Source organism: Vulpes vulpes, chromosome 3, assembly GCF_048418805.1.
Source record: "Vulpes vulpes isolate BD-2025 chromosome 3, VulVul3, whole genome shotgun sequence".
Classification (NCBI taxonomy): Eukaryota; Metazoa; Chordata; class Mammalia; order Carnivora; family Canidae; genus Vulpes; species Vulpes vulpes.
This window is the reverse complement of record NC_132782.1, coordinates 84248048-84320136: the sequence shown is the minus strand read 5'-3', so window position 1 is coordinate 84320136 and position 72089 is coordinate 84248048. Positions and strand designations below refer to the sequence as shown.

Here is a 72089-nt window from a genome sequence, read left to right as displayed (position 1 = left end):
GGAAGTATTCAATGTGGAAGTATTTCTTTATTCTGTGGACTTGAGATATAAGAGAATTTCAAGCCACAGTGTTTCCTGGTGGACTGATGGACTTGGTAAATTCTAGTATGATCTTGGCTTCTTGCACTGGATGCTCCTGTTCAGAGCTGCCAGAGGTTGGGTGAAGCTGAGGGAGAGATATGATGTGGTTCTGGGATGCTCACAGCTAGGAGTGTACCTCCTCTAACCTCTTTAACTCCTCTGGTCACATCCTCAGAGACCGTGGGGCTCTGAGTGGCAAGGCCCATAAGCAGCATGATGGAATAGAAAGAAGACAGATCTCTGGATGGACACTGGTTTAGCCCCACTGTCCCTGTCCACCTTCAGCACTGCTCAACTCTGAATGGAGTCAGAATTACATCATGTGCCCCGGTTCTGTCTTTACTGTGTGGCTCTCGAGCCTGGCTGTGACAAGAACCACCTGGGAGAGTTTGTTCAAAAGGCAGATTCTTGGGCCCCATGTCAAACTTACTAACTTAAGTTTCTTCTGGATGATATATATAAACATTATCTGAAATGTCTAAAATACATCAAAAATATTTGAAACGTTCTAAACATGCAAAAAACTGTAGAGAATGGAACTATCCATGTACACATCACCTAGAGTTAACAAATGTTCTACTGTTATTTCTAATCATGATGTCAGAGTTTAGATTATATAATGTCAGGATAAAAGTTGAGACTTCCAGGTGTGGCTGCAGCTGCAGAAACTGTCATGTTAATATAATCAGTTCTGTTTTCCCGACACAGGTTTTATGATGGGCGACAGCCCGTGTTGGCTATCATGGATCCAGACATGATTAAAACAGTGCTAGTGAAAGAATGTTATTCTGTCTTCACAAACCGACGGGTAAGCATGGAGTTATTTTAATTAATTAATTAATTTATTTATTTATTTATTTATTTATTATAAATATATTTTTAATTGGTGTTCAGTTTGTCAACATACAGAATAACACCCAGTGCTCATCCCGTCAAGTGCCCACTTCAGTGCCCGCCACCCAGTCACCCCCACCCCCCACCCACCTCCCCTTCCACCACCCCTCGTCGTTTCCTCGAGTTAGGAGTCTTTCATGTTCTGTCTCCCTTTCTGATATTTCCCACTCATTTTTTCTCCTTTCCCTTTTATTCCCTTTCACTGGAATTGGAGGGTATTGTGCTGAGTGAAATAAGTCAATCGGAGAAGGACAAACATTATATGGTCTCATTCATTTGGGGTATATAAAAAATATTTATTTATTTATAAAACTTTGTTTTGACACAATGACAGACTCACAGGAAGTTGTCGTAGGAGGTCCCATGTTGTATGGTCTTCAAACCCTTTCCCCTAAGGTAATATCCTGCATAATGATAGTACAGTATGGAAGCAGAAATAGCCATTGGTTCTACCCATTGAACTTATTCAGATCAGTGATTTTAGGCACACTCAAATGTACCTTGTGCACGTGTGTATTGCTCCTGAACATTGATCTTACATGTAGACTTGTGTATCCTCCACCCCATTCATCTTATAGAGCTGTTCCATCATCAGTCTCCTGCTTACTTTCTTCTGTAAGCATGGTATGTAGTTTGTCCTTTTGTTGTATGAGAGTCTTCTGCAGAGCAAACATTTCTTATCTTGATAAGGCCAATTTAACATTCTTTTCCTTTTATGGGCTGTGACTTTGGCATCAAGTTTGAAAACTCTTTATCTAGCCCTAAGTCCCAAGGATTTTCTCAAAGTAGTTCATTTTATAGTTTACATTTAAGTATATACTTTTATGTTTTATATTTGTAATATGAATCATGCATAGTTTTGTGTTTCACATTTAATTCTGTGATCCATTTTGTGTTAATTTTTAGTGTTAATTGTGAGCTGTGACACTTAGGTCAAAAATCCTTATTTCTGGCCTATGGATGTGTAAGCACTCCAGCATCACTTGTGGAAAGGCTGTACTTCCTGCATTGAATGGCTTTTGTACCAGTATCAAAACTGAGTCGGGCCTATGTGTTTGTATCTATTTTTCAATCTCTGTTCTGTTCATTGATCTCTGTATCTATCCCTCTACTGGTGCCACCGTGTCTTGATTACTGTAACTATACAGTAAGTCTCAATATCATGAACAGTGATTCCTCCCATTTTATTTTTGTTGGAATTGTTTTAGGTATTCTAGCTCCTTTGCCTTTCCATACAAATTTAGAATTAGCTTATCTATGTTTGCATAATATTTGCCAGGATTTTGTAAGACATGATTTAGACCTGCCAATCATTTGTGCAAAATCTATATCTTTATTATGTCATGTCTTTCAAAGCATGAACACAATATGTGTTTATTTAGGCTTTCTTTGAGTCTTTTCACCAGCATTTCATTCTCAACAGGGAAACCATGCATGTTTTGTTCAATACACATCTCAAGTATTTCACCTTCTTTGTGTGATTATAGTTGTTATTGTGTTCTTAATGTGTTTTCACATATTCATTATCTAGAAATGTGGTTGATTTTTGGTGTTGATCTTATTTCCTACATCCTAGCTTAGCTCATTTATTAGATGCAGAGATGTTCTTTTTTATATCCCTCAAGATATTCTACATCACCAATTATTTCACCAATATAGGGACACTCCTATTTTTTTATTTTAGAAAAATACTTTATTTTATTTTATTTTACTTTACTTTATTTTATTTTGTTTTATTTTATTTTATTTTATTTTATTGGAGTTCAATTTGGCAACATATAGCATAACACAGAGTGCTCATCCCATCAAGTGCCCCCCCCAGTGCCCGTCACCCAGTCACCCCAACCCCCTGCCCTCCTTCCATTCCACCACCCCTTGTTCGTTTCCCAGAGTTAAGAGTCTCTCATGTTCTGTCACCTTCACTGATATTTCTCACTCATTTTCTCTCCTTTCCCCTTTATTCCCTTTCACTATTTTTTATATTCCCCAAATGAAAGAAACCATATAATGTTTGTCCTTTTCCAATTGACTTACTTCACTCACCATAATACCCTCCAGTTCCATCCACGTCAAAGCAAATGGTGGGTATTTGTCATTTCTAATGCTGAGTAATATTCCATTGTATACATACACCACATCTTTATCCATTCATCTTTCGATGGACACCAAGGCTCCTTCCACAGTTTCGCTATTGTGGACATTGCTGCGATAATCATTGGGATGCAGGTGAGGGACACTCCCACTTTATCTTTTTAATCTGCATGCCTTTTATTTCTTTGTCTTGTCTTCTTGCACTGGCTAGGATTTCTAGTATGGTTTTTGAGTAAAAGTGGTGAGAGTGAATATTTTTGCCTTGTTCCTGATGTTAAGCGTAAACATTCAGCTTTTCACCATTTAACTATTTATATATGTATTTTTACAATGAAAACTATATATTTAAATGTGATGTTTTGATTTATAAAGTGATCATCACAAATGAAATGTATCACCACCCAGAGTTACTTTGTGTGTGTGCGTGTGTGGTAAGAACACGTAAGATGTACTTTTTAAGCAAATTTCAAATATATGGTATGGTATTTTAATTATAATCACCATGCAGTATATTCGGTCTCCAGAACTTATTTTTCTCAACACTGAAACTTTGTACCCTGTGATTACTATTTGCCCTTTTTCTTCCTCCCCAGCCTCTGACAGCTACCATTCTACTCTGTTATTGAGATGACTTTATTTTTCTAGATTCCACTTATAAGTGAGATCATGTGTTACCTGTCCTTCAGTGTATGGTTTAGTTCCCTTAGTATGTAGTCATGTTGTCCACATTCAACCATGCTATTGGAAATGGCAGGATTTCCTTCTTTTTTAAGGTTGAGCAATATTCAATTTTCTTTATCCATTCATCCTGAGGGGGATCGTTGGTTCCGGTACTTGAGAGCCACATCAGCAATTGCATGATCCTTGACAGGAAGCACAGTGGAGGGTTCTTGTGGTTGCAGTGGCTATTGGGGTCCTCAGTAGCATCACCAGATCCAGTGTCAGGGCCTAGGGCAAGCAGAAAGGTGGCCAGAGTTGGTGCTACACACACACTCATCTGTGGGGGCTGAAACCAGGCACATGCTCCCAACAGGGCTGGGCTCAGTGATGGGCACATGGGTACTTTGAATGTCTGGGCTGTCTGTGTACACTCACGTGGCTGCAGGAATAGTCACTACTGCATGCATGGCAGTGGGGGCTTTTGACTGGAGTTCAGGCTGGCAGTGTGTAGATGTGACGTTTCAGGGATTAGCTGTGGTCTCATGTGGCAGTGCAGTCCAGTGACTGGAGTCAAGCCTGGCCTCAGGGACCTGAAAGCTGCTGGGGCCTGGGCTGGTGTGGTATGTATGTCCAGTCACAGGGGCCATGGCTGGTTGTGGGTGCAGATTCTGAGGCTCAGGGTGTAGGTGGTGGCACTGGCTGAGGCAACTCATGAGAGGGCAGATGGAGCAGAGCAGGACTCAGGCAGCTGGAGTCAGCAAATATGAAAACCTGTGGGACTATCAGCAGCAAAATCTTACAGGGTGCACTGTGCTGTGTCAGCTGTTGATTCAGCAGCTGCAAAGGCTGCTAGGGTCCTCTGCAGAGCAGGACACAGGGAACCATGGTTGCTCCTGTCACTTTGCTGATACTGATAGTCCTGCCTTTCTTTTTTCCTTGCTCTGTCTAGGTGTGTCAGCTATGCCAGTCTCTGGAGGTTTGAAACCCAACAGGTCATTTGTGCTGTGCCCTGAAGGGCTGGGGCTAATGACCTTTAGTCCTTTTCCCAGCAAGAGGAATTCTCTGAGGCTGGCGAGTGTCCTCTTGGTGCTGAGTAGTGCTGGCCTGGCTCCTGGTATGATGCAGACAAAATGAAGCTCTTCTTCTTACTTTTCTAATGCACTCATTCTCAGGAGTTTTGCTCCACTGTGTTGTTGAAGCTTCTTAAATGGACTCCTAAGCTCGTAGGTCTATTTTGTTTGTGGATAGCTGTCTAACTGTTGTCCTTTGAGGGTTAACAGAGGCTGATGTGTCCTGTCTCATCATCTTGGTGATATCACACCAATCCTTCCTCACTGAGTTGATGTGTGATATAAGGTTTTTTGATTATCTGTATTAGGTTGAAGTAGTTCCTCTGTTTCTAGTTCTTTTGTGTATTTTTATCATGAAATGGTTTTGGAGATATCCACATTAATACAAAATATACTTTTGGAAAATGGTACCTAGATTCAAGGTTGTTGGCTTGATAGGCCAGTCCCAATATGAGAAACAGAATTATCTGTTTCTCTTTTCCTTAGTTCCCTTTGGGGTAACACAGGGAAAAGATTTCCATGTAACTGTATCGTTTATTGAGAATAGCAAACAGATTCCTATCTTTTTAGGGTACACTGCTATTTTTGAAAAAAAAAAAAACACCATATTAACACATCTGTTTTTTGAGTTTCTCATGCTGCGGATATATGTGATGGCAGAACTGCTCTGAAGCAACATACATTTTTCCAGGCCATCTGGCTATCTTCCAATGCAATTCTACTCTGCACACCATAGGAGAATGTAGGTATTATTACTATGTTGGTATTATTATGTAGGTATTATGTAGGAATGTATTAGGCATGAATCCAGTTTATTCTCCTGGAATAGTTTCCCTGCCAAATTTTCCATGCCACATTTACATTGAAAAGGAAATTGGAATATAAAGCTGGAAACAGCTACTACCTGTAGTGCTGCCTCCTTCAGCTTCACAGGAAGCTAAGCATTTGGGATAACTATCTATTGAGTATGTAGCATAGGGACTGCTACTAAGGAGACACTAAATATTTGGTTAGTAATAGATGCTCTTTAACAAATTTTGCAAACTGTGAATACCTCCAAAACTTAGGTATGGCAAAATGTGTTTTGCTTTGACTCTAGTCTTTTGGTCCAGTGGGATTTATGAAAAGTGCCATCACTGTGTCTGAGGATGAAGAATGGAAGAGAATACGAACATTGCTGTCCCCAACTTTCACCAGCGGAAAGCTCAAGGAGGTAAGAAAAGAAGAGGTCTTTTCATTAGGAAGTAATGAATGCACCTAGGGATAAGTAGAAACTAAGATTGTAGTCCACCTGTAAGTGGTACTCTGCTGTATTTGGGCTTCCTAAACATGGTCTTTTATCCTCATGTCCTAGAGGAGGCATGATAAAACTTGTTATTAAATGTCCTTTCTTGTTCCATGTTTGTGAAAGCCATGTCATTCTAGGTCTTCATTCTCGGATTTAACTTCAGGTGGTGTTATATTTTGTGTGTAGATGTTTCCCATCATTGGCCAGTATGGAGATATGTTGGTGAGGAACCTGAGGAAGGAGGCAGAGAAAGACAAAGCCATCAGCTTGAAAGAGTAAGTAGGAGTGGGGCTGCTGGAATTCCAACTCTGTCACGACACTTTCCAGCTGCTGCCACAGAGCCCAATTCCCACTGTTTAGTTACCACAGCTGAAGTAGATGTGTGGCGTTACAAGAATGGGCCAGCCAAGGAGAGGTAGCTCACCTAAAAAGGCAGAGCAGCCAGGAGGGAGAGGGTCTTCTTTTGTGCACATGAGGCAGGATTAATTCATCTGCTGGATTGTCACCTTGGATATTGTGGAAGACAAAAATATGTGCTTGAAAAAAAGGAAACACAATTCTTCCAAATCTTTGAGTGTAGAGGGTAATGAATGGTAGTGTTGGGGACCACTTGGTACATATTGCTGGGCACTGGGTGGGTCAAGAAAGTTTTCATGTGGAACTTGGGACAACTTAAATCCCTTCCTGATTTTGTTGAGGATATAAGCAAAATACTAAATATTAACTTTTATGACCATTTGTCCATCTTTCAAACTCAAAAGGGAGAAGGCCTTGCACATGGGATGGGTAGGGTGAAAAAGTAGCCTAAATTGAGATATTAACCTAAATTGAGATATATTTTATTTTTACAAAAAGTTTCACTTATTTATTTGAGAGAAAGAGAGAGAGAGAGAGAGAGAGAGAGAGAGCAAGCCCATGCAGGGGGCAGGAGCAGAGGGAATAGCAGACTGCCACCCTGAGCAGGAAGCCCAAAGTGGGGCTTGATCCCAGGACCAAGAGATCATGACTGGGAAGAAGGCGGAAGGTAGCCATTCAACTGACTGAGCCACCTGGGTGCCCCGGGATGTATTTTAATATTGCAGGATGAACGGATGCATATTAGGACTGTCCTGGCAAAACTAGTAGCATATGATCACTTAGCTATGGCATCCCCTAAGTCAGTTTTGGTGTGATTTAATATATATTTTTTAACTAGGAACATTCTCAGTTCTTACTGTTTCCAGAAATGGGTGAGTCCTCAGGGCAATCTCAGATCAATGGAGATGAGACAAAGTGGGTCTTTCAGGAGATTTGGCAGAGGTGTAGAAAAAAGGGATGGTATTCCTGGCATCACAGAACAGGGTGTTGGTGTTCTGTAATGTGCTAAAGAGGACTCAGCTCCGAGAGCACAGAGACTGTGGTGAGAGAAGATCCAGATCAGTTTCACCTTTCCTGACTCCCTGAGGAAGCGTCAGTTATTCCACCATTTGTCCTGCTCAGACACAGTGATTATCCACCTTCTACTGCCCTTACTCAAAACACACTTGTGTAATTTGCCTGATTTGGGGTCTCTATCCCTCCAAGATTAAGCTCCTTGAGCTCAGAGGTCTCTCTAACTTGCCCTGGTATCCCCATCACCCGTAGCACAAGGCCAGCTGGGTCACTGGCACCTCACGAGCACCTCATCAGTGAGTGTGATGGCATACAGACTCTAGATGCTCCATCAGGTGGTTCTCAAAGTGTGGTTCTTGTCTTGCCTGGACATTGGGATCTACAGGCACTTCTTGTTGCAAGCATTGGATAAGGATAGTAAAGAGGTGCTGATTTTAAGTATTCGTGTCTTTGTTTCTCTCCCAGCATCTTTGGAGCCTACAGCATGGATGTGATCACCAGCACGTCGTTTGGAGTGAACATTGATTCCCTCAACAACCCACAAGATCCGTTTGTGGAAAATGCCAAGAAGCTCTTAAAATTTGATTTCCCTGATCCATTTTTACTCTCCATAGGTATGTACACGTATTTTCTTTTTTTCCTCTCTTCCTTTTTCCTTCCCTTCCTTCCTTTCTCCCTTGTTGCTTACCTCCCACTTTTCTACAACAATGTTATAGTTTATATCACTATAAACTTTTTATAGTTTTTTATTACTATCAAATGTCACATACATTGAGGCCCCCTTTTACAATGTATAATTCAATTTATGGTCCCAGTGTTCATCAACAAAATTGTTAATGTTGATAATGTATAATGTATATGTTTTTCCTTCATTTCTGTGCTTTTGGTGTCAGATCTTAAATTCACAGAGAAATATGAGATCATGAAGATTTATCCCTTGGTTTTCTCCTAAGATTATTATACAGTTTTAACTTTTATATTTGGGCCTTTGATCCATTTTAAATTTATTTTATTTTTATTTGTTGTAGGAAGTAAGAATTAAACTTCTTTTTCTTCCTTTCTTTTTTTGTTTTTTTTTGTTTGTTTGTTTGTTTGTTTTGGGTTTTGTTTGTTGGCTTGTTCGCATGGGACTGTTCTCTTGTTGAGCACATTCATGGAAAATACTATTTTTTTTACTTAAATGGTCTTAGAAACCTTGTCAAGATCAGTTGCCCACGCTGAAGGGAGCACTTGAGAGGATGAGCACTGGGTGTTATTCTATATGTTGGCAAATTGAACAACAATAAAAAATAAATTTATATAAAAAAAGATCAGTTACCCATGAACAGAGGGTATAATTTTGGACACTTAATTCAAGTCCAGGGGTTTCTGGGTGGTACAGTTGGTTAAGCATCTGCCTTTGGTTTCAGGTCATGATCCTGGAGTCCTGGGATGGAGCCCCAATATGGGCTCATTGCTCAGCCATTGACTTGAAATTCAAGTACAGATCTAGAGGGACTGACTCCGGGTTTCAAAGAATCCCAGTGTCTTTTAATCCTCTGATTGGTAGACCAAGTTATAATTGCTCCAGGTAAAATTTGCATTTTCACTGTGCTTTCCATTGTTCTTTTTCGTTACAGTATTGTTTCCATTCCTTACTCCACTTTATGAAATGTTAAATATCTGGCTATTTCCAAAGAAAATTACTGATTTTTTCACAAAGTCTGTAAAAAGGATGAAGGAAAGTCGCCTCAAAGATAAACAAAAGGTAATCCGGTGGTAGTTACATGTGAGTGTTCACTTTTGATGTTTTATTGAAGTGTGTACATCCTAAGCGTGGTCATTTAAGTATGTTTTTAGGTAGGTAGAGAACTGGAGGGTTTAGAGCAGGAGACCTCTAACATTTTAAGGAGAATGAAGAAGATGGAGATCAGGGAAGGAGGAAAGACAATGAGTCAGAGAGTCAACGTTTAAAATTTAATAATAAGCATGGTACCTACTATGCCAGGCAATAAAATTTGATGAGAGAAAAAAACTACCTCTTCTCTTCAAAAAATTGTCAAAGGGTACAACTTCCTGTGTAAAAATAATTTTTTGATATTAAAATTTCCCCAGATGTCAGAGTGGCAAAGAATTCTTTCAATTCCAAGCTTCTTATCTCATACCTTCTCGAGGGGAAGGTCCCTTCAGGCCCCTGGTAGAGTAGAGTGTGTGTTAAATTTGAGCCTGCCATAGTTTGGAGTGGGCAGGAGTCTCTCTGGGCACTGAGGCTGCAAGCTGGCCAAGCCAGATTTGCCTTCCTGAGGCCTGATGACCAGCGCTAGAATGTGTGTAGGAGGGAGAGGCAGGGCTGGGTACCCCAGAATGTCACTGAAGATGAGTTCCATCTCAGTGGGTCATTAGAAGATGATGACACAGAAGCTGTCCGTGGACTCTACAAAAGTCAGGCTATTGGTCTGTGGCCATTCGTTAAGAAATGAGTCGTGGGGGGGGGGGGAGGATGACTCTAATCAGGAACTTTCTCCTGAGTTAGCAAGCATGACAAGAGAGAGAGCATGCTACTCTTTGGCCAGGAAGCTGTGTTCAAAATCCAGAGAAGCTCAGGATCAAGGGAGCAAGAACCAAAAAACAGTGGGACACAATAGCTGGATTCCTGTCCGGGAAGCATCCTGCTCTCCAAGATTTTGGAGCTGGATGTTTTTGTTCACTGATGACTTGGGTAACACAAGCCAGACTTCTGGACTTAAAGGGGCCATAATCTCAGGAAAGAAATTAGATCCTGCATCCCTAATTTATTTCTGACTTCATAAGTGATGTTCTGTTGTTGAAAGTTCTCTTTCTGCTTGCAGCACCGAGTTGATTTTCTGCAACTGATGATTAACTCCCAGAATTCTAAAGAAATGAATACCCACAAAGGCAAGTAAGGACAGCTTAGAGGGCCAGTGATGGGAAGTCTCTGATGCAGGGGGTGGTTCTGAGGTGTGGAGGACGATTGTTAGCAGATGTAAGTATACAAATCAAAGAGAGACAAGTGTTCAGATACAAATGGTAATGGAAGCACGTTCCAGAAGCACACAGCCATAAATTGGTTCAAAGCTTGAAGGGCAACCATGGACAAGGCAGTCAGTGGTTCATGGATCACCTATTTCATAGCCTCTGGGGAGCTTGTTTCCCATCAGTTCTCTGAGCCTATACCTGGAAGATCACATCAACGCTTCACCATATCAGAAGGCATATGGCCCCGGTATTGGTGACCTGGAACACTTGGTTAAAGTTGTGTTCATTGGTTTAATGGACTGTAAAGTTTTTTTTTCATTTTGTAATTAAGAAGTGACTGGTGAAAGATGCCTTTGTGACAGTGTAAATGCTGGCCACTTTCACCTACTACTTTCACCTACTACTTCTATCATCCATGGATGCTATTTGACTGAGACCATTATTACTAAGATGGCTCCAAAATGTTGGCTTTCTAATTCCATCATTTCTTCTATGTTGATGAGTAATCGTCCACTGTTAGGGAGCTTTTCATTCTCTCTCTATAACATTTAATTTATTTATGTCAGTATGATTTCATATATTACTAAGTTAGTCTCCTAGCTCCTTCTTTATAGATCCTCAGTTGTCTCCAATTTGTCCTCTGGAAGCCATTTCAAGTGGGTTCTTGTGTTATTTTTTGTGTTATTTTTTCTTTCTTTTTCTGTTTTTATGTTTTCAACAGACTTTATGTTTTGTACAAGTATTAGGTTCACTGCAATGGTTAGTGACACAGAGATTTCCCATATTCCCCCCCATGCCCACCTACACACAGCATCCCCCACTATCAAAATACCTCACCATTTGGTGTATTTGTTACAATGTCCCTCAATGACACATCACTACCACTCCAAATCCATAGCTTACATTACAGTTCACTCTTGGTTTTATACATTCCATGGATGTTGACAAAGGTATAATGATGTTTATCCACCATTACAGTACGTAGAGTATTCTGTACCTTTTCCCATATTATTTTCTGAGCATTTGCTTGCATTCTAGTGTGAGACATTCCAGGTTTCTCTTCTGTTTCCCCTGATGAGGCCTGGAATCAGCCATTTCTTCAGATGCTGTGTTTCCTTTTAGTGAGCAATGATATTTAGAAACCAAAATCTGAGATCAAGGAGAGATCACTACTATAAAGTTTCTTTGCTTGTATTTCCTCTCCGTGGGCCGAGTTAAGAAATTCAAATACATTTACGCAAGACTGATGAACATAAACATTTGTATGTCTACCCATCCAGTGATGTAATTATGGTCTCTGTGTCTGAAAGAAAAAAAAAAAGAGCCTTGATTTATAGTTTGTTCCTATGACAGAAACAGTCCCATCATGGTTAAATTCAGGCTATCTATGGTTTCACAACCATCTCCCAAAATTCTTGAATATTTAACAATTTATTCTAGGGACTACAGATGGGCTTACTCCATCAAACAACTAAATTATATGTATACCTATATATACACATTTATTTCTTTCTACCTATCTAGCTAGCTCTTCTATTTTCTAGGTTGAAGACAATATTCTCTATATGTCCAGTTCAATACAGAACCACTACACACATATGGTTAATTGAACACTTGACATGTGGCTAGTGTCACTGAAGAACTAAATCTTATATTGGTTTAAATTTAAGTGACATTTAAATATAAATAGGCACATCTGGAGAGTGACTACCATACTGGACAGCAGAGTTGTGAAATTTGATTATCATGGGCTTCATGGCAATTGGGGGAAAGAATTTGATAGTTGAATTTATCCACACCAGATTCACAGAAAGTATGACCAGGATATCAGAATTCTGTAGACCTTTCTTACACTCACTTTGTATTATTTTTAGTTTTGAATTTTTTGTCTGTGGCAAGTACCATGTTAATTTCAGTGCCCTCGGTATTATCTAATCCAGTTCTGGTCAAATAGATTAGAGCATGATTGTGCTTAGTTTCTACTACAAGAAAATCAAAAAGGAGGCCAATTGATATTCAGGGTGCATCCATTTGCTGAGGAAGGTGACATTCAGGCCGTGATTAAATAAACGTTGCTAATTCCACTCACTGGATTCTGTTTGTGTATAATTCATGCTGGCCAATGTCCTTTTATTGATCATTATTTCTTTTGCTGTTTCAATGCAGTTGATTAGACTAACGTCATTCACCACACTTCTAGCATTTTGTCTCTGTCACGGTTTTATATGTATCTGAGATCATCCATGTAAAGAATATACCCCAGGTCTTCACTTAACCGAAACCTCTCTAAGGTATAATCCATGCTTCTCAAGCTAGGTTGTGCACACACGTCACCACATCTCCTGAAAACTCAGATTTTGATTTCATAGTTCTAGGGTGAGGTTTGACATTCTGCATTTCTAATAAGATCCCAGGTGCTGCAGATGCTGCTGGTCCATGAACTACACTTTGAGTAGCAAGACTTTATCTGTAGCCCAACATTGTCCAGTTAAGTTCCCACGATATGTTTACATAAAAGATAATTCAATTTTCCTGACAGTTAAGCCTTAGCATTAGAAACTCTTACAAAAAACTTAAGCTGTATTTTCGCTGGATGAATTTATATTTTTCCTGGGGGAGGGTGCTAGCCCATGTTACTTAGGGCAGAAGTACTTTTATGATTCTCCTAAGGACTTACTGATAACTCTGTGCGTGTTAGACAGAAATACCGTCCCTTCCCCAGGCAGTTATGGAAGGAGGAGCCTGCTTCCTTCCTCAACAACCTTTTCTCGCCTCGGAGGCGGAGTCAGAAAACGCGCAGGAGGTTTATTTTATTTTATTTTTTTAAATTTTATTTATTTATGATAGTCACAGAGAGAGAGAGAGAGAGAGAGAGAGGCAGAGACACAGGCAGAGGGAGAAGCAGAGGGAGAAGCAGGCTCCATGCACCGGGAGCCCGATGTGGGATTCGATCCCGGGTCTCCAGGATCGCGCCCTGGGCCAAAGGCAGGCGCCAAACCGCTGCGCCACCCAGGGATCCCCCGCGCAGGAGGTTTAAACCGCACTTGCCGGGCATCCCGGTGGGGCCGCGGTTTGGCGCCGCCTGCAGCCCAGGGCGTGATCCTGGAGACCCGGGATCGAGTCCCACGTCGGGCTCCCTGCATGGAGCCTGCTTCTCCCTCTGCCTGTGTCTCTGCCTCTCTCTGTGTGTCCCTATGAATAAATAAAATCTTTAAAAAAATAAATACCGTCCCTTGAGATTACCCACCTGTGTTGGTGGGGTGTGTGTGTGGCATAGGCAGTAACAGGTGTTCAAGAAGAGTAGAGACCATAGGAATAATCATATCCAGACAACTTGTGCCTCTTTTGGGCTCTGTAAGATAGACATCAGAGTAAAACCGCTCCCAGTTTGATTCTGAACTGCCTTTACATTTCTCACCAGGGATTTGGGAGTTTCAAATGGATTTGTCATCATTGAAGCTGCCATGTTTTACATTCACCTGCTCTAGCTAAAATGTCTTTTCTCTCCTTTTAGCTCTGTCTGATCTGGAGCTTGTGGCTCAATCTATTATCTTTATTTTTGGTGGCTATGAGAGCACTAGTACTTCTCTCTGCCTCCTTATGTATGAATTGGCCACTCACCCTGATGTCCAGCAGAAACTGCAGAAGGAGATTGATGCGACTTTCCCCAATAAGGTGAGCAGGTCATACCTGAAGAGGGAGTCAGAATAGGCTTGGTTATGCCTCAGTAACAGATTAGCCTTCAAATCTAGTGGGTTTTCATAGCAGTGGTATACTTCTAATCCACCCTTGCTTGTCCAACATGGGTATAGTAGAGGTTGGTAGTAAGTCTCTGCTCCACACAGTTGGTATACAAGGTAGAGAGGGTCTGCCTCTTAACCTGCATTATCTGGAACTTGGGGGCTTCATGTTGAATGGGTAACAAGTAAGTGGAGTGTTGCTCACTTGCTTTCAAATGTTTGGCTCTGAATTGATATATATCTCCTCAGTTCACAGCTCATTTGCAAAGAGAGTGTCCCCTAATTTTACAATGCTGGGAAATACGGGGGTGGGTTGGGGTGGGGGCCTATGTGCATATTGGGTGAGCAGAAAGTGTCTCTGTCACAACAACCTATAGGTATCAATTCTATTATCTCCAAGTAAGAAATCAGGAAACTGAGCTACAGAGAGACACACCACATTCTTTAACTAATACATAACTAGTGGTGAAGAAGCCAAGCGAGGCACAAGGTGATGGGATCCTTATTGAACTCTTAACCTGTATAATGTTGACCCTTAAATATAATACCAAGTGATAGGAACATATTGCCCACATTGTTTTCTGACCTCTGACTAACTTGGGTTCCCTACTCATGAAGAGAACTGGGTTATACGGCTGGAGCAACTTATTTGGCAAACAGTGAAACCCCAAAGTAATAATGAGGAAACCCTTCCAGCAGTAGAGGGTGGGGCTGAGAATAGAATTCCAATCCCCTTAACAGTGTTCCCAAGAACTGAAATTGTGTTCTCACAATTGGAGCATCCAACCCAGCCTTCTTTGCCCTATTTGGGTTGAAAAGAACCAATGGCACCCCAAAATATTTATATTTTTGTATAATATAGTATTTCTCTCTAAATCTTGTTAGATAATTGAAGAACCAAGAAGCACTATATTTCAACTAAAAGAGTTTGTGTAGATAAAAGAAAAGTTGTGTAAAAGAGTTTGTGTAAAGGATATTTTCTGTTGCACATTCTCCTTCCATGGTATAGATGTAAGGCCCCTCTTTTGAAAGGAAAGTGACTTCAGCATATTTCAATAGGAGTAAGCATCATAGTATATTAGTCACTTTGTTCATATAAGGAAGAAACACCACTACCCAGTATTGGAAAAAGTTTCAGACCCTGTGTAGGTGGTTGTTCCAGTGGTCTCCCCTAATTGTTACTATTGCACACATATCAGTGGGCCATTGAGCAGGTTAAAGGACATGGTAGACAGTCAAATGCCCATGAATGCCCTTTACCAAAACAAGTGATTCTTCATGGTCCCTTTCTAACAGGTCAGTAGTTGTCAGTAGGAATTGGAATTGATCCCAAATCTCAATTCATCTAAATCTGTTTCTTCCTTCCAGGCAGCACCCACTTACGAGGCCCTTGTACAGATGGAGTATCTGGACATGGTGTTGAATGAAAGTCTCAGATTATACCCAATTGCTGGTAGACTAGAGAGGGTCTGTAAGAAAGATGTGGAAATCAGTGGTGTGTTCATTCCCAAAGGGACATTGGTGGTGGTGCCAACATTTACTCTTCACCGAGACTTGGATCTCTGGCCAGAGCCTGAGGAGTTCCAACCTGAAAGGTATAGGGAACCTTGAAAAGGGGAACCCACCTTCATATTGGAGGATATTCTGATATTTTCTTAGTATAGATGACAATTGTATGGTTGTACAATGATTTATTTGTACATCTTTTAATTTTCAGAAGTAATTTTTGTATTACAAAAAGATCATTGTCAAAATTTTATAAGCTGTAGAGAATATTAAAAACATTGTCAATCACAATACATCAAGATTATGAGTAATGATACATATGTCCTTGTGGACACTTTTCTATGCATATATTGATTACTAAAAATTAGGATGGCATTATGTTTTTTGAGTGGCTTACTTAAGATAACATTAAAGCATAACAACATACTATAATTGTGTTTGTGATTATATGCATATGCCATAATTAATTTAACCACTATATTATTGAAGGAAATGGTATTTTTTCTTTAAGTTTTTTAGTCTTCTTTACTCTCTGAACTTACCCACCATGTCCCCACATTCCTTGTCTGTAACCTTGGCCGCCATTCTGCTAGCCTAAGTGGGAAAGCAGGGGCTGTGGATCTGAGATTTCTCATCTCTGGTAGGAGAAGCGGCCTCATGAGGACAGAGAGGCACACAGGTCCCGTGCTGTCTGTGGCTGCAATCCTGTGCAGCTTTGTTTGTTTGTTGTTTGTTTTTGTGAGAAAATCTTTTGTATTTATCAGAGAGCACATAGATGCATACAGTATATAAGATTTTTCTGTTTCTTTTTTTAATAATAAATTTATTTTTTATTGGTGTTCAATTTGCCAACATACAGAATAACACCCAGTGCTCATCCCGTCAAGTGCCCCCCTCAGTGCCCGTCACCCACTCACCCCCACCCCCCGCCCTCCTCCCCTTCCATCACCCCTAGTTCGTTTCTCAGAGTTAGGAGTCTTTATGTTCTGTCTCCCTTTCTGATATTTCCTACCCATTTCTTCTCCCTTCCCTTCTATTCCCTTTCACTATTATTTATATTCCCCCAAATGAATGAGAACATATAATGTTTGTCCTTCTCCGATTGACTCATTTCACTCAGCATAATACACTCCAGTTCCATCCACGTTGAAGCAAATGGTGGGTATCTGTCATTTCTAATGGCTGAGGAATATTCCATCGTATACATAGACCACATCTTCTTTATCCACTCATCTCTCGATGGACACCGAGGCTCCTTCCACAGTTTGGCTATTGTGGACATTGCTGCTAGAAACATCGGGGTGCAGGTGTCCCGGTGTTTCATTGCATCTGCATCTTTGGGGTAAATCCCCAGCAGTGCAATTGCTGGGTCATAGGGCAGGTCTATTTTTAACTCTTTGAGGAACCTCAACACAGTTTTCCAGAGCGGCTGCACCAGTTCACATTCCCACCAACAGTGTAAGAGGGTTCCCTTTTCTCCGCATCCTTTCCAACTTTTGTGGTTTCCTGCCTTGTTAATTTTCCCCATTCTCACTGGTGTGAGGTGGTATCTCATTGTGGTTTTGATTTGTATTTCCCTCATGGCCAGTGATGCGGAGCATTTTCTCATGTGCATGTTGGCCATGTCTATGTCTTCCTCTGTGAGATTTCTCTTCATGTCTTTTGCCCATTTCATGATTGGATTGTTTGTTTCTTTGGTGTTGAGTTTAAGAAGTTCTTTATAGATCTTGGAAACTAGCCCTTTATCTGATACATACGTCATTTGCAAATATCTTCTCCCATTCTGTAGGTTGTCTTTTAGTTTTGTTGACTGTATCCTTTGCTGTGCAAAAGCTTCTTATCTTGATGAAGTCCCAATAGTTCATTTTTACTCCGTTTGTTTGTAATAGTTCATCCAAAGCAAAGTCATCTAAAAAATCTGCTCTCTAGCTGTCTGAGGAGCCTTCTTGAAGAAGTCTTGAGCTTCCTCTTCTGGGAATTCAGAGCAGAGTCCGGCTTTGGGCACAACTTATGCAAAAGTTGGTACTTTCCTGTTTATTATATTGGTGAGGAAATTTTGGAGTGAACTTTTTAGGGATCTAGACTTTTAGCTCCTGACTCTAAGCTCCCTGATGGCAGAGCCCTTGTCCTGTTGCATTGTGTCCCTAGTGCTACCAACACATCTGCATGTAATACTTCCTAAAAGAAGTCAGAATTGACCAAATCAGCTGTTTCTTGGATCAGAAGCCCTGGTGGTTCCCACAAGCTCAGCAGTCCCCATTCCTGCCACTTCTCAAACAGAAACCAGAAGGCCACTCCTGGTGCTTCTCTCTGATTCATTCAGTCATGAGAGGAAGTGCTTACTTATATGTGTTAGGGACTGTTCCAGGCAATGGAAGATTCACGTATTAAAAATGGCTGTTATGGAGAATTTTTGACACATACACAGGGATACACTGGAAACACATGTCTAAGAAATACTTTTAATGCATCATATGTGCCCATCACCTGCCCAACAACCACTAACCATGTCAGCTGCCCCATCCACAAACCTTTGCAATTCCTTGTCTTATTCCCATATTACATTAAGGCTCATCATCTATAAACACACTCCAGTATGTTCCTCATAATATATGGAGTTTAAAAAAAATACCTACTGAGAATGCCATTATTACCTTCACCAAACCCACATTTTTCCTTAATATAAATATTGAGGAATGAGTTTTGAATAAAATATAAGTCTAACCTTCAAGGAATTCATAGCTTCATGGAACAGATAGATATCAGTGATTATACCGGTATACATAACCGTGAGTATGAGTATAGTGGAGTAGCATCATGTGCCCATGTAAATCATCTGACATACTGTTATTTGGAAGTATGGTGCTACTGGGAAAGGGGGGGTAAATGAAGGGAAAAATAACAATACAAATCATGGGAGTCATTTTTCCTGATTCCTTTAACCATGGATATGTGAGCAATGTAAGTCAGTGGGGGCAGGATCCTACTTTTCCTTCAATCAGACTTATTTCCTGCTCACCTTTCAGAGAGTGAACAACTCACCACCCTGAATGTAATCCCAGTATTCAAGACAAATCTTGTTTTCAACAGCATTCATCTAATCTCCTAAACAGTACCGAATGCTCCCATAAGGAAGGGATATCCAATGATCTATAGCTTAAAATTGTCACTACAGAATAAACACAGCAAGATTTCAGTAACCAGTCGAAAGTTTCCTATATACTCCTGGTTGAAAACTCCTAACATGTACCTCTTGTGGTTTTTATGTTTCACTAACTTCTTTCCAACTTGTATTGTTGAACCAGGTTCAGTAAGAAGAACAAGGACAGCATAAATCCTTATACATACCTGCCCTTTGGAACTGGACCCCGAAACTGCCTTGGAATGAGATTCGCAATCATGAACATGAAACTTGCCCTCATTAAAGTCCTGCAGAACTTCTCCTTCAAACCTTGTAAAGAAACACAGGTCAGAGAGATCACTTTCTGCATAAATAGTATTTCATTGTTTTTTTTTTTATAACTAAGAGATATCGGATGGATGTGGGGGGGGGGCTCATTTATCCTTAATAATTTGTCCTATTCCTTGGAGAATCATTTGTGACCTTTTAAGTGTCCTTCAGCTCCTGAGTGCATGTCTGTGTCTTATGACCACCTAACCATAAGGATCATCTATTCAGTGCAGTTCACATGACATTATGCACAGACCTTTAACTTCAGCAATGTTTTAAATTTCTTTCAAGTCCACTGAAAGGAAGGGAACAAGTTGTGTACAGTCATGACATGCATTGATCACCGTGACATGATGTTTGAAAGGTGCTCTTCCCCACCACAACTTACAGATTCTATCAAGACCGTGGTTCTCAACCTATGGTTTTATATTGGAATCAGTGGGTTCATTAAAAATCCTGATGTCCAGGTCTTCTCAGAAATTCTAACATAATTCACACAGTGTCTAGCTTTAAAAGTACCCTCATTGATTCTCAAGTGCAAGCAAGGTTGACATTCACTGGTTTGAAGCATTTCTGACAGATGTGACAGACTACCATGGTCCAGGCCATCCTGGCCACTTGGCCCCACCTTCTTCGAGCTCCACTCCAGTCTATCTGTTCTCCCTTTCTACTCCAAACTGCCACTATGAATGGGTATTTCCATTGGGAGAGGTGACAGGATCATTAGCAGGGAGGATGGCCATAGAATAAAATACATGATACCCATTCAGGATGACCTTTAAATTTCAACATACATAATTGAACTCTATATCACTTCAAAATTGTATGCCATAATGGCTAAGAATATGTTTTAAATTTTGAACACTCATCCTTTTTACATAAAATCTAAATCAATAAAAAACACAAATGAAGTCTATGTACTCAAAAGATGTTCTGTTGAATGAGTGATGAATAAATGTTCCATGCTCCAGTCTTGATAGCTTACAGAGTAAGATGAAGAATATGAGATATAGGATGCTAAACCGATAGTACTTACATATTTGTAACACATTAGTGTCCTTCATGTATCTTGCTTACTTTGCATCTGTCATTGGCAGGGCTTCATTCCTGGCTCTCATTTGCTGGTTTAACTGTTGCAGATTCCCCTGAAATTAAGTTCTCAAGGGTTAATTCGACCAGAAGAACCCATTGTTCTCAAAGTTGAGCCAAGAGATGGGAGTGTGCTGGAGCCTGAATTTCCCTAAGGACTTCCCTTTTGTTCTTCGAGAAGCTATATCCCAGAACACCACAGACCTCAATTTCCTGTGTGAGTAAAACCCAGAAATGAAGATGGGCTTCGTTTACTGCCCATGACGGATGACTAGAGATTTTGTACACGCCTTCAGCTTTGTCTGGTGTCTGTGTGGAGCATTATATATTGTGGAGAGCAAAGGATGTGACTAATAAGTGCCAGACATGTTGATGCAGTCTATCTGGTTCATAAAGACTTACCCCCAGTTTGTACCATCTACTCCCCTGAGCACTGATCAAGAATAGAAGGGAAGGGAGAAGAAATGGGTAGGAAATATCAGAAAGGGAGACAGAACATAAAGACTCCTAACTCTGGGAAATGAACTAGGGGTGGTGGAAGGGGAGGAGAGCGGGGGGTGGGGGTGAATTGGGTGACGGGCACTGAGGGGGGCACTTGACGGGATGAGCACTGGGTGTTATTCTGTATGTTGGCAAATTGAACACCAATAAAAAATAAATTTATTATTTAAAAAAAGAATAAAATTGAACTCCAATAAAAAAATTTAAAAAAGAATGAAATTTTCTCAACATTTTATCAACAAACTATAATGAAAACAAGAATTATTGTGGTAACTGTGGTAGTGACATTTATATCACATGTCTTATTTGGAGTATTCTACGTTAAATATTACACTGAGCAAGTCAGTCAACATATCTTTACAAAAATACTAACCAATGCCTTTATGCACGTTAACAGGGAATCCATAGAACTAATGAGTGAGAACCAGTGGCTGAATATTTGACCATCACAATCACTGGGTGGACGGGCCTTGTTCAGAACTCCAATGTGATCTGTTAAGATAGCGAGAGTTAATCCACTATGACTTTGCCCATTGCTCAGAATGTATATTCATAGTTTAATTCTACAGTTTTTGAAGCACGTGTCTTTTATAACAATTGATTGAGGCACTTAGTATTATTAGTTTTGATTTAACATTTTCATCTCTCTGCCTTGTGTTCTGGTAGACAGGGCACATGCTTTCTCTTTGTATTCCAACCTCAGCTCCCAACTGTCTTGACACAATGAATATTGAATAAAAGATGGTTCATTTGCCACTTGATTGGTCAGAAAGGCTAAAACCATTTATCCATTTCATTTGGTACCAGAAATTACACAGGAATCTTCTATACTATAGAGAGACCCAAGTAGCATGTAGGTGACATCCGTGAGTGTTAAGGGATGAGGTAGGGATTAGTTAGTCACATGAAGGAGGATTGATCAAATAAGTAAATTACTTAGGATATACAATTTCAGGAATTTCTCACTGTTGGAAAAGGAAGTAACTGATTTACTTTTTAAAATTTTTTTAAATTTAAATTCAATTGCCAATATATAGTACAACACCAAGTGCTCATCCATCAAGTGCCCTCCTTAGTTCCCATCACCCAGTTACCCCATCCTTCCACCCACCTCCCCTTCTGCAACCCTTAGATTGTTTCCCAGAGTTAGGAGTCTCTCATGGTTTGACTCCTCTAATATTTCCCACTCAGTTCCCCTTCCTTTCGCTTACAATCTCTTTCCTATTATATTCTGCATATGAGTGAAACCATATGATGATTGTCCTTCTCCAATTGACTTATTTCATTCAGCATAATACCCTCCAGTTCCATCCACATCGAAGCAAATGGTGGGTATTCGTCCTTTCTGATGGCTGAGTAGTACTCCATCGTGTATATATACCACATCTTCTTTATCCATTCATCTGTCGAAGGACATCATGTCTCCTTTCACAGTTTGGCTATTGTGGACATTGCTGCTATAAACATTGGGGTGCAGGAGTCATTGATTTAAAAGGGGTGAAAGCCAATGAATCCTGTGTATTCAGAGATTGGAAGTAAGCGTGTCAAGGTAAAGTCATGCTCTTCTCTAGGTAAATGATAGACTGGTAGAGAGGGAGAGAGAAAGAGAAATGTGTGTGTTTGTCTCTCTGTGTATAAAGACACATGTGTCCTACCTCCTCTCCCCACAGGGATTTCTTAGTAACAGTGACACTGTAAGAGCAATGAGCACACTTTGTGCCCAGATCTTGAGTTATAAATGCCATTTTCCACTGAAAAGAGCTAGAAATTCTCAGAGAAATGGCTGATTCCAGGCTTGAAGAGCACACAATGAGCCTGGAGCATGTTGAGCTACACAGTGATGGAGATTCTTCCATGGGATGCAAAACCAGCCTGAGGGACTTCACCCACCCATCAGGCATGGTTTGGGCATCATTATAACTAATGTTAGGAAGATATTATAACCTATTAAATAAAATACGGAAACGCGAGTACACAGGTGGAGATAAATACAGGGATAAATTAAAATCGATAAGGACACTTATACAGCTTCAAAGTACTATCCCTCAAACATTCATGAGTTAAGAAGAGGAAAGAGCAGCTCATAGAGCAGAGACCTGGCAGACAAGTGAGCATCATCAGGAACAGGAGGATGTGATGGTATATCACTGGAAAGGATGTGGTGAGAAGAACCCAGAGTCACCTGTAGGATGTTCTTGCCAAGTAGGGAAACCTGTAAATAATCCCTAAAAAGGTCACACAAACCCAAGCTGAGTAATATCTACTCCTAATTTAGCTGGTGTGTGATCTTCTACAAAGTCAAGGTCTTGAAAGTAACAAAAAAGAGAAAAACAAATCAGAATGGATTCACTTTCTGGCCAAACTCTCCTCATAGCAATCACAACTAATGACAGTTTCCATCTATCTCAGGAGAGTGAATTTTTTAAAAAAGTCTTCCTGAAACTTCCTGATAGGCACTAGTCAGTCATCTGCAGGATAGAAACCCTGCAAGTCCATTCCACAAAAGGATGGATCTTGGCCTGAAACAAAACTTTCTTTTCCTTCTATGGACTTCTCACTCTACCCTCCTTCCTAGAAAACCCTGCATTTTGTACACCTCCTGGGAACATCTGTCTACTTGTCAGGTGGGATGTGCCAATTCATGAATCATTTAATAAAACCAATTAGATCTTCAACTTGTCTTGCTGGAATTTTTTTTTTTAACAAAAGCCAGAGATAGACTAAGGAAGTGTTTCAGACTGAAGTAAAGAGACTACAGAGGGGAACATGTAAACTCAGTGTGTAAGCAGGGTCCTTCTGCTATAAAGGACATTGTGAGGACAGTTGGGATTGAGGGCTCTGATGGTTACACAGCAGTAATGTGTCAGCCTCCTTTTCCTTTCTTTAAAAGATTTTATTTATTTATTCACGAGAGATACACAGAGAGAGGCAGAGACATAGACAGAGGGAGAAGTAGACTTCTCGCAGGAAGCCTGATGTAGGACTGGATCCCAGGACCAGGATCATGCCCTGAGCCAAAGGAAGACACTCAACTGCTAAGCCACCTTCGTGTCCTACTTTCCTGATATTGATGGAGAATCTCTTTGGGGGAAATATAGGGGATTATGAAATATCAGGTCAGTAACTTACTCTGAGATGGGTCAGGAACATCATTCTTGGAACAGACTATTCTGGAAGATTCTGATTGTTTTAGGGAAAAGTGAGTCACAAAAGCACCTTGGGCCTACACAGCTCTCCTCATCCCTTGCATTAATCTGACTTGTGTTATTTAATACAATGAGGCAGCACCACACAGTGATGAGAGATGTGGAGTTCTGAAGTTGGAGCCCCTGGGTTTGAATCCCAGCTCAGTCCAGGGCTGAGGCTTTGGGTAAGTGAGGAAAAGGTGCCCACTTTGCATAGCTGGGCCACAGGACTTGGGCTGCCTTTCAGCAATTGTATACCTACCCCTTAGTTGAATGCCACTGTGCACATACTAGCCTGGGCTTGGGCTTTGTTGGGTCCCTAAAAGCAGAGCTTGAGATGGGGATTCTGGAACAAACGGATTCTTGAGAGAGTGCCCTCAGGAGAAAGGATTGAGGGGAGCTGGGCAGGGCAGGAAGACAAGCTGAGCAAAGCTGTGATCAAGAGAGCATGATCTCATGGGGAGCTCTGGAGGGCAGAATTGTATTAAAGAATTGATATCACTTTGAGGCAGGGGCTGTCATTTTGTACCCCATGAGTGAGTCATAGACTGCATTCCCACCCCCAGGAGGCACCAACTCCTAGGTGAAGTGGATTCAGTTTTGCCAAGGGTGATTCTCCAGAGAGTAGGCCAGCAGTGAGCTCATAAGAATGAATACTTCCAGCAACTTGGGGATGAGTATGCTTCCCAGTGACAGGAGTCTGGTACCTTGCTCCTCTATAGACACTTACACATGGGGCCTTGAACTAATTATTTAACACCTTCCTGCCTCGGAACTCAGTGTCTCAGATCTTGTCAAAAAAGGGAATAATGGCAGTGCCTATCTGATGTGATGATGAAACTGGATGATGTGTGGGGGAGGTATTTAAGATGCAAAGGGCATGGAGCATGTGTGAGCACATAATCAATGTCCCTTTTTTCATAACTGTATTATCTTCAGTCCTCAGGAGGCCATGTTGGTCTGGATGTTTGGGCTCCCAGCCTTGTCAAGTCCATCTTTAAATTGCCATTTAAGAAAGTAATTGCGAGGAGGGGCAAGATGGCGGAAGAGTAGGGTCCCCAAGTCACCTGTCCCCACCAAATTACTTAGATAACCTTCAAATCATCCTGAAAATCTACGAATTCGGCCTGAGATTTAAAGAGAGAACAGCTGGAACGCTGCAGTGAGAAGAGTTCGCGCTTCTATCAAGGTAGGAAGACGGGGAAAAAGAAATAAAGAAACAAAAGGCCTCCAAGGGGGAGGGGCCCCTCGAGGAGCCGGGCTGAGGCCGGGGCGAGTGTCCCCAGGACAAGAGAGCCCCGTCCCGGAGGAGCAGGAGCTGCACCAACCTTCCCGGGGGGAAAGAGGCTCGCAGGGAGTTAGAGCAGGACCCAGGAGGGCAGGGATGCCCTCGGGCTCCCTGGGACACTAACAGGCACCTGCGCCCCGGGAGAGTGCGCCGAGCTCCCTAAGGGCTGCAGCGCGCACGGCGGGACCCGGAGCAGCTCGGAGGGGCTCAGGCGGCGGCTCCGCGGAGGGGGCTGCATGCGGGAGCGCGAATTCAACAGCGCAGGCCCCGGAGCACAGGGCGCCCGGACACAGCCCAGGATCCGGCCTCCCCCAGGACAGGCAGAGGCTGGGAGGGCCCAGGACAGCGAGGACGCTCCTGCCCCAGCTGAGCAGATCAGCGGCCCCGCCCCGGAGCCTCCAGGCCCTGCAGACAGAGAGCCCCGGAGGTACTGCGGAAGCTGACTCCAGGGTCCCAGAGCTCCTGCCCCGCCACTGTGGCTGTTCCTCCCGGGGCCTCACGGGGTAAACAACCTCCACTGAGCCCTGCACCAGGCAGGGGCAGAGCAGCTCCCCCAAGTGCTAACACCTGAAAATCAGCACAACAGGCCCCACCCCTAGAAGACCAGCTGGACGGACCAGTTCCAGGGGAAATCAAGGGACTTAAAGTATACAGAATCAGAAGATACTCCCCCGTGTTTTTTTTTCTTTTTTCTTCTTTTTGATTTCTGATTGCTTCCCCCACCCCTTTTTTTTCACCTCTCTTTTTCTTTCTTTTTCTTCTTTTTTCCTTTTTTCTTCCTTTTTTCTTTTTTCTTTTCTCTTTTCTTTCCTTCTTTCTCTCTCTTTTTCTCCTTTTCCCAATAGAACTTGTTTTTGGCCACTCTGCACTGAGCAAAATGACTAGAAGGAAAACCTCACCTCAAAAGAAAGAATCAGAAACAGTCCTCTCTCCCACAGAGTTACAAAATCTGGATTACAATTCAATGTCAGAAAGCCAATTCAAAGCAGTATTATACAGCTACTGGTGGCTCTAGAAAAAAGCATAAAGGACTCAAAAGACTTCATGACTGCAGAATTTAGATCCAATCAGGCAGAAATTAAAAATCAATAGAATGAGATGCAATCCAAAGTAGAAGTCCTAACGATGAGGGTTAACGAGGTGGAAGAACAGTGAGTGACATAGAAGACAAGTTGATGGCAAACAGGGAAACTAAGGAAAAAAGAGACAGACAATTAAAAGACCATGAAGACAGATTAAGGGAAATAAACGACAGCCTGAGGAAGAAAAAACTACGTTTAATTGGGGTTCCCGAGGGCGCGGAAAGGGCCAGAGGGCCAGAATATGTATTTGAACAAATCCTAGCTGAAAACTTTCCTAATCTGGGAAGGGAAACAGGCATTCAGATCCAGGAAATAGATACCCCCCTAAAATCAATAAAAACCGTTCAACACCTCTACATCTACTAGTGAAGCTTTCAAATTCCAAAGATAAAGAGAAGATCCTTAAAGCAGCAAGAGACAAAAAATCCCTGATTTTTATGGGGAGGAATATTAGGGTAACAGCAGACCTCTCCACAGAGACCTGGCAGGCCAGAAAGGGCTGGCAGGATATATTCAGGGTCCTAAATGAGAAGAACATGCAACCAGGAATACTTTATCCAGCAAGGCTCTCATTCAAAATGGAAGGAGAGATAAAGAGCTTCCAAGACAGGCAGGAACTGAAAGAATATGTGACCTCCAAACCAGCTCTGCAAGAAATTTTAAGGGGGACCCTTAAAATTCCCCTTTAAGGGATCCCTGGGTGGCGCAGCGGTTTGGCGCCTGCCTTTGGCCCAGGGAGCGATCCTGGAGACCCGGGATCGAATCCCACGTCGGGCTCCGGTGCATGGAGCCTGCTTCTCCCTCTACCTGTGTCTCTGCCTCTCTCTCTCTCTCTCTCTCTGTGTGACTATCATAAATAAATATAAAAAAAAATTTTTTAAATAAATAAATAAAAATAAAATTCCCCTTTAAGAAGAAGTTCAGTGGAACAATCCACAAAAACAAGGACTGAATAGATATCATGATGACACTAAACTCATATCTGTCAATAGTAACTCTGAACGTGAACGGGGTTAATGACCCCATCAAAAGGCGCAGGGTTTCAGACTGGATAAAAAAGCAGGACCCATCTATTTGCTGTCTACAAGAGACTCATTTTAGACAGAAGGACACCTACAGCCTGAAAATAAAAGGTTGGAGAACCATTCACCACTCAAATGGTCCTCAAAAGAAAGCAGGGGTAGCCATCCTTATATCAGATAAACTAAAATTTACCCCGAAGACTGTAGTTAGAGATGAAGAGGGACACTATATCATACTTAAAGGTTATATCCAACAAGAGGACTTAACAATCCTCAATATATATGCCCTGAATGTGGGAGCTGCCATATATATCAATCAATTAATACCAAAAATTAAGACATACTTAGATAATAATACATTTATACTTGGTGACTTCAATCTAGCTCTTTCTACCCTCGAAAGGTCTTCTAAACACAACATCTCCAAAGAAACAAGAGCTTTCAATGTTACACTGGACCAGATGGATTTCACAGATATCTACAGAACTCTACATCCAAACCCAACTGAATACACATTCTTCTCAAGTGCACGTGGAACTTTCTCCAGAATAGACCACATACTGGGTCACAAATCAGGTCTTAACTGATACCAAAAGATTGGGATCGTCCCCTGCATATTCTCAGACCATATTGCCTTCAAATTAGAACTAAATCACAACAAGAAGTTTGGAAGGACTTGAAACACATCGAGGTTAAGGACCATCCTGCTAAAAGATGAAAGGGCCAACCAGGAAATTAGAGAAGAATTAAAAAGATTCATGGAAACTAATGAGAATGAAGATACAACCATTCAAAATCTTTGGGATGCAGCAAAAGCAGTCCTAAGGGGGAAATACATCACAATACAAGCATCCATTCAAAAACTGGAAAGAACTCAAATACAAAAGCTAACCTTATACCTAAAGGAGCTAGAGGAAAAAACAGCAAATAGGTCCTACACCCAGCAGAAGAAGAGAGTTAATAAAGATTCGAGCAGAACTCAACGAAATCGAGACCAGAAGAACTGTGGAACAGATCAACAAAACCAGGAGCTGGATCTTTGAAAGAATTAATAAGATAGATAAAGCATTAGCCATCCTTATTAAAAAGAAGAGAGAGAAGACTCAATAAATTGGAATGTATTTTCCCTCATTGATTTCTTGCATAATATTGATTTCTTAAAATATTGTATGCAAATAAAGTGCGTAATTTATATGATTACTGAGAATTTGGCAATTTTTCCCATAAGTGGAATGCCTCACTTGCCTCTCTGATATCAGCAGGCCTGCCTGGAAGTCCCAACTAAATTTTCTTAATCATTGTGTTGGCAAGAGAGAATGTGCTCTCCTTACTCCTACTGTTTGGTTCATTTGGGGATTTAACTTTTCTTGACCTACAAGATATCTTTCTACTTGGGAACTGTTTTGACACAAATTTTCCCCACTAGGGGATGGAGGACAAGTGGCTTCTCATCCTGGTGTTTCTTTAGATCCTACAGGGCTGGGGAAAACTAAGGTGTGGTGGTCCTTCTCCCTACCTTGTGTTTACACAGCTGGACAGACTTGCAGATTCAATTAGAATCGAGGAAATGAGGACAGCCGGGTGACTCAGTGGTTGAGAGTCTGCCTTTGGCTCAGGGTGTGATCCTGACGTCCTGGGTTTGAGTCCCCCATCAGGCTTCCTGCATGGAGCCTGCTTCTCCCTCTGCCTATGTCCCTGCCTGTCTGTGTGTGTATATGTGTGTGTGTGTGTGTGTGTGTGTGTGTGTGTGTGTATAAATAAATAAAATAAGTAAATAAAATCTTTAAAAAAATAGAATCCAGGAAATGAAGTCTCTAAACATTTATGTCCTCAGGGTCTCCTCACAGAGCATGTGGTAAAAAGAGCCATTTACACATAATCCATAAAAAGAAAAAGGTCAATAGTCCACATTCAGCAAACTCTCAACTTTTTGATTATGTATCAGTTAAAACTTGGACTCACGTCTCCTCCTTCTGCTGAAAGAGACTACATTGCATAATTTGGAGTTACTCTATAACTCTTGTCCTCTCTTGCCATGAGTTGAACTGTTTATGAGTTCATATTGAATGAACAATTCTAAAGGGCCCGTGAGGATCAGGTATCTGGTTGGGCAAAGTCACCAGATATAACCCAATAGTCATGTGGTTATTTGTTTAGTGTCTCTCATCCCTTTACAGTACCAGGTTCATTAAGCAGATATTTTGACCTTTTAATATTAGTGCTAGGCCCATGGACAAAATGCAGCAGGTGTAGAGCCCAACCAACATGTAGGGAAATGGGAGAAGGACCCGACTCCTCCAGTTTTTGGAATGTCCATGGATCAGTCAGTTACTTCACCACTCCCAAACCAACCACAGGACCTGATCACCAAAACCTAGATACCACCAGGTAATCCAAAATTGACAAACTCAAGTATGGCCTTACTGAGAAGAATGAGGGCTTGACAGCTTAGGAACAGACAGGGAATCTTGGTTTCATTTTCACAACCTGAGATTGGGACCTGTGAAATTTGGATATAATGCACAAATATTTCCATTCCAGAGCGACACTGACTCCCCAACTGTGAGCAGTTCTCTCTTGGCCAGTAAAAAATCAGGCCCAGCTTCTGAGAAGAGGTGCCACAAGGGCTCAGGATAAAAAGGGATGGGAATATTAGATGGCCCAGACTCCTTTCCTCCCTGAGTTTCTGACAGCCTGTCCACCAACACTAGTATCCGAGCCTAAGACTTCCCTGAGCATATCTGAGGTTCAATATACAATAGCGAAGGAAACTGAAAAGCATATAAATCCTTCCCTGTGCAGGAAGATGCATAGTTACTTTTCCTTGGCTATACTATAATTATCTGTTAGATTCCTCTATCTTCAACCTGAATGATGTCTGAGTCTTAACTGTATTTTTACCCCCACAAAATTAGAGTTTGGAAAGTACACGATGAGCATATTTGTACAGGAAGGAGTAGATCAGAGCCACAGAGCATGCGGGGTAGTCCCCGATGCTCACTGTCTTCCTTAACACATTCTGCACAGCTCTGAGAATGGGAATCTTGTCATGTCAGGTGTCCCCTGCCGGGGAAGGATGGGGCACAAAGCTCATGCTTCTGTTATTTTCCCCTACAGACAAGACCATCTGCATTGGTCCGGTGCTGGCTGCATTTTGGTCCCCAGCAATGGCTAGGATATCACTGTTGGGACAGATTCCAAGCAGCTAGAGCAGGGCCTGAGGTGAATAGGGCAGGTGGATACTCATATTATGCTTAGTTAGGAAATTGTCATAGTGGAGCATGGGTTTTGGAGGAGGATGAAGGCGTGTTAGTTTCCACAGAGATTTGATTTCCAAGTAAAATAAGAAAGGCTTTGTGTTTACGTGAGAGATGTAAGTGGTTCCTGTTATCCAATGACAGGAATCTTTCCTTGTTTGCATGTATTCTGTGTACCTCTCTGCTGGGGAACTTAGGGAGGCAGATCCCATCCAACCATATTCTTACTATCGCCTCTATTGGCAATCTGCCTTCCCTGCTGAGATGAGGCAGAGTTCTTTGCTGTGGGAGACCCACAAGGAAACCCCTGTTCAGGTCACCATGAAGGTCTTGAACAGAAACTTAACCAGTTTGCTTTTGTAGTCTTCGGTCTCAATTTTCTATAGTGACACTTATCATGGAAGGGCTCTGCTGTTGCAGAGCGCAGAGGACTCTTCAGTCTCACTTTATGTTCATTCATTTGCCATAGGTTCCTGTGATCAATGGCTGATGGAAAGCGCATTGCAGTCATTAAGTCTCAGTCTTTACATCTGTAACACGGAATAGCATGACCCTATTGAATGGTGGCCAGTGAAGACCCCAAAAGGGGGCAGAAGTATTTCAGAATTCCTGGGATTTGTTCCCCTACTTTTCCTAGGATTGTCTTCCAGCTTCCTATGTCTATGCATTGTTGGTACTAAGGATTGGAGGCACTTCTCTGGGACACCTCCATTGTCCCAGAGATTCCAGAGGTATGCCACATAATCCACAGTTTCTCAGGACATACAGACACAGAACATGGGTCTGAGTGATGATAATGAGCAGGTGTAATTTCCAGATGCTATGTTCTCAGATCTCTCCCATCAGGTATGTGAGATGGTCACCAAAAATTCACCCAGAAAGGACCTAGAGGAAGCCCAATCATTGCACCTCTACCAACTCAACCCCACCAACCTTCACAATAGTAGAACTGGGGCATAGGGGATAGAAATCTCCCAGAGGACAAAGCGGATATATGTGTTCAAGGAGGTTGCTGAAGAAAGACTCCAACAGAGGGGAATATGTCAGAGCTGGATTTGAAGGATGGGTAAGAGCTTTCTAGGGAGCCCAGTGGCATTTGTAGTCAGAGGAACCCACATGGGTAGAGATGTGCAGACTTAGCTTGCTCGAAGGATTTCATGTATTTAAAAATAAAGGAAGCCATGGTGACAAGGGCAAGTGAGGGATTTAATTAAGTACGGTGACTTTACCTGAGTTTCTGTAACCTTTGAGATTACCGATAACACTGATTGAGTTGTTTATTGATTCTGGACAGAATATGATCTCAAAGGTCAATCTGGGAGTGTGTCCATGATGCTTTGCCAACACTCATGGCTGGGGGAAAGGGCCCTGCTACTGGCTCCAGTTCCAGTCCTGTCCCATTTTCAGTATACACATTCCAGCCTCACGGAATCATTGCGATGGGAAGGGAAGCTGCACACACGCAGGTCATCAAAGACTAGCCCACACTGCTGAACAAAAGTTGAGGAGACTCACAGAGAGAAAGTGGCCATGGACCTGATCCCAAGCTTTTCCACAGAAACCTGGCTTCTTCTGGCCACCAGCCTGGTGCTGTTCTACCTGTAAGTAACTACCCAGGTTCATCATCCCCGGAACCTTCTATTTATGTTGCTAATCAGCATCCACTCCCTTTTCCTTGTCTGTTTTGAGAGTCAAAGGAATTAAGAAAGGAGAAGTTGCTTAAGTGTTGAGTACTTCAAACATGCTGTGAACACCTAAAAGATTACTATTGACCTCACCAGATCTACTGAAGTATACCTACCACACCGCAACTCCAATTCCTGTAGCTAGGAGGGTTTGAGTGACAGTAGTTGCTTCTGGGGGTGATCTTCTGATGGACCACCAGTTGGGACCTAGGCTAATTAAGCAGAATTCAAGAGAGGCAGAATAAAATCAACAGGCCGCAATACCCTGGGGTCCTCATCCCTTTTCTAATCTATGGGGATTCTGGAGGCCGAGGGAGTGGCTTGAGTCATTGGCTCATTACCTTCACCTTCTGGTCTGTGCCTTCCACAGGATATGTATTGGATTGGGCCTGTATCACTAGGTGGCTCCTGCTCCCCTCCCCCTCTACCGCCAGGCATTATGAATACAAGGCACTTGATGCACCCTGACAACCGAGGGGGTGCTAGAGATGCTTTTCCCCCTCTTCTGACTGAGCTCTTCCCTCTTTCCTGCACCCCTCTACTGGCCATCCCTCACCCTGTACTGTGCAGAACTCCTTACCCTTAAATCAACATCTTTAGAGCTGAGGAGACTTGGTGGAAACCTTCAAAATTTATTCATTTCACCTTTTCCTTCCAGTCTCTGGAATGGTTAGCATCAGGATAAAGATTTCTTTCCCCTATCCCTCAATATGAATCTGCCAGCAGCCAAGAGGCAGAGCTCTGAAAGCCAATTTGGATTTTAACTATGCTTTTGCCTTTATATTACAGTATTGGAGGAGGAATTGAAACATCTGGCAGAGGAATTCCTTTCAGTGATGGGATTCCCACCATCGTGGAGCAGTTTGGGAAAGGATTGAGTTTTACAACATGGGTAGGGACAGACCCTCCATGTCATATTTGACCTCTGTCTCAATTTCACTCTCTTTAAGAGGAGGAAATCATGAGATGTGAACATAGAACATGGAACATAGAACATTTTCATTTTCTAAGAGAAAGGTTAGAATGCTAGGTAGTGTGGCAAGACATTTTCTGTATGATGACATTTAAAATGAATAGGTAGTGTTTAATTTCACTCTACTTAAAATAGGGTTGGGTTTGTTTTTGTTTTTTTTTTTCTGAGATAAAAGTCTTTCCTGTATGCTTTTTCCTACCAATAAAAGAGGGCTGTTGGTTCAGCCTTTGTGACTATAAAGGTGCATAAATAGCTTACGTCTTCTAGAGTAATATGAATTTAGTGTACACATGCATACATCCATGATATAGGCTGTATGTGTCTCAAATGCAAGTGTCCACTTGTTGTTTTAAGGATCTCACTACTCACCACAGATGAGTAGTGAGACAGAGCCTGAACTGATGTGAGAGGCATCCAGGTAGAACTGGGGATGGAGCGGGAGAATATTCCTCCCTCAGAACAGACCTCCCAGAAATACTCCTCTGTCCTGGTCCCACAGGAGATCATCATGGGACCATAAGGTTAGCATCTTGTCTGCTTGAAGCGAGGGAACAAGAACACACCATGTAAGTTCCAGTGTGTCATCTGGCAGTGGGGCTGTCACTGGATACTGTCACCACCAGGCAAAAAACACTATAGACTAAGACACTGGTGTAACCAAGACTCAGTAGCTGTAGACAGTGCCCTCTGCAGGATGGAATGCAAAAACATTTTTTTTTTTTTTTGGTAAATTTATTTTTTATTGGTGTTCAATTTGCCAACATATAGAATAACACCCAGTGCTCATCCCATCAAGTGCCCCACTCAGTGCCCGTTACACAGTCACCCCCACCACCCGCCCTCCTCCCCTTCCACCACCCCTAGTTCGTTTCCGAGAGTTAGCAGTCTCTCATCAAAAACAATTTTAAAAAACGGCTTCATTGTTAGGCCCTTCATTTGTACCAGCAGCTGCGTGACTCTACCAAGAAGAGGGAGGCTGGAAAGAATCAGAAAAATTCACTCAGCCCACTCCCTGTCATCTTATGGAGCCATGTGGCTTTAGACAGTACACAAGATCTTTCCTTGGGACCAGTGTTCCTGACTATCCCTCACTTGCTTGGCCTCACTTGGGAGTTCATGGAGCACAGTGAATGTTCAGAAACAGGTCTTGATTTAGAGTGGTGGTGATGGCAAGAAGAGAATGGAGGTGGGACCACCTAAGACTACCCTGGCTTCTACAATTGGTGCTGATGAGTCCAGCTGTACTAGAGGAAGGATCCAAACACTCAGTCGGGCACAGCTGAGGTACATCCACTGGTCCCTCAAATACTGGTCATTTTGTGCAATTTTGTGAGTTTGTTTACATTTTATATGATTTGCTGGATTTGTAGGGACTATTTTGAACATTTACTGTCTTCAGGCTAGCCCCCCGAGATGAGGAGACAAGGTCTTCATTCCAGTCTATGGAACATTTTATCATTACTCATTTTTGTTGCATAACATGTATTCTGCTGTCAACTGGAGGTGTCTGGACTTTGGAAGGTCTCATATCAGATAGCACCTGCAGGGCATGTACCATCTCTACCCAATACCGTTTCCAACTGTACTTTCCTTATTTTCCTCTATGGGGTAAGCCTTGTAGGCTTAGCAGGTTTGTGGGTAAAATGGTTTCTGGCAGCTCCTGGCCTCAGCCTCTCTTCTTCCTCCACCCTGCCATCCCTCAGCAAACCTAAGTAGAAGGGTTCTAGGTATCCCCCAGTTGTGGGATTCTACACATGACACATGAAAGAAAGATGATTGTAGGCAAGCCTGTCATAGGGAACATCAACAGTAATGGGTTTCTCAGACAGTGGAAGCACAGAGCCAGTAAACTAACTGCTTTGTGAGTAACCATCTTGAAGAGAAAATGAGTGTACCTGGCAGTGTGCTGAGCCGGTGAGTATCACAGGTTGAAGGACCAGATGCCATGACGGGAAGAATCGTCTGGAAGGGGATTGTTTCCTTACTGATTCTTTTATATGGAGTCATTTGGGGCACATATGGGCCAGTCTGTCTTCTCTGCAGCTCAAGAGAACCAGACTTCCTGACAACAGAGACTTGGGTGGAGCTGAGTTTCACTTTTCTATGGGACAGTGAAGTTTGGACATAATTTTTATTATACAAACATAAGAGCACTGTAGTTGCTCAAGGCCTCTCTCTCTGAAGATAGATTTAAGAAGACCCATATTCAGAACCATCACAGAGCCTATACTGAAAGAAAAGCACAAAGATCTCTGAGCAAACTGTATGAGTATTTTCATGGTCGGCTCTCAGTAACCTCTCAGCTCTTGAGTAGATGCAATTAAGCAAAATCTCATCACTAGAGTAGAGAATCACATTACCTCTTTCCACCTAGAATGAGAATCTCCAAAATCATGGAAGAGTCATTTACTAAAATAGGCATAACTGAATTTCCTGGAAGAAATCAGCATGAATCTTTCAGGAGCACTCAAGGGTGGAATATTTATCAAATATTCATTCTAGGATTGAGACCACGACATTTTCAGCTACTCTTAGCTAATCATTATTACGTTTTGACAGTCTCACAGTGGAGACTGGAAAGGAGATGATCAACATCATCATCAGATGATGATGAGTGAATGCAATTATTGCTGTTGGAATTGTTGTTATCATTTCTTGCCGATTGTTACCTCCTCCCTCCCTTGTCTATTCCACTTCTGTGTCATTGACTGACCAGCCCCAGCACCTACTCCACCATCCCTGTGACCTGGCTTTCTCTTTTGCTTTATAGCTATGGGACCTACACGCATGGACTTTTTAAGAAGCTGGGAATTCCTGGGCCAACACCTCTGCCTTTTTTGGGAACTGTTCTTGGCTATCGTAATGTGAGTATTGTTTGAGCTATGACTTTTGCTTCTGTCAGTTGCAAGTCCCACTTTAATTCCATAATAAAAGTGCTCCTTCTCACGAGGAAATCTTCGATTTCTGACTTTCCAGAAATGGTGTCAAGTCTACCCCAGAGCTCTATTGTCTGTTATTACGAGCCTCAGGGTTTGCCTCAGTGGGCAGCCCAGCTCTCTGACTAATTCAGCATGGAACTTGATGCTTTAGCTTATGAGCATTATGAAGAGGCTTTTGTTTTGTTCTTGGAAGGTGTGGATTCCCAGGAAGACATCATCATATTGGTATTAGGAGAAGAGAACCAAGGGTGTCCGTGCTAGTGGTCCAGTGAGCTATGTATGCTAGAATCAGACTTTTTTGTTCTTGCACAAGCCCTGGATAGCCCTTTCCATTTCCTGGATGGTTCTCGAACTTCAGATTATTGGGCAGCCCAAGATTCACCACTGGGGAATTTGCACATACTTGAATTCTCTCACGAACTGACCAACCCCCTGCAGTTATTTCCATGCATCTAATTCTCCCTTTGCTAACAGTGAAATCTCAGCTTTACTTCTCTACCTTCAAAAGAGACACCCTATGTGTGAGTTCAGCAGGGAGGGAGTTTAACTGAGGTGAGATGCTGTTTCTCTATTGACTTCAGGTTTTAACCTTTAAAGGACTTGTGTTGGTTTTGGTTTTCCTACAAAGCAAGAACCACCCATATATCCCTAGAAAAGAGATACTTTGACAAAATTATTAAGAAATTAATGTAACTGCTTGGGCCTGGGTGGGTAGCTCAGTTGGTTAAGCATCAGACCTTTGAGTTCAGCTCAGGTAATGATCTCAGGGTCATGGGATGGAGCCCAGCATCTGTTCCACATGCAGCATTGAGTCTGCTTCAGATTCTCTCTCTTCCTCTCCCTTTGCTTCTTCCCTGCACCTCCCACCCTGCTTGTGCTCTCTCTCTTTCTTTTTTGAAATAAGTCAATAAAATCTTTAAGAAAAAAGAAATTAATGTAATTGAATGGAATATACTAGTGACACACAGACTGATGTTGGTAGAGTGGTTGTGGGTAATCCAGCTTTGATGCCTTGTCTGAAGCCTAGCCTCTGGACAGGGGTTAGAAGATCACATAGAGGAAGTCAGCAGTCTCACCTGCAAGCTGCTCTCGGCTGTGGAGTTCCTTTCCCACAGATCTGAGGCTTGTTTCTGTGATTCCACTTTGTTGCGCGCTCTGCGGCAACACGATTAGGGTCCTGGGGGTAAGGGGTTGAGGAAAATAAAAGAAAAGTAAGAGATGAGGACAGGAGGGACACAGTGGGTGATGTCCAAGCAGTGTCAACTTTATTCAAGGTTCTTACGGTATTATATAGCACAAGCAGAACAAAGATAAAGGAATACCTACCTGCAGCATGACAGACCCTACTGACACAGGAGGGTCCTAGTTAATAGATAAACATGCTATTCTAGGTGCATACGCTTTCAAAAGGACAATAGATATGATTAACCGACCAGTAACAATAGCACAGACCCCTATTTAACTTTACCACCAGGCTAGAACACATTATATCAATTGTATTATGTGGGCAATCACGTAAAAGCGATCTCCGGAAACCATTGCTCAAGTCCCTTCTCAAGCAGCCTTATAAGTAAATGAGGGACGCAAGTCCGAGCTTGGTTTGGTTTAGAAACTCTAGCTAGCCTGTGGCCGTCCACACCGCTTTTCCCTACTGAGACTCTCAGTGCCCAATTATCGTCTAAGAACTTCTGGACTTTCCCTCTGAAGAAACAATAATTTCCTTTCCACTTTTCCCAGATCAATTCCTTAGTACATACACCCAAGACCACATTTCTGGGATCCTGATTTGTATTGTTAAAACATCAAAATCACAGTTGAAATGTAGGCACTGGAAGTCTTGTTGTTGTTCTTTTAGTGATAGAAGTGAAAACTCTTATCAAGTATTTTAATTGGCTCTGATATTTGTGGGATGAGGGCATTATCCCCTCTCTGTGTTGTGATGGAGAACGGGAAGGCAAGTCCACTCTGTCATTCATTCATTCCTCACTTTCTCACTAAACAAGCATGTTTAGACTCATGTAAAGCTGCTAGATTAAAAGAGGTCACTGGTGCCTTAATATCCTAAATCAGCTGGGGCACCCCCCAGGTGGCTCAGTGGTTGATTATCTGCCTTTGGCTCAGTCATGATCAGAGTCCTGGGATCGAGTCCCGCATCAGGCTGCCCACAGGGAGCCTGCTTCTCCTTCTGCCTATGTCTCTGCCTATCTCTGTGTGTCTCTCATGAATAAATAAATAAAAATCTTTTTTAAAAAATTAAAAAATAAAGAGTTAAAAATTAACATAAAATAAAACAAATATCCTAAATCCACTGGAATCTAGTAGGGCTCATGAGATCAACAAGCAGAATGCTATCTGACATTCAGAATATGCAGCCATGCTGCCTTTCCCTCAGCTCCAGTTTTCTACATGGCCCTGAGGTAATGATTCAGAGGGTTCTGAGATTTAGATATAATGCACAAGCCAAACACATCAGACACACAGAGACTACCCAGTCCTCCCAGACAGGGTAAGATGTTCAGTATCTCCAACACTTGGAAATAGTGCAAGAGGGACATGAAATTCTCCATTTCCATATATCCTCTGTTTTCTCTCATTTCTGATAGCCCCCTGTGATTAACAGCTTCCCTCTATCTGCTAGTGAGAGGCTGTAAGGCACATTTCATGCGATCTAAGTCATTTTGTTCCCCATTACCCATAGGGCTCAGTACATTTAGACTAATAATATGTTTTGCTTTTTCTTGCAGGGTTTTTGTGATTTTGATGAGAAATGTTTTAGAAAGTATGGAAGAGTGTGGGGGTGAGTATTCTGGACATTTCCATTGGCTAGGCCTGTTGTGATGAGGAGGACCCTGTGGTGTGGACAGTCTTAGTCGAGAGCCCCTTGTGATGAAGCCTGCTGTAGTAAAGCTTCTGGAGGCTCTCCTTCCCAAGATCCCATTTGTCACCACGTGTGCAGCTCTAAGTGTAAATCGGACCTGGAGTGTATCCTTTATTTATACTCTGGATTAAATATATCCTTTCAAAGAAGGGTTTGGATAAACAGAATGGAAAACCATTTCTACTCACCTTTTCTTTTTTTATGTATATTTTTTATTGGAATTCGATTTGCCAACTTATAACACCCAATGCTCATTCTGTCAAGTGCCCCTCCTCAGTGCCTGTCACCCAGTCACCCCATGCCCCCGCCCACCTCCCCTTCCACTATCCCTTGTTTGTTCCCCAATGTTAGGAGTCTCTCATGTTTTGTCACCCTCTCTAATTTTTCCCACTCATTTTCTCTGCTTTCCCCTGTAATCCCTTTCACTATTTTTTATATTCCCTGTATGAGTGAATTTACATAATGATTGTCCTTCTCCGATTGACTTACTACTCACCTTTTTCTTACTTTTTTGTAAGTGTGGAGTTTGTTTTGTGTTTTTCTCTTAGGCCCAGATTTTTCTTTCAACAGAAGTATTCAATGTATAAATGTTTCTTTGTTCTATGGACTTGAAGAGATGTAAGAGAATTTTAAGCCACAGTATTGCTGGTGAGCTGATGGACTTGGTGATTTTGTAGTATGATCTTGGCTTCTTGCCCTGGATGCTCCTGTTCAGAGCTGCCAGAGGTTGGGTGAAGCTGAGGGAGAGATATGATGTGGTTCTGGAATGCTCACAGCCAGGAGTGTACCTCCTCTTACCTCTTTATCTTCTCTGGTCACATCCTCAGAGACCGTGGGGCTCTGAGTGGCAAGGCCCATAAGCAGCATGATGGAATAGAAAGAAGACAGATCTCTGGATGGACACTGGTTTAGCCCCACTGTCCCTGTCCACCTTCAGCACTGCTCAACTCTGAATGGAGTCAGAATTACATCATGTGCCCCGGTTCTGTCTTTACTGTGTGGCTCTCGAGCCTGGCTATGGACAAGAACCACCTGGGAGAGCTTGTTCAAAAAGCAGATTCTTGGGCCCCATGTCAAACTTACTAACCTAAGTTTCTTCTGGATGATATATATAAACATTATCTGAAATGTCTAAAATACATCAAAAATATTTGAAACGTTCTAAACATGCAAAAAACTGTAGAGAATGGAACTATCCATGTACATATCACCTAGAGTTAACAAATGTTCTACTGTTATTTCTAATCATGATGTCAGAGTTTAGATTATATAATGTCAGGATAAAAGTTGAGACTTCCAGGTGTGGCTGCAGCTGCAGAAACTGTCATGTTAATATAATCAGTTCTGTTTTCCCGACACAGGTTTTATGATGGCCGACAGCCCGTGTTGGCTATCATGGATCCAGACATGATCAAAGCAGTGCTAGTTAAGGAATGTTATTCTGTCTTCACAAACCGACAGGTAGGCATAGAGTTATTTTAATTTTACTTACTTACTTATTTATTCATTCATAAAACTTTCGTTTTGACACAATGACAGACTCATAGGAAGTTGTCATAGGAGGTCCCATGTTGTATGGTCTTCAAGCCCTTTCTCCTAAGGTAATATCCTGCATAATAATAGTACAATATGGAAGCAGAAATAGCCACTGGTTCTAAACATTGACTTATTCAGATTTCAGTGATTTTAGGCACACTCAAATGTGCACGTGTGTATTGCTCCTGAACACTGATCTTACATGTAGACTTGTGTATCCTCCACCCCATTCATCTTATAGAGCTGTTCCATCATCAGTCTCCTGCTTACTTTCTTCTGTAAGCATGGTATGTAGCTTGTCTTTTTGTTGTATGAGAGTCTTCTGCAGAGCAAACATTTCTTATCTTGATAAGGCCAATTTAACATTCTTTTCCTTTTATGGGCTGTGACTTTGGCATCAAGTTTGAAAACTCTTTATCTAGCCCTAAGTCCTAAGGATTTTCTCAAAGTAGTTCATTTTATGGTTTACATTTAAGTATATACTTTTATGTTTTATATTTGTAATATGAATCATGCATAGTTTTGTGTTTCACATTTAATTCTGTGATCCATTTTGTGTTAATTTTTAGTGTTAATTGTGAGCTGTGACACTTAGGTCAAAAATCCTTATTTCTGGCCTATGGATGTGTAAGCACTCCAGCATCACTTGTGGAAAGGCTGTACTTCCTGCATTGAATGGCTTTTGTACCAGTATCAAAACTGAGTCGGGCCTATGTGTTTGTATCTATTTTTCAATCTCTGTTCTGTTCATTGATCTCTGTATCTATCCCTCTACTGGTGCCACCGTGTCTTGATTACTGTAACTATACAGTAAGTCTCAATATCATGAACAGTGATTCCTCCCATTTTATTTTTGTTGGAATTGTTTTAGGTATTCTAGCTCCTTTGCCTTTCCATACAAATTTAGAATTAGCTTATCTATGTTTGCATAATATTTGCCAGGATTTTGTAAGACATGATTTAGACCTACCAATCATTTGTGCAAAATCTATATCTTTATTATGTCATGTCTTTCAAAGCATGAACACAATATGTGTTTATTTAGGCTTTCTTTGAGTCTTTTCACCGGCATTTCATTCTCAACAGGAAAACCATGCATGTTTTGTTCAATACACATCTCAAGTATTTCACCTTCTTTGTGTGATTATAGTTGTTATTGTGTTCTTAATGTGTTTTCACATATTCATTATCTAGAAATGTGGTTGATTTTTGGTGTTGATCTTATTTCCTACATCCTAGCTTAGCTCATTTATTAGATGCAGAGATGTTCTTTTTTATATCTCCCAAGATTTTCTACATCGCCAATTATGTCACCTGAAATAGGGACACTTCCATTTTTTTTATTTTAGAAAAGTATTTTATTTTATTTTATTTTATTTTATTTTATTTTATTTCATTGGAGTTCAATTTAGCAACATATAGCATAACACCCAGTGCTCATCCCGTCAAGTGCCCCCTCAGTGCCCATCACCCAGTAACTCCAACCCCTGCCCAACTCCTTTTCCACCACCCCTTGTTCATTTCCCAGAGTTAGGAGTCCTCGTGTTCTGTCACCTTCACTGATATTTCTCACTCATTTTCTCTCCTTTCCCCTTTATTCCCTTTCACTATTTTTTATATTCCCCAAATGAATGAAACCATATAATGTTTGTCCTTCTCTGATTGACTTACTCCACTTAGCATAAAACCCTCCATTTCCAACCACATCAAAGCAAATGGTGGGTATTTGTCCTTTCTAATAGCTGAGTAATGTTCCATTGTATACATATACCACATCTTCTTTATCCATTCATCTTTCGATGGACACAGAGGCTCCTTCCACAGTTTGGCTATTATGGACATTGCTGCGATAATCATTGGGATGCAGGTGAGGGACACTCCTATTTTTATCTTTCTAATCTGCATGCCTTTTATTTCTTTGTTTTGTCTTATTGCACTAGCTAGGATTTCTAGTATGGTTTTAGATAAGAGTGGTGACAGTGAACATTTTTGTCTTGTTTCTGATGTTAGGGGTAAACGTTCAACTTTTCACCATTTAACTATTTATACATGTATTTTTACGATGAAAACTATATATTTAAATGTGATGTTTTGATTTATAAAGTGATCATCACAAATGAAACACATTAACCTATCTATCACCACCCAGAGTTACTTTGTGTGTGTGTGTGTGTGTGTGTGTGTGTGTGTGTGTGTGTGTGGTAAGGCCATGTAAGATCTACTTTTTAAACAAATATAAAATATATGGTAGTGTATTTTGATTATAATCACCTTGCAGTATATTCGGTCTCCAGAACTTATTTTTCTCAACACTGAAAGTTTGCACCCTGTGTTTACTATTTGCCCTTCTCCCTCCTCCCAGCCTCTGATAGCTACCATTCTACTCTGTTATTGAGCTTGACTTTATTTTTCTAGATTCCACTAATAAGTGAGATCATGTGTTACCTGTCCTTCAGTGTATGGTTAATTCCCTTAGCATGTGGTCATGTTGTCCACGTTCAACCATGCTGCTGGAAATGGCAGGATTGGGCAGCCCTGGTGGTGTAGTGGTTAAGTGCTGCCTGCAGCCTGGGGTGTGACCCTGGAGACCTGGGATCGAGTCCCATGTCAGGCTCCCTGCATGGAGCCTGCTTCTCCCTCAGCCTGTGTCTCTGCCTCTCTCTCTGAATAAATAAATAAGTAAATCTTTAAAAAAAAAAAAAAAAAGGAAATGGCAGGATTTCCTTTTTTTTTAAGGTTGAGCAATATTCAATTTTCTTTATCCATTCATCCTTCTATTTAAATTTATGTATGTATACATGTATGTATTTGTATTTAAAATCTAGTTAGTTAACATACAATGCAATATTGGTTTCAGGAGTAGAATTTAGTGATTCATTCCTTATATACAATACCCAGTGCTCATCACGGGTGCCCTCCTTAATGCTCATCACTCTTCTAGCCCTTCCACCATCCACCTCCCTCTATTGACCCTCAGTTTGTTCTCTATCATTGTCTCTTATGATTTGTTTCCCTCTCTCCTTTTTTTCCCCTCACTTCGTATATGTTCATCTGTTTTGTTTTTTAAATTTGACTTATGAGTGAAACCGTATCACATTTGTCTTTTTCTGACTGACTAATTTCACGTAGCATAATACTCTCTTGCTCCATCCATGTTGCTGCAATTGGCAAGATTTCATTTATTAGATGGCAGAGTGATATTCCATTGTGTGTGTGTGTGTGTGTGTGTGTGTGTGTATACACCACATCTTCATCCATTCAAAGGTTGATGGACATTTGGGCTCTCTCCATAGTTTGCCTATTGTTGATAATGCTGCTATAAATATGGAGCATGTATGTCTTAATCTCTATTTTTGCATGCATTGTAGTACAATTGCTGGATTGTAGCATAGTTCTATTTTCAACTTTTTGAGGAAATTCCATACTCTTTTCCAGAGTGGCTGCACAAATGTGCGTTCCCACCAACAATGCAAGAGGGTTTCCCTTTCTCCACATCCTAACCAACATCTGTTATTCCCAGAGTTGTTAATTGTAGCCATTCTGACAGGTGTGAGCTGGTATCTCACTGTGGATTTGATTTGTGTTTCTCTGATGATGAGTGATGTTGAGCATTTTTTCATGTGTCTGTGAGCCTTCTGGGTGTCTTCTTCCGAATAGCGTCTTTTCATGCCTTCTTCCCTTTTCTTAACCAGATTATTTGTTTTTTGGGTGTTGAGTTTCATAAATTCTTTATAGGTTTTGGATCCCAATCTTTTATCAGATATATAATTTGCAAATGTCTTCTCCCATTCTAAAGGTTGTCTTTTAGTTTTGTTGATTTTTTCCTTCACTATGCAGGAGCTTTTCATCCTGATGAAGTCCCAATAATATGTTTTTGTTTTTGTTTCCCTTGCCTCCAGTGATGTGTCTAGTAAAAGTTGCTAAGGCTGAGGTGAAAGAGGTTTCTGCCTTTTATGTGGTGTGCCCCTTGTTTCTTGCTCCTGTCAAGATTTTTTCTTTGTCTCTAATTTTTTTGTCTTCAATTTTTGACAATTTTATTATCATGTGTCTTGGTGGAATCTTTTTTTGAATTCAATCTGATTGAGAACTACATATCCCAAGATTTCTGTGCATTTCCCTCAGTTTGGGAAGTTTTCGGCCATGGTTTTTTTAGGTAAGCATTCTGTCCACTTCTCTCTTCCTCTACTGGGATCCCCATAATGTGCACATTCTTTTACCTGATGGTGTCCTATAAATCCTGTAGGATTTTTTCCCTAGGTTTTCTTTTTTTTCATTTTCTTTTACCCCACTCTGGATAATCTGAAATAATCCAAGAGGGGATGGTGTTTCAGGTATTTGAGGGCCACAATCCATCAGCAATTGCATGATCCTTGACAGGAAGCACAGTGGAGGGTTCTTGTGGTTGCAGTGGCTATTGGGGTCCTCAGTAGCATCACCAGATCCAATGCCAGGGGACTAGGGCAAGCAGAATGGTGGCCAGAGTTGGTGCTACACACACACTCATCTGTGGGGGCTGAAACCAGGCACATGCTCCCAACAGGGCTGGGCTCAGTGATGGGCACATGGGTACTTTGAATGTCTGGGCTGTCTGTGTACACTCATGTGGCTGCAGGAATAGTCACTACTGCATGCATGGCAGTGGGGGCTTTTGACTGGAGTTCAGGCTGGCAGTGTGTAGATGTGACGTTTCAGGGATTAGCTGTGGTCTCATGTGGCAGTGCAGTCCAGTGACTGGAGTCAAGCCTGGCCTCAGGGACCTGAAAGCTGCTGGGGCCTGGGCTGGTGTGGTATGTATGTCCAGTCACAGGGGCCATGGCTGGTTGTGGGTGCAGATTCTGAGGCTCAGGGTGTAGGTGGTGGCACTGGCTGAGGCAACTCATGAGAGGGCAGATGGAGCAGAGCAGGACTCAGGCAGCTGGAGTCAGCAAATATGAAAACCTGTGGGACTATCAGCAGCAAAATCTTACAGGGTGCACTGTGCTGTGTCAGCTGTTGATTCAGCAGCTGCTAAGGCTGCTAGGGTCCTCTGCAGAGCAGGACACAGGGAACCATGGTTACTCCTGTCACTTTGCTGATACTGATAGTCCTGCCTTTCTTTGTTCCTTGCTCTGTCTAGATGTGTCAGCTATGCCAGTCTCTGGAGGTTTGAAGCCAAAACAGGTCATTTGTGCTGTGCCCTGAAGGGCTGGGGCTAATGACCTTTAGTCCTTTTCCCAGCAAGAGGAATTCTCTGAGGCTGGCGGGTGTCCTCTTGGTGCTGAGTAGTGCTGGCCTGACTCCTGGTATGATGCAGACAAAACGAAGCTCTTCTCCTTACTTTTCTAATGCGCTTATTCTCAGGAGTTTTGCTCCACTGTGTTGTTGAAGCTTCTTAAATGGACTCCTAAGCTCGTAAGTCTATTTTGTTTGTGAATAGCTGTCTAACTGTTGTCCTTTGAGGGTTAACAGAGGCTGATGTGTCCTGTCTCATCATCTTGGTGATATCACATCAATTCTTCCTCACCGAGTTGATGTGTGCTATAAGGTTTTATGATGATCTTTGTTAAATTGAAGTAGAGTTCTTCTGTTTCTAGTTCTTTTGTGAATTTAAAAAAAATTTTTATTTATTTATTCATGACAGACAGACACACACACACACACACACACACACACACACACACAGAGGCAGAGACACAGACAGAGGGAGAAGCAGGCTCCACACAGGGAGCTCAACGCGGGACTCGATCCCGGGCCTCCAAGATCACACCCCGGGCTGAAGGCAGCACTAAACCGCTGGGTCACCGGGGCTGCGCTCTTTTGTGAATTTTTATCATGAAATGGTTTTGGAGATACCCACATTAAAACAAAATGTACTTTTGGAAAATGGTAGAAAGAGTCAAGGTTGTTGGCTTGATAGGCCAGTCCCAATATGAGAAACAGAATTATCTCTCTCTTTTCCCTAGGTCCCTTTGGGGAAAACACAGGGGAAAGGATTTCCATGTAACTGTATCATTTCTTGAGAATAGCAAATAGATTACTCTCTTTTTAGGATAAACTACTATTTAAAAAAAATACCATATTACGCATCTGTTTTTTGAGTTTCTCATGCTACGGCTATATTTGAAGGCAGTACTGCTCTGTAGCAACAGTTTGCCAGGCCATCTGGCTATCTTCCAATGCAATTCTACTCTGCACACCTTGGGAGAATGCATTAGGTATTAATCCAGTTTATTCTCCTGGAGGAGTAGTTTCCCTGCCAAATTTTCCATACCATATTTACACTGAAACGGAGATTGGAATATAAACCTGGAAACACTACAGTTAGTGTAGTGCTGCCTCCTTCAGACTCACAGGAAACTAAGCATTTCAGATAAATATCTATTGACTATCTAGCATAAGGACCGCTACTAAGGAGACACTCACTAAATATTTGGTGAGTAATAGATGCCCGTTTAACAAATTCTCCGAACTGTGGAGACCTACAAAACTTAGGTATGGCAAAATGTGTTTTGCTTTGACTCTAGTCTTTTGGTCCAGTGGGATTTATGAAAAGTGCCATCACTGTGTCTGAGGATGAAGAATGGAAGAGAATACGAACATTGCTGTCTCCAACTTTCACCAGCGGAAAGCTCAAGGAGGTAAGAAAAGAAGAGGTCTTTTCATTAGGACGTAATGAATGCACCTGGGGATAAGTAGAAACTAAGATTGTAGTCCACCTGTAAGTGGTACTCTGCTGTATTTGGGCTTCCTAAACATGGTCTTTTATCCTCATGTCCTAGAGGAGGCATGATAAAACTTGTTATTAAATGTCCTTTCTTGTTCCATGTTTGTGAAAGCCATGTCATTCTAGGTCTTCATTCTCGGATTTAACTTCAGGTGGTGTTGTATTTTGTGTGTAGATGTTTCCCATCATTGGCCAGTATGGAGATATGTTGGTGAGGAACCTGAGGAAGGAGGCAGAGAAAGACAAAGCCATTAGCTTGAAAGAGTAAGTAGGAGTGGGGCTGCTGGAATTCCAACTCTGTCATGGCACTTTCCAGCTGCTGCCACAGAGCCCAATTCCCACTGTTTAGTTACCACAGCAAAGAAGCTGAAGTAGACGTGTAGTGTTACAACCCCAATGGGCCAGCCAAGGAGAGGTAGCTCGCCTAAAAAGGCAGAGAAGCCAGGAGGGAGAGGGTCTTCTTTTGTGTACACGGGTCAGGATTAATTCATCTGCTTGATTGTCACCTTGGATATTGTGGAAGACAAAAATATGTGCTTGAAAAAAAGGAAACACAATTCTTCCAAATCTTTGAGTGTAGAGAGTAATGAATGGTGATGGTGGGGACCACTTGGTACATATTGCTGGGCACTGGGTGGGGCAAGAAAGTTTTCATGTGGAACTTGGGACAACTTAAATCCCTTCCTGATTTTGTTGAGGATATAAGCAAAATACTAAATATTAACTTTTATGACCACTTGTCCATCTTTCAAACTCAAAAGGGAGAAGGCCTTGCACATGGGATGGGTAGGGTGAAAAAGTAGCCTAAATTGAGATATTAGCCTAAATTGAGATATATTTTATTTTTACAAAAAGTTTCACTTATTTATTTGAGAGAAAGAGAGAGAGAGAGAGAGAGAGCAAGCCCATGCAGGGGGCAGGAGCAGAGGGAGTAGCAGACTGCCACCCTGAGCAGGAAGCCCAAAGTGGGGCTTGATCCCAGGACCAAGAGATCATGACTGGGAAGAAGGCGGAAGGTAGCCATTCAACTGACTGAGCCACCTGGGTGCCACGGGATGTATTTTAATATTGCAGGATGAACGGATGCATATTAGGACTGTCCTGGCAGAACTAGTAGCATATGATCACTTAGCTATGGCATCCCCTAAGTCAGTTTTGGTGTGATTTAATATATATTTTTTAACTAGGAACATTCTCAGTTCTTACTGTTTCCAGAAATGGGTGAGTCCTCAGGGCAATCTCAGATCAATGGAGATGAGACAAAGTGGGTCTTTCAGGAGACTTGGCAGAGGTGTAGAAAAAAGGGATGGTATTCCTGGCATCACAGAACAGGGTGTTGGTGTTCTGTAATGTGCTAAAGAGGACTCAGCTCCGAGAGCACAGAGACTGTGGTGAGAGAAGATCCAGATCAGTTTCACCTTTCCTGACTCCCTGAGGAAGCGTCAGTTATTCCACCATTTGTCCTGCTCAGACACAGTGATTATCCACCTTCTACTGCCCTTACTCAAAACACACTTGTGTAATTTGCCTGATTTGGGGTCTCTATCCCTCCAAGATTAAGCTCCTTGAGCTCAGAGGTCTCTCTAACTTGCCCTGGTATCCCCATCACCCATAGCACAAGGCCAGCTGGGTCACTGGCACCTCACGAGCACCTCATCAGTGAGTGTGATGGCATACAGACTCTAGATGCTCCATCAGGTGGTTCTCAAAGTGTGGTTCTTGTCTTGCCTGGACATTGGGATCTACAGGCACTTCTTGTTGCAAGCATTGGATAAGGATAGTAAAGAGGTGCTGATTTTAAGTATTCGTGTCTTTGTTTCTCTCCCAGCATCTTTGGAGCCTACAGCATGGATGTGATCACCAGCACGTCGTTTGGAGTGAACATTGATTCCCTCAACAACCCACAAGATCCGTTTGTGGAAAATGCCAAGAAGCTCTTAAAATTTGATTTCCGTGATCCATTTTTACTCTCCATAGGTATGTACACGTATTTTCTTTTTTTCCTCTCTTCCTTTTTCCTTCCCTTCCTTCCTTTCTCCCTTGTTGCTTACCTCCCACTTTTCTACAACAATGTTATAGTTTATATCACTATAAACTTTTTATAGTTTTTTATTACTATCAAATGTCACATACATTGAGGCCCCCTTTTACAATGTATAATTCAATTTATGGTCCCAGTGTTCATCAACAAAATTGTTAATGTTGATAATGTATAATGTATATGTTTTTCCTTCATTTCTGTGCTTTTGGTGTCAGATCTTAAATTCACAGAGAAATATGAGATCATGAAGATTTATCCCTTGGTTTTCTCCTAAGATTATTATACAGTTTTAACTTTTATATTTGGGCCTTTGATCCATTTTAAATTTATTTTATTTTTATTTGTTGTAGGAAGTAAGAATTAAACTTCTTTTTCTTCCTTTGTTTGTTTGTTTGTTTTGGGTTTTGTTTATTGGCTTGTTTGCATGGGACTGTTCTCTTGTTGAGCACATTCATGGAAAATACTATTTTTTTACTTGAATGGTGTTAGAAACATTGTCAAGATCAGTTGCCCACGCTGAAGGGGGCACTTGAGAGGACGAGCACTGGGTGTTATTCTATATGTTGGCAAATTGAACACCAATAAAAAATAAATTTATGTAAAAAAAGATCAGTTACCCATGAACAATTATAAATTGTATAATTTTGGACACTTAATTCAATTCCAGGGGTTTCTGGGTGGTACAGTTGGTTAAGCATCTGCCTTTGGTTTCAGGTCATGATCCTGGAGTCCTGGGATGGAGCCCCAATATGGGCTCATTGCTCAGCCATTGACTTGAAACTCAAGTACAGATCTAGAGGGACTGACTCCGGGTTTCAAAGAATCCCAGTGTCTTTTAATCCTCTGATTGGTAGACCAAGTTATAATTGCTCCAGGTAAAATTTGCATTTTCACTGTGCTTTCCATTGTTCTTTTTCGTTACAGTATTGTTTCCATTCCTTACTCCACTTTATGAAATGTTAAATATCTGGCTATTTCCAAAGAAAATTACTGATTTTTTCACAAAGTCTGTAAAAAGGATGAAGGAAAGTCGCCTCAAAGATAAACAAAAGGTAATCCGGTGGTAGTTACATGTGAGTGTTCACTTTTGATGTTTTATTGAAGTGTGTACATCCTAAGCGTGGTCATTTAAGTATGTTTTTAGGTAGGTAGAGAACTGGAGGGTTTAGAGCAGGAGACCTCTAACATTTTAAGGAGAATGAAGAATATGGAGATCAGGGAAGGAGGAAAGACAATGAGTCAGAGAGTCAACGTTTAAAATTTAATAATAAACATGGTACCTACTATGCCAGGCAATAAAATTTGATGAGAGAAAAAAACTACCTCTTCTCTTCAAAAAATTGTCAAAGGGTACAACTTCCTGTGTAAAAATAATTTTTTGATATTAAAATTTCCCCAGATGTCAGAGTGGCAAAGAATTCCTTCAATTCCAAGCTTCTTATCTCACACCTTCTCCAGGGGAAGGTCCCATCAGGCCCCTGGTAGAGTAGAGTGTGTGTTAAATTTGAGCCTGCCATAGTTTGGAGTGGGCAGGAGTCTCTCTGGGCACTGAGGCTGCAAGCTGGCCAAGCCAGATTTGCCTTCCTGAGGCCTGATGACCAGTGCTAGAATGTGTGTAGGAGGGAGAGGCAGGGCTGGGTACCCCAGAATGTCACTGAAGATGAGTTCCATCTCAGTGGGTCATTAGAAGATGATGACACAGAAGCTGTCCGTGGACTCTGCAGAAGTCAGGCAATTGGTCTATGTGGCCATTTGTTAAGAAATGAGTCTGGGGGGAAAAAGGACTGAAGTCAGGAACTTTCTCCTGAGTTAGCAAGCATGACAAGAGAGAGAGAATGCTACTCTTTGGTCAGGAAGCTGTGTTCAAAATCCAGAGAAGCTCAGGGTCAAGGGAGCAAGAACCAAAAAACAGTGGGACACAATAGCTGGATTCCTGTCCGGGAAGCATCCTGCTCTCCAAGATTTTGGAGCTGGATGTTTTTGTTCACTGATGACCTGGGTAATACAAGCCAGACTTCTGGACTTAAAGGGGCCATATTCTCAGGAAAGAAATTAAATCCTGCATCCCTTATTTATTTCTGACTTCACAAGTGATGTTCTGCTGTTGAAAGTTCTCTTTCTGCTTGCAGCACCGAGTTGATTTTCTGCAACTGATGATTAACTCCCAGAATTCTAAAGAAATGAATACCCACAAAGGCAAGTAAGGACAGCTTAGAGGGCCAGTGATGGGAAGTCTCTGATGCAGGGGGTGGTTCTGAGGTGTGGAGGACGATTGTTAGCAGATGTAATTATACAAATGAAAGAGAGACACGTGTTCAGATACAAATGGTAATGGAAGCACGTTCCAGAAGCACACAGCCATAAATTGGTTCAAAGCTTGAAGGGCAACCATGGACAAGGCAGTCAGTGGTTCATGGATCACCTATTTCATAGCCTCTGGGGAGCTTGTTTCCCGTGTCAGTTCTCTGAGCCTATACCTGGAAGATCACATCAACGCTTCACCATATCAGAAGGTATATGGCCCCGGTATTGGTGACCTGGAACACTTGGTTAAAGTTGTGTTCATTGGTTTAATGGACTGTAAAGTTTTATTTTTCATTTTGTAATTAAGAAGTGACTGGTGAAAGATGCCTTTGTGACAGTGTAAATGCTGGCCACTTTCACCTACTACTTCTATCATCCATGGATGCTATTTGACTGAGACCATTATTACTAAGATGGCTCCAAAATGTTGGCTTTCTAATTCCATCATTTCTTCTATGTTGATGAGTAATTGTCCACTGTTAGGGAGCTTTTCATTCTCTGTCTATAACATTTAATTTATTTATGTCAGTATGATTTCATATTTTACTAAGTTAGTCTCCTAGCTCCTTCTTTATTTAAAACCTCAGTTGTCTCCAGTTTGTCCTCTGGAAGCCATTTCAAGTGGGTTCTTGTGTTATTTTTTGGGCTATTTTTTCTTTCTTTTTCTATTTTTATGTTTTCAACAGACTTTATGTTTTATATAAGTAAGTATTATGTTCACTGCAATGGTTAGTGACACAGAGATTTCCCATATTCCCCCCCATGCCCACCTACACACAGCATCCCCCACTATCAAAATACCTCACCATTTGGTGTATTTGTTACAATGTCCCTCAATGACACATCACTACCACTCCAAATCCATAGCTTACATTACAGTTCACTCTTGGTGTTATACATTCCATGGATGTTGACAAAGGTATAATGATGTTTATCCACCATTACAGTACATAGAGTATTCTGTACCTTTTCCCATATTATTTTCTGAGCATTTGCTTGCATTCTAGTGTGAGACATTCCAGGTTTCTCTTCTGTTTCCCCTGATGAGGCCTGGAATCAGCCATTTCTTCAGATGCTGTGTTTCCTTTTAGTAAGCAATGATATTTAGAAACCAAAATCTGGGATCAAGGAGAGATCACTACTATAAAGCTTCTTTGTTTGTATTTCCTCTCCGTGGGCCGAGTTATGTAATTCAAATACATTTACACAAGACTGATGAACATAAACATTTGTATGTCTACCCATCCAGTGATGTAATTATGGTCTCTGTGTCTGAAAGAAAAAAAAGAGCCTTGATTTATAGTTTGTTCCTATGGCAGAAACAGTCCCATCATGGTTAAGTTCAGGCTATCTATGGTTTCACAACCATCTCCCAAAATTCTTGAATATTTAACAATTTATTCTAGGGACTAAAGATGGGCTTACTCCATCACACCGCTAAAATATATTTATACCTATATATACATTTCTTTCTTTCTTTCTTTCTTTCTTTCTTTCTTTCTTTCTTTCTTTCTTTCTAGCTAGCTCTTCTATTTTCTAGGTTGAAGAAAATATTCTCTATATGTCCAGCTCAATACAGAACCACTACACACATATGGTTAATTGAACACTTGACATGTGGCTAGTGTCACTGAAGAACTAAATCTTATATTGGTTTAAATTTAAGTGACATTTAAATATAAATAGGCACATCTGGAGAGTGACTACCATACTGGACAGCAGAGTTGTGAAATTTGATTTTATCATGGGCTTCATAGCAATTGGGGGAAAGAATTTGATAGTTGAATTTATCCACACCAGATTCACAGAAAGTATGACCAGGATATCAGAATTCTGTAGACCTTTCTTACACTCACTTTGTATTATTTTTAGTTTTGAATTTTTTGTCTGTGGCAAGTACCATGTTAATTTCAGTCAAATAGATTAGAGCATGACTGTGTTTAGTTTCTACTACAAGAAAATCAAAAAGGAGGCCAATATATATTCAGGGTGCATCCATTTGCTGAGGAAGGTGACATTCAAGCCGTGATTAAATAAACATTGCTAATTCCACTCAGTGGATTCTGTTTGTGTATAATTCATGCTGGTCAATGACTTTTTATTGATCATTGTTTCTTTTGCTGTTTCAATGCAGTTATTAGACTAACATCATTCATCACTCTTCTAGCATTTTGTCTCTGTCACGGTTTTATATGTATCTGAGAGCATCCATGTAAAGATATACCCCAGGCCTTCACTTAACCGAAACCTCACAAAGGTATAATCCATGCTTCTCAAGCTTGGTTGTGCACAGAACTCACCACATCTCCTGAAAGCTCAGATTTTGATTTCATAGTTCTTGGGTGAGGTTTGAGATTCTGCATTTCTTTTTTTTTAATAAATTAATTTTTTATTGGTGTTCAATTTACCAACATAAGAATAACACCCAGTGTTCATCTCGTCAAGTGTCCCCCTCAGTGCCCGCCACCAACTCACCCACACCCACCGCCCTCCTCCCCTTCCACCACCCCTAGTTCGTTTCCCAGAGTTAGGAGTCTTTATGTTCTGTCTCCCTTTATGATATTTCCCACACATTTCTTCTCCCTTCCCTTCTATTCTTGATTCTGTTCCATTGATCTATGTGTCTGTTTTTGCGCCAGTACCACACTGTCTTGATGACCACAGCTTTGTAGTACAACCTGAAATCTGGCATTGTGATCCCCCAGCTATGGTTTTCTTTTTTAAAATTCCCCTGGCTATTCGGGGTCTTTTCTGATTCCACACAAATCTTAAAATAATTTGTTCTAACTCTCTGAAGAAAGTCCATGGTATTTTGATAAGGATTGCATTAAACGTGTAAATTGCCCTGGGTAACATTGACATTTTCACAATATTAATTCTGCCAATCCATGAGCATGGAATATTTTTCCATCTCTTTGTGTCTTCCTCGATTTCTTTCAGAAGTGTGCTATAGTTTTTAGGGTATAGATCCTTTACCTCTTTGGTTAGATTTAGTCCTAGGTATCTTATGCTTTTGGGTGCAATTGTAAATGGGATTGACTCCTTACTTTCTCTTTCTTCAGTCTTATTGTTAGTGTATAGAAATGCCATTGATTTCTGGGCATTGATTTTGTATCCTGCCACGCTACCAAATTGCTGTATGAGTTCTAGCAATCTTGGGGTGGAGGCTTTTGGGTTTTCTAAGTAGACTATCATGTCGTCAGTGAAGAGGGAGAGTTTGACCTCTTCTTTGCCAATTTGAATGCCTTTAATGTCTTTTTGTTGTCTGATTGCTGAGGCGAGGACTTCCAGTACTATGTTGAATAGCAGTGGTGAGTGTGGACATCCCTGTCTTGTTCCTGATCTTAGGGGAAGGCTCCCAGTGCTTCCCCATTGAGAATGATATTTGCTGTGGGCTTTTCGTAGATGGCTTTTAAGATGTCGAGGAAAGTTCCCTCTATCCCAACACTCTGAAGTGTTTTGATCAGGAATGGATGCTGTATTTTGTCACATGTTTTCTCTGCATCTAATGAGAGGATCATATGGTTCTTGGTTTTTCTCTTGCTGATATGATGAATCACATTGATTGTTTTACTAGTGTTGAACCAGCCTTGTATCTTCTGATTCTGTATACTTTAAGTACCTTGACTTCCCCTGAACTTGTCCGTCCAGCTGGTCTTCTGGGGGAGGGGCCTGCTGTGCTGATATTCAGGTGTTAGCACTTGGGGGAGCTGCTCTGCCCCCTGCCTGATGCAGGGCTCAGTGGGGGTTGTTTACCCCGTGAGGCCCCAGGAGGAACAACCCCAGTGGGGCCAGCTCTGGCAACCTGGATTCAGCCCCCGCAGGAACTCCGGAGCTCTCAGTCTGCAGGGTCTGGAGGCTCTGGGGCGGGGCCGCTGATCTGCTCAGCTCGGGGCAGGAGCGGCTGTCCTGGGCCCTCCCGGTCTCTGCCTGTCCCGGGGGGAGGCCGCATCCTGGGCTGTGTCCTGGCGCCCTGTGCTCCGGAGCCTGTGCTGTTGGATTCGCGCTCCCGCCCCGCAGCCCCCTTCGCGGTGCCGCCGCCCGAGCCCCTCCGAGCTGCTCCGGGTCCCACCGTGCGCGCTGCAGCCCTTAGGGAGCTCGGCGCACTCTCCCCGGGGCGCAGGTGTCTGTTAGTGTCCCAGGGAGCCCGAGGGCATCCCCGCCCTCCTGGGTCATGCTCCAACTCCCTGTGAGCCCCTTTCCGCCCGGAAAGGTTGGTGAAGCTCCTGCTTCTCCGGACGGGGCTCTCCTGTCCTGGGGACACTCGCCCTGGCCTTAGCCCTGCTTCTCGCGGGTCCCCTCCCCCTTGGAGGCCTTTTGTTTCTTTATTTCTTTTTCCCCCGTCTTCCTACCTTGATAGAAGCACGAACTCTTCTCACTGTAGCATTCCAGCTGTTCTCTCTAAATCTCAGGCCGAATTCGTAGATTTTCAGGATGATTTGAAGGTTATCGAGGTAATTTGGTGGGGACAGGTGATTTGGGGACCCTACTCTTCCGCCGTCTTGCCCCCAGTCGAGATTCTGCATTTCTAATAAGATACCAGGTGCTGCTGATGCTGCTGGTCCATGGACTACACTTTGAGTAGCAAGACTTTATCTGTAGCCCAACATTGTACAGTTAAGTTCCCACGAATATGTTTACGTAAAAGATAATTCAATTTTCCTGACAGTTAAGCCTTAGCATTAGAAACTCTTTAAAAAATTTAAGCTATTTCCCACTCACTATTTCTCCCTTCCCTTTCATTCTCTTTCACTATTTTTTATATTCCCCAAATGAATGAGACCATATAATGTTTGTCCTTCTCCGATTGACTTATTTCACTCAGCATAATACCTTCCAGTTCCAGTGAAAGGGAATAAAGGGGAATGGAGAAAAAATGTGGGAAATATCAGAAAGGGAGACAGAACATAAGAGACTCCTAACTCTGGGAAATGAACTAGGGGTGGTGGAAGGGGAGGTGAGCGGGGGGTGGAGGTGACTGGGTGACGGGCACTGAGGGGGGCACTTGATGGGATGAGCACAGGGTTCTATATGTTGGCAAATTGAACACCAGTAAATATAAATTTATTAAAATATTTAAGTTGGATGAATTTATATTTTTCCTCGGGGAGAGTGCTAGCCCATGTTACTTAGGGCAGAAGTACTTTTATGATTCTCCTAAGGACTTACTGATAACTGTATATATTAGACAGAAAAACCGTCCCTTGGGGCAGCCCGGGTGGCTCAGCGGTTTAGCGCCACCTTCGGTCCAGGGCGAGATCCTGGAGTCCTGGGATTGAGTTGCATGTCAGGCTCCCTGCATGGAGCCTGTCTGTGTCTCCGCCTGTGTCTCTGCCTCTCTCTCTCTCTCTCTCTCTCTCTCTGTCTCTCTCTCTCTCTCTCTCATAAATAAATAAATAAAGTCTTTTTAAAAATACCATCCCTTGAGATTACCTCCCTTGGTGGTGGTGTGTATGTGTGTGGCATAAGCAGTAACAGGTGTCCAAGAAGAGTAGAGACTATAGGAATAATCACATCAAGACAACTTGTGCCTCTTTCCAGCTCTGTAAGATAAACATCAGAGTAAAACTGCTACCAGTTTGACTCTGAATTGCTTTTACATTTCTCACCAGGGATATGGGAGTTTCAAATGGATTTGTCATCATTGAAGCTGCCATGTTTTACATTCGCCTGCTCTAGCTAAAATGCCTTTTCTCTCCTTTTAGCTCTGTCTGATCTGGAGCTTGTGGCTCAATCTATTATCTTTGTTGTTGCTGGCTATGAGACCACTAGTACTTCTCTCTGCCTCCTTATGTATGAATTGGCCACTCACCCTGATGTCCAGCAGAAACTGCAGAAGGAGATTGATGCGACTTTCCCCAATAAGGTGAGTGGGTCATACCTGAAGAGGGAGTCAGAATAGGCTTGGTTATGCCTCAGTAACAGATTAGCCCTCAAATCTAGTGGGGGGTTTCATAGCAAAGGTTTGTTTTTTTATTTTAAGTTCAATTTGCTAATATATAGCCTAACACCCAGTGTTCATCCCATCAAGTGCCCTCTTCAACACATCACCCAGTTACCCCATCCCCCCGCCTGGCTCCCTTTCCACTACCCCTTGTTTGTTTCCCAGAGTTAGGAGTCTCTCATGTTGCATATATGTTTTGTCTCCCTCATGTTTGTCTCCCTCTCTAATTCTTCCAAATCTTTTCCCCTCATGGCCCTTAGAGTCCCTTTCACTATTTCATATATTCCCTGTATGAGTGAAACCATATGATGATTTTCCTTCTCTGAGTGATTTACTTCACTCAGCATAATAACCTCCAGTTCCATCCATGTCAAAGCAAATGGTAGGTATTCGTCCTTTCTAATGGCTGAATAGTATTCCACCGTAACATATATACCACATCTTCTTTATCCATTCATCTGTCAAAGTACATCCAGGCTCCTCCCACAGTTTGGCTATTGTGGACATTGCTGCTGTGAGCATTGGGGTGCAGGTGTCCCGGCATTTCACTACATCTGTATCTTTGGGATAAATCCCCAGTAGTGCAATTGCCGGGTCATAGGGTAGCTCTATTTTTAACTCTCGAGGACCCTCAACATTGTTTTCCAGAGTGGCAGTACCACTTTGCATTCCCACCAACAGTGCAAGAGGGTTCCCGCTTCCCCACATCCTCTCCAACATTTGTTCTTTCCTGTCTTGTTATTTTTTACCGTTCTCACTGGTGTGAGGTGGTATCTCATTGTGGTTTTGATTTGTATTTCCCTGATGGCAAGTGATGCAGAGCATTTTCTCATGTGCTTGTTGGCCATGTCTATGTCTTCTTTGGTGAATTTTCTGTTCATGTCTTTTGCCCATTTCATGATTGGATTGTTTGTTTCTTGGGTGTTGAGTTTAATAAGTTCTTTATAGATCTTGGATACTAGCCCTTTATCTGATATGCCATTTGCAAATATCTTCTCCCATTCTGTAGGTTATCTTTTAGTTTTGTTGACCATTTCTTTTGCTGTGCAGAAGCTTTTTATCTTGATGAAGTCCCAATAGTTCATTTTTGCTTTTGTTTCCTTTGCCTTCATAGATGTATCTTGCAAGAAGTTACTGTGGCCAAGTCAAAAAGGGTGTTGCTCATGTTCTCCCCTAGGATTTTGATGGATTCCTGTCTCATATTTAGATCTTTCCACCATTTTGAGTTTATCTTTGTGTATGGTGTAAGAGAATGGTCTACTTTCATTCTTCTGCATGTGGCTTTCCAATTTTCCCAACACCATTTATTGAAGAGACTGTCTGTCCTTTTTCCAGTGGATATTATTTTCTGCTTTGTTGAAGATGAGTAGACCATAGAGTTGAGGGTCCATTTCCGAGTTCTCTATTCTGTTCCATTGAACTATGTATCTGTTTTTGTGCCAGTACCACACTGTCTTGATGATCACAGCTTTTAATACACCTCAAACTCAAGCATTGTCATGCTGCCAGCTTTGATTTTCTTTTTCAACATTTTTATGCCTATTTGAGGTCTTTTCTGGTTCCATACAAATCTTAAGATTATTTGTTCCAACTCTCTGAAGAAATTCCATGGTATTTTGAAGGGATTGCATTGAACGTGTAAGTTGCTCTGGGTAGCAAAGACTTTTTCACAGTATTTATTTTTCCAATCGATGAGCATGGAATTTTTTTCCATCTCTTTACATCTTCCTCAACTTCTTTCAGAGGTGTTCTGTAGTTTTTAGGGTAAGATCCTTTACCTCTTTGGTTAGGTTTATTCCTAGGTATCTTATGCTTTTGGGTGCAATTGTAAATGGAATTGATTCCTTAATTTCTCTTTCTTCGGTCTCATTGTTAGTGTATAGAAATGCAACTGATTTCTGTGCATTGATTTTATATCCTGCCACATTGCTGAACCGCTGTGTGAATTCTAGCAATCTTGGGGTGGAGTCTTTTGGGCTTTCTTTCTTTAAAAAAAACCATTTTATTTATTCATTCATGAGAGACACAGTGAAAGACAGAGAAACAGGCAGAGGGAGAAGCAGGCTCCATGCAGGGAGCCCGAGGTGGGACTCGATCCCAGGTCTCCGGGATCAGGCCCTGGGCGGAAGGCGGCACTAAACCGCTGAGCCACCCTGACTGCCCTCTTTTGGGTTTTCTATATACAGTACCATGTCATCTGGGAAGAGGGAGAGTTTGACTTCTTCTTTGCCTATATGAATGCCTTTTATTTCTTTTTGTTGTCTGATTGCTGAGGCTAGGACTTCTAGTACTGTGTTGAATAACAGTGATGAAAGTGGACATCCCTGTTGTGTTCCTGATCTTTGGGGAAAGGCTCTCAGTTTTTCCCCATTGAGAATGATATTCTCTGTGGGCTTTTCATATATAGCTTTTATGATATTGAGGAATGTTCCCTGTATCCCTACGCTTTGAAGAGTTTTAATCAGGATGCTGTATTTTGTCAAATGCTTTCTCTGCATCTATTGAGAGGATCATATGGTTCTTGTTTTTTCTCTTGTTGATGTGATCTATCACGTTGATTGTTTTACGAGTGTTGAACCACCCCTGCATCCTGGAGATAAATCCCACTTGGTCATGGTGAATAATCCTCTTAATGTACTGTTGGGTCCCATTGGCTAGTATCTTGGTGAGTTTTTTGCATCCCTGTTCATCAGGGATATTGATCTATAATTCTGCTTTTTTGGTGGAGTCATTGTCTGGTTTTGGGATCAAGGTAATGTTGGCGATATAGAACGAGTTTGGAAGTATTCCCTCCCTTCCTCTCCTTTGAAACAGCTGTAGTAGGGATCCCTGGGTGGCGCAGTGGTTTGGCGCCTGCCTTTGGCCCAGGGCGCGATCCTGGAGACCCGGGATCGAATCCCACATCGGGCTCCCGGTGCATGGAGCCTGCTTCTCCCTCTGCCTGTGTCTCTGCCTCTCTCTCTCTCTGTGACTATCATAAATTTTTAAAAAAAAATGAAACAGCTGTAGTAGAATAGGAATTATTTCTTTAAATGTTTGGTAGAATTGCCCTGGGAAGCCATATGCCCCTGGACTTTTGTTTCTTGGGAGATTTTTGATGACTACTTCAATTTCCTCACTGGTTATTAGCCTGTTCCAGTTTCCTATTTCTTCCTGTTCCAGTTTTAGTAATTTGCAGGTTTCCAGAAATGCATCCGTTTCTCCTAAATTGCCCAATTTGTTGGCATATAGCTGCTCATAATACATTTTTTAAATCATTTGTATTTCCTTGGTATTTGTTGTGATCTCTCCTCTTTCATTCATGATTTTATTTGAGTCTTTTTTCCTTTTTAATGAGGCTGGCTAGGGGTTTATCTATCTTATTAATTATTTCAAAGTACCAACTCCTGGTTTTGTTTATCTGTTCTACAGTTCTTCTGATCTCTATTTCATTGAGTTCTGCTTTAACCTTTATAATCTCTCTTCTTCTGCATGGTGTAGGCTTTATTTACTATTCTTTCTCCAATTCCCTTAGGTGCATGGTTAGCTGTGTATTTGAGTTTTTCCAATTTTTTGAGGGAAGTTTGTTACCTCTTAGGACTGCTTTTGCTGTATCCCAAAGATTTTGAATGGTTTTATCTTCATTTCATTAGTTTATATGAATTTGTTTATAGTCAATGATATATTTTTTTACTTTTTAAAATTTAAATTCAGGACAGCCCTGGTGGCTTCATGGTTTAGCGCTGCCTTCAGCCCAGGGTGTGATCCTGGAGACCTGGGATCGAGTCCCACGTCGGGCTCCTGGCAGGGGGCCTATTTCTCCTTATGCCTGTGTCTCTGCCTCTCTCTCTCTCTCTCTCTCTCTGATGAATAAATAAATAAAATCTTTAAAATAAATAAAATTTAAATTCAATTTGCCAACATATAGTGTAACACTCAGTGCTCACCCCATCAAGTGCCCTCCTCAGTGCCCATCACGCAGTCACCCCATCCCTCACCCACCTCCCCATCTGTTATCCTTTGTTTCCCAGAGTTAGAAGTCTCTCATCGTTTGTCTCCCTTTCTAATTTTTCCCGCTCAGATCCCTTCCTTTCCCTTATAATCCCTCTCACTATTTCTTATATTCCATGTAGGAGTGAAACCATATGATGATTGTCCTTCTCTGATTGAGTTATTTCACTCAGCATAATACCCTCCAGTTCCATCCATGTCGAAGCAAAATGGTGGGTATTTGTCTCTTCTGATGGCTGAGTAATAAATGGATGAATGGATAAAGATGATGTGGTATATATATATATGATGTATATATATATATGGTATATATATGTGGTGTATATATATACATATATATGTATATGTGTGTGTGTGTATATATATATATATATATATATATATATATATATATATATACACCCACACCATGGAATATTACTCATCCATGTATCTTTTTAATCCTTCTCTAATTTCCTGGTTGACCCATTCATCTTTTAGTAGGATGCTCTTTAACCCCAAGTGTTTGAGTGTCTTCCAAATTTCTTCTTCTGATTGAATTCTAGTTTCAAAGCATTTTGACCTGAAAATATGCAGGCAATAATCCCAATCTTTTGGTATTGATTAAGACCTGATTTGTTACCCAGTATGTGGTCTATTTTGGAGAAAGTTCCATGTGCACTCGAGAAGAATGTGTATTCAGTTGCATTAGGATGGAATGTTCTGTATATATCTGTGAAATCCATTTGGTCAAGTGTATCATTCAAGACCCTTGTTTCTTTGGTGATGTTTTTCTTAGAAGATATATCTTTTGCTGAGAGTGCTGTGTTGAAGTCTCTTACTATTTTTGTATTATTATCTATGTATCTCTTCACTTTCATTATTAATTGATTGATATACTTGGTTGCTCCCACATTAGAGGCATAAATATTCATAATTGTTAGGTCTTCTTATTGGATAGACCCTTTAAGTATGATATAGTGTCCTTCTTTATCTCTTATTAGAGTCTCTGGTAAAAACTGTAATTTATCTGATATGAGGATTGCTACCCCAGCTTTCTTTTGAGGACCATTTGAATGGTAAATGGTTCTCTGCCCCCTCATTTTCAGGCTGGAGGCGTCCTTAGGTCTAAAATGAGTCTCTTGTAGACAGCATATAGATGGGTCTTGCTTTTTTTATCCAGTCTGATATCCTGTGTCTTTTGATGGAATTTTTTAGCCATTCACATTCAGGGTAACTATTGAAAGATATGAATTTAGTGTCATAGTAATACCTATACAGTCCCTGTTTTGTGGATTGTTTCTTTGGGCTCCCTCCTTCTCTTAAAGGGTGCCCCTTAATATTTCTTGCAGAGCCAGTTTGGTGGTCACATATTCTTTCAGTATTCTGGAAGCTCTTTATCTCTCTTTCAATTCTGAAAGACAGCCTTGCTGGATAAAGTATTCTTGGCTGCATGTTTTTCTCATTTAGTACCCTGAATATTTCATGCCAGCCCTTTCTGGCCTGCCATGTCTCTGTGGATAGATGTGTTGTTAATATGATATTTCTCCCCATATAAGTTAAGAATCTCTTGTCTCTTGCTACTTAGGATTTTTATCTCTTTTATCTCTTTATCTTTAAAATTTTCAATTTTCACTATTTTGTGTCAGGGTGTTGATCGGTTTTTGTGGATCTTAGGGGGTCCTCTCTATCTCTTGGATCTAAATGCTTGTTTCCTTCCCCAGATTTGGGAAGTTCTCAGCTATGATATGTTCAAATATACTTTGTGGTCCTCTTTCTCTCAGCCTCTTCTGGAATTCCAATAAGACGAATACTCTTCCTTCTCAAGCTATCATTTATTTCCCAAAGCCTTTACTCATAAGTTCTTGACTGTGTTTTTCTTTTCCTCAGCTTCCTTCCTTTCCATCTACTTGTCTTCTATGTCACTCACTTTCACTCATCCTAGCCATTAGAGCATCCTGTTTAGAATGCATGTCAGTTAAAGTATTTTTAATTTTGACCTGATTCTATCTTAATTCTGCAGTAATAGAATCTCTAGAGTCCTTTGTGATTTTTTCCAAAGCCACCAGGAATTTTGTAATTGGACTTCTGAATTATATCTCTGACATGTTACTTAAATCCATATGTACTAGATCTATGGCAGAGAGTATTTCTTCCAGTTCCTTCTTTTGTGATGAATTCTTCCTTCTAGTCATTTTTTCCAGTGCAGAGTGGCTTGATAGAAGTGATCAATTTTCTCTCTGTAGCATTTCAGCTGTTCTCTCTTTATATCTCAGGTTGGATTCATAGGTGTTCAGGTTTTTTTGAAAGTTATCAGGGTAAGTTTGGGGGACCAGATGAATCAAGGACTCTCACTCTTCCACCATCTTGTCTCCTCTCCCAAGGTTCTGCTTTCTTACATCTGCATTATCTGCAAATTGGGGACTTCATGTTGACTGGCTAACAAGTACTAGAGTGTTGCTCACTTGCTTTTCAAGTGTTTGGCATGAACTGACATACATCTCCTCAGTTCACAGCTCATTTGCAAGTGATTTCCCCTAGGTTCACATGGGCTGGGAAATATGGTGGTCTACATGGGTATGGGTGAACAGAGTGTTCTGACACACACCCTATGAAGTATCAGGTTTTTTTTTTGAAGTATCAGTTCTAATTATCTTCATATAACAAGTCAGGAAACTGGGCTACAGAGAGACAACATAACATTCTTAAACTATCATATAACTAATGGTGAAGAAGCCAAGGTAGGAGACAGGTTGCCTGGATCCTGATCTACCTCTAACTTCTGCAATGTTGGCTCTTAAATATAACACCAAGTGATAGAGACATATTGCATACACTGTTTTCAGATCCCTGCCCAATCTGGAGTTCCCTACTTATGAAGGGAACCAGCTTCTGAGGCTGGAGGGGCTTATTTGGCAAACAGTGAAACCCTAAGGCAACAACTAGGAGACTTTTCCAACCACAGAGGGTGGGGCTGAGAATAGGATTCTGATCCCCTTAACAGTGTTCCATTAGAACTGAAATTGTGTTCCCACAATTGGTAGCATCCAACCCTACCATTTTATGCCCTGTTTGGGTTGAAAGGAAACTGTGGCGCCCTGAAATATTTCTATTTTTGTATAAGATAACATTTATATTCAAATATTGTAAAGATAATTGAAGGGCTAGGAAGCAGGATATTTCAACTAAAAGAGTTTATGTGGATATAGTATATTTTCTGTTGTACATTCTCCTTCCATGGTACAGATGTAAGTAAGTCCCCTCTTTTGAAAGGAAGGTGACTTCAGCATATTTCAGTTAGAATAAGGGTCATGGTATATTAGTCACTTTATTCATATGAGGAAGAAACACCACTACCTAGTAGTGGGAAGGATTTCAGGCCCTGTTTATGGGATTGTCCCAGGTGTCTCCCCTAATTGTTACTATTGTACACGTGTCAGTGGGCCACTGAGCAGATCAAAGGACATGGTAGACAGTCAAATGATTATAAATGCCCTTTATCAAAACAAATGTTTCTTAGAGCTTTCTTTCTAACAGTTCAGCAGTAGTCCTGATAAGGAGTTGAAATTGATCCCCCAAATCAATTTATCTACATCTGTTTCTTTCCTTCCAGGCAGCACCTACTTATGATACTCTTGTACAGATGGAGTATCTGGACATGGTGTTGAATGAAAGTCTCAGATTATACCCAATCACTGGTAGGCTTGTAAGGGTCTGTAAGAAAGATGTGGAAATCGGTGGTGTGTTCATTCCTAAAGGGACAGTGGTGATGGTGCCAACCTTTACTCTTCACCAAGACCCGGATATCTGGCCAGAGCCTGAGAAGTTCCAACCTGAAAGGTACAGGGAATCCTGGAAAGGAGAACCCACCCTCATATTGGAGGATATTTTGAAATTTTCTTAGTATAGATGACAATTGTGTGGTTGTACAATGATTTATTTGTACATCTTTTTTTCTTATAAGTATTTTTCTTGTTATGAAATGATGATTGTTGTCAAAATTTTATAAACTGTACACCCTAAAAGAGAATATTAAAGTCAATGTCAGTCCCAATACATCAAGATTATGAATAATGACACATATGTCCTTTGTGGACATTTAGAGAAATGCATAGAGATGCATATATTGATTATTAAAAATTAGGATGGCATTATATTTTTGAATGACTTACTTTTTATTTTTTTATTTTTTAAAAATTTTATTTATTTATGATAGTCACACAGAGAGAGAGAGAGAGAGAGGCAGAGACACAGGCAGAGGGAGAAGCAGGCTCCATGCACCGGGAGCCCGACATGGGATTCAATCCTGGGTCTCCAGGATCGCGCCCTGGTCCAAAGGCAGGCACCAAACTGCTGCGCCACCCAGGGATCCCAAATGACTTGCTTTTTAAAAGATTTTATTTATTTATTCATGAGAGACACAAAGAGAGAGGCAGAGACACAGGCAGACGGAGAAGTAGGCTCCATGAAGGGAGCCAGGTGGGGAACTCGATCTCGGGATCACACCTCGGGCCAAAGGCAGATGCCCAACTGCTGAGCCATCCAGGTGTCTCTTGAATTACTTACTTAATGTAACATTAAGCTATAACAACATCTATATTTGGTTTGTGATCAAATGCATGTAATTTTCTTAACTACAACCTTATTGAAGGAAATAGGTCTTTTTCTTTTCCTTTAATTTTTTTAGTCCTCTTTACTATGAATTCACCTCCCATGTCCCCACATTCCATGTTTGCAAACCTTGGCCACCATTCTGCTAGCCTAAATGGGAGAGCAGAGTCTGTGGCTCTGAGAGTTTTCATCCCTAGCAGGAGAAGCAGCCTCATGAGGACAGAGAGGCACACAGGTCCTATGCTGTCTGTGGCTGCAATCCTGTGCAGCTCCCATGTTTGTTTGTTGTGGTTCGTCCAAAGCAAAATCATCTGAAAAATATGCTCTCTAGCTGTCTGAGGAGCCTTCTTGAAGGGGTCTTGAGCTTCCTCTTCTGGGAATTCAGAGCAGAGTCCGGCTTTGGGCACAACTTAAATTATGCAAAAGTTGGTACTTTCCTGTTTATTTAATTGGTGAGCAAAATTTGGAGTGAACTTTTTAGGGATCTAGACTTTTAGCTCCTGACTCTAAGCTCCCTGATGGCAGAGCCATTGTCCTGTTGCATGGTGTCACTAGTGCTACCATCACATCTACATGTAATACTTCCTAAAAGAAGTCAGAATTGACCAGTTGAGCTGTTCCTTGGATCAGAAGCCCTGGTGGTTCCCATTCCTGGTCACTCAGCAGTCCCCATTCCTGCCACTTCTCAAACAGAAACCAGAAGACCACTCCTGGTGCTTCTCTCTGATTCATTCAGTCATGAGAGGAAGTGCTTACTTATATGTAATAGGGACTATGCCAGGCAGTGCAAGATTCACGTATTAAAAATGGCTGTTATGGAGAATTTTTGACACATACAAAGGGATATTCTAGAAACACACATATAAGAAACACTTTTAATGCATCATATGTGCCCATCACCTGCCCAACAACCACTAACCATGTCAGCTGCCCCATCCACAAACCTTCGCAATTCCTTGTCTGATTCCCATATTACATTAAGGCTCATCATCTATAAACACACTCCAGTATGTTCCTCATAATATATGGAGTTTAAAAAAAATACCTACTGAGAATGCCATTATTACCTTCACCAAACCCACATTTTTCCTTAATATAAATATTGAGGAATGAGTTTTGAATAAAATATAAGTCTAACCTTCAAGGAATTTATAGTCTCATGGAACAGATAGGCAAGATTTCAGTTATTACACTCGTTATACAAAACCATGAGTATGAGCATAATAGAGTAGCAACATTTGCCCATGCATATCATCTAACATGCTATTATTTGGAAGAGGGGTACTGCTGGTGAAGAGGGGGAAGTGAAGGGAAAAATAACAATACAAATCATGGGAGGCATTTTTCCTGCTTCTTTTGTCCATGGATATGTGACTAACATAAGTCAGAGGGGGCAGGATCCTACCTTTCTTTCAATCAGTCATATTTTCTGCTCACCTTTCAGAGTGTGAACAACTCACCACCCTGAATGTAACCCCAGTGTTCAAGACAAATCTTGTTTTCAACAGCATTCATCTCATCTCCTAAACAATACCGAATGCTCCCATAAGGAAGGGGTATCCAATTATCTATAGCTAAAATTGTCACTACAGAATAAACATGGCAGGATTTCAGTAACCAGTCCAAAGTTTCCTATATACTCCTCGTTGAAAACTCCTAACATGTACCTCTTGTGGTTTTTATGTTTCACTAACTTCTTTCCAACTTGTATTGTGGAACCAGGTTCAGTAAGAAGAACAAGGACAACATAAATCCTTATACATACCTGCCCTTTGGAACTGGACCCCGAAACTGCCTTGGAATGAGATTCGCAATCATGAACATGAAACTTGCCCTCATCAAAGTCCTGCAGAACTTCTCCTTCAAACCTTGTAAAGAAACGCAGGTCAGAAAGAGAACTTTCTGCATAAATAGTATTTTATTGTTGTTTTTTTTTTAACTAACATATATCGAATGGATGTGGGGGGGCTCATTTATCCTTAATAATTTGTCCTATTTCCTGGAGAATCTATTTGGAGTCATTTGTGGCCTTTTAAGTGTCCTTCAGCTCCTGAGTGCATGTCTGTGTCTTATGACCACCCAACCATAAGGATCATCTATCTATTCAGTGCAGTTCACAAGATATGATTATGCACAGACCTTTAACTTCAGCAATGTTTTAAATTTCTTTCAAGTCCACTGAAAGGAAGGGAACAAGCTGTGTACAGTCATGACATGCAGTGTTTACTGCGACATGACTTTTGAAGGATGCTCTTCCCCACCACACTTACAGATGCTATCAAGACCGTGGTTCTTAACCTATGGTTTTATATTGGAATCAGTGGGTTCATTAAAAATCCTGGTGTCCAGGTCATCTCAGAAATTCTAACATAATTCACAGTGTCTTGCTTTAAAAGTACCCTCATTGATTCTCAAGTGTAAGCAAGGTTGAGATTCACTGGTTTGAAGCATTTCTGCCAGATGTGATAGACTACCATGGTCTAGGCCATCCTGGCCACTTGGCCCCACCTTCCATGAACCCCACTGACAGAAGGTTCTCTCCTTCTATCCCAAACTGCCATCATGAATGGATGTTTCCACTGGGAGAAGTGACAGGATCATTAGCAGGGAGGATGGCCATAGAATAAAATACATAATACCCACTCAGGATGACCTTCCAAACTTCAACAGACACAAGTTAACTCTGTATTACTTTTCAAAATTGTGTGCCATAATGGCTAAGAATCTGTCCTAAATTTTAAACGCTCATCCTTTTTACTTAAAATCTAAATCAAAAAAGAACACAAACCAACATGAGTTTGTCTCCAGCCTGGTACAGAGTGAGTACTCAATAGATACTCTGTTGAATGAGTGATGAATAAATGTTCCATGCTCCAGCCTTGACAGCTTACAGAGTAAGATAAAGAATAAGAGATATAGGATGCTAAACCAATAGTACTTACATATTTGTAACACATTAGTGTCCTTCATGTATCTTGCTTACTTTGCATCTGTCATTGGCAGGGCTTCATTCCTGGCTCTCATTTGCTGGTTTAACTGTTGCAGATTCCCCTGAAATTAAGTTCTCAAGGGTTAATTCAACCAGAAGAACCCATTGTTCTCAACGTTGAACCAAGAGATGGGAGTGTGCGTGGAGCCTGAATCTCCCTAAGGACTTCCCTTTTGTTCTTCGAGAAGCTATATCCCAGAACACCACAGACCTCAATTTCCTATGTGAGTAAAACCCAGAAATGAAGATGGGCTTCGTTTACTGCCCATGACGGATGACTAGAGATTCTGTACACTCCTTCAGCTTTGTCTGGTGTCTGTGTGGAGCATTATATATTATGGAGAGTAAACTAGACATGTAGATGCAGTCTATCTGGTTCACACAGACTACCCCCAGTTTGTGCCATCTACTCCCCTGAGCACTGATCAAGAATAAAATTTTCTCAACTGTTTTATCAACAAAATTTAATGGAAACAATGGTCACTGTGATAGTGACATTTATATCATCTCTTATTTTATATTACATATTAAATATCATACTGAGGATGTCAGTCAATATCCTCTTACCAAAATATTAACTTATGCCTTCATGCACATTAAGGGGGGGAATCCATAGAACTGATGAGTGAGAGCCAGTGGCTGAATATTTGACCATCACAGTCATTGGGTAGTTGGGCCTTGTTCAGAACTCCAACGTGATCTCTTAAGGTAGATGAGAGTTAATCCACTATGACTTTGCCCATTGCTCAGCAAGTATATTCACAGTTTAATTCTACAGATTTTGGAGCACATGTGTTATTTTTATTACACTTGGTTGAAGTACTTATTATTCTATCATTAGTTTTTATTTCATGTTTTCATCTCATCTGCCTTGATGTTCTAGTATACCAGGCACATGCTTTGTCTTTGTGTTCCATCCTCAGCTCCTAACTGTTCTGACACAATGAGCATTGAATAAGAGATGGTGATTGGCCATATGATACCAACTGAAAGGCTTTTAGCTCTTAGCCCTTCAGTTGGCATCAGAAGCTGTACAGGAGTCTTCCTGTTTTTCCCTCCACTCCTGCCTCTTCTTTTCTCTTCTCCTCTCCTCTTCCTTTTTTTCCCTCCCTAGATAAGTCAGTCCTAAAGTCAATAGGTGAAGCACAGGCAGGTGGGCAGCCCCACATTGAGGGCCAGGGGCAGACAAGAGATCACAGAGACTCCCAAGTTATAGACTCAGTAGGGTGGGATGGTGTCCACATGGAGGAGCTGCCTGTCATAGGTGTGGGAGCCCAAGCTAGGTGAGAAGGGTGCTCACACAGAGAGTGGCCTGGTGAGAGCCCCCAGAGTCTAAATACAGAGTAGAGAACCCAAGTAGCATGAAGGTGACATCCATGAGTGTTAAGGAATGGAGTAGGGATTAGTTACATAAAGAGGGATTGATCAGAGAAGTAAAGATTTTATTTTATTATTTTATTTTTTCTTAGAAGCTTTAAAGCTAAAGGGTTTCAGGAGTTTCTCACTGTTGGAGAACTGTGTCACTTATTTGGAAAAGGAGAGAGCCAAATGAATCTGTGTATTCAGAGATTGGAAGTCCGTCAATATAAAGTCAGGCTTTTTGATACATAGATGATAAACTGATAGAGAGCAATTAAAATGTGTATATTTACCTTTCTCTGTGTAAAAAACACATTTTCTCTACCTCTTCTACAAACAGTTTTTAGAAACAGTGACATTGTAAGAGTATAAGCACATCTTCTGCCCAGATCTTGCCTTATAAATGTCATTTTCCTGAAAAGAACTAGGACCTTTCAGAAAAATGGCTGATTCCAGGCTGGCAGAGCACATGATGAGCCTGGAGCATGTTTTGCCTACACAGTGACGAGGACATGTCCATAGGACTCAGAGCCAGCCTGAAGGGCTTCATCCACCTATCAGAAGCAATTTGGGCTCATGATAACTGACAATATGAAAGGATATGACTTGTTTAATAAAATAGGAATACAAAAATACACACAGATGTAGATAAATACAGAGGTAGATTACAGTTGATGAGGACACTCACACAGTTTCAAAGTATCACCACTCAAACACCCATGAGTAACTGAAGAAAGAGTAGCTCACAGAGCAGAGATTTGGCGGACAAGTGAAGGTCATCAGGAACAGGAGGAATTGATGGGGCATCACCTAATAGGATGGCATAAGAAGATCTCAATATCACCTCTGAGATATTCTTGCCAGGGATGCAAACCTGAAAGAAATCCTGAAAAAAATAAGACAAATCCAAATAAAGAAATATGCCTAATCTGTAACTTGTGTGTAATCGTCTAAAAAGTCAAGGTCATGGAAGTGATAAAAGAGAAAAAACAAGCCCAAATTGGAGACACTTGGCCCCCAACCCTACCTCATCGCAAACTAATGACAGTTTCCACCTATCCCAGGAAGGTAAACTTTTAAGTTTCCTAATGGGCACTAGTGAGTTATCTTCAGGATAGAAACCCCAGAAAGAAAGGATCCTGGAAAAAAAAAAAAGAAAGAAAGGATCCTGGCCTGAAACAACCCTTTCTTTTCCTTCTACGCACTTCTTGCCCCACCCTCCTTCCTAGAAAACCCTGCATTTTGTACACCTCCTGAGAGAATTTGTCTACTTGCCAGGTGGGATGTGCCAATTCACCAATCACTTAATAAAGCTGATTATATCTTCAACTTGTTTTGCTGGAATTTTGTTTTTTAATAAAAGCCAGAGACAAACTAAGGAAGTGTTCCAAACTGAACTAAAGTGACTATAGAGGGTGACATGTAACCTCAGCATGTGAGCACGGTCCTTCTACTATAAAGGACATTGTGGAGACATCTGCAGGGAATTGAGGTCTCTGATGGTTACATGGCAGTAATGTGTCAGCCTCCCCTTTCTGACTCTGATGGAGAATCTCTTTGTAGGAATTACAGGGGATTATGAAACATCAGGTCAATAATTTACTCT

General features: G+C 41.4%; 2 protein-coding genes across 4 annotated transcripts in view; both read left to right on the top strand.

Moving 5' to 3' along the window:
• Nucleotides 1-23393, top strand: part of LOC112935742 (cytochrome P450 3A12-like) — a 30585-nt gene extending 7192 nt beyond the window's left edge. Inside the window, exons 4-13 of one of the 2 annotated variants that reach the window (XM_026019624.2) lie at nt 790-889; nt 5896-6009; nt 6271-6359; nt 7921-8069; nt 9075-9202; nt 10284-10350; nt 13946-14106; nt 15540-15766; nt 18983-19145; nt 20268-23393. In XM_026019624.2, coding sequence (XP_025875409.2) covers nt 790-889; nt 5896-6009; nt 6271-6359; nt 7921-8069; nt 9075-9202; nt 10284-10350; nt 13946-14106; nt 15540-15766; nt 18983-19145; nt 20268-20372 — 1303 coding nt within the window. In that variant the 3' untranslated portion in view covers nt 20373-23393. Of the gene's footprint in view, nt 1-789; nt 890-5403; nt 5539-5895; nt 6010-6270; nt 6360-7920; nt 8070-9074; nt 9203-10283; nt 10351-13945; nt 14107-15539; nt 15767-18982; nt 19146-20267 lie in introns of those variants that run through there. The other variant, XM_026019622.2, reaches the window with a different exon arrangement.
• An 8501-nt stretch (nt 23394-31894) lies between these two features.
• Nucleotides 31895-71812, top strand: LOC112935745 (cytochrome P450 3A12-like). 2 transcript variants are annotated; one of them, XM_026019628.2, is made up of 13 exons: nt 31895-32153; nt 35981-36074; nt 38894-38946; nt 40389-40488; nt 47067-47180; nt 47442-47530; nt 49095-49243; nt 50232-50359; nt 51437-51503; nt 57317-57477; nt 65138-65364; nt 67858-68020; nt 69181-71812. In XM_026019628.2, exons 1-13 carry the CDS (start codon nt 32083-32085, stop codon nt 69274-69276), a joined length of 1512 nt encoding a protein of 503 aa, XP_025875413.2. In that variant the 5' UTR covers nt 31895-32082; the 3' UTR covers nt 69277-71812. The 2 variants fall into 2 exon arrangements, with proteins under 2 accessions (XP_025875413.2, XP_072609190.1); XM_072753089.1 differs by lacking the exons at nt 31895-32153; nt 35981-36074; nt 38894-38946; nt 40389-40488 and adding an exon at nt 45680-45954.
• Nucleotides 71813-72089: the final 277 nt, after the last annotated feature.

Bases quoted from the DNA above. Each gene is read 5' to 3' on its own strand.
- LOC112935745 (XM_026019628.2), top strand. From the start codon at position 32,083: ATGGACCTGATCCCAAGCTTTTCCACAGAAACCTGGCTTCTTCTGGCC. The intron at 51,504-57,316 runs GCAAGTAAGGAC...CTCTCCTTTTAG, and splicing joins AGAAATGAATACCCACAAAG to CTCTGTCTGATCTGGAGCTT. The intron at 68,021-69,180 runs GTCAGAAAGAGA...TAACTGTTGCAG, and splicing joins AACCTTGTAAAGAAACGCAG to ATTCCCCTGAAATTAAGTTC.